Below are 72,089 nucleotides of genomic sequence, written 5' to 3' on the forward strand. Positions count from 1 at the left end.
GTTGCGATTAAAATGCGGGAGCAAGTGAAAGTTGCGATAAAAAAGTTGCTTATTTCCTTCATTGTAATTATAATTGAGTTATTTGTTGAAAAATAAATCATTAATAAACAAACATTCTCTAAAGAACCAAACCGTTGAGAAATGGTCCTCTTAATAACCTTACCAACATGCCAAACAAAAGATTACCAGTACTACAAAAATGTAGCATAATAGGCTGTTCTGCCCTGTTTATTTAGGTCAGAAAATGTACACTACTGTTCAAAAGTTTGGGGTCACTTAGAAATGTCCTTATTTTTCAAAGAAAAGCACTGTTTTTGTCAATGAAGATAACATTTAAATAATCAGAAATACACTCTATACATTTTAAATGTGGTAAATGACTATTGTAGGTGGAAGCGTCTGGCTTTTAATTAAATATCTACATAGGTGTATAGAGGCCCATTTCCAGCAACTATCACTCCAGTGTTCTAATGGTACATTGTGTTTGCTAATCGCCTTAGAAAACTAATGGATGATTAGAAAACCCTTGTGCAATTATGTTAGCACAGCTGAAAACTGTTTTGCTGTTGAGAGAAGCTATAAAACTGGCCTTCCTGTGAGCTAGATGAGTATCTGGAGCATCACATTTGTGGGTTTCGATTATACTCTCAAAATGGCCAGAAAAAGTGAACTTTCATGTGAAACTCGCCAGTCTATTCTTGTTCTTAGAAATGAAGGCCAAACCATGTGAGAAAAGAGAAACTGAACATTTCCTACAACGGTGTGTATTTATCCCTTCAGAGAACAGCACAAACGGGCTCTAACCAGAGTAGAAAGAGAAGTAGGAGGCCCCGGTGCACAACTAAGCAGGAAGACAAGTATATAAGAGTCTCTAGTTTGAGAAATAGACACCTCACAGGTCCTCAACTGGCAGCTTCTTTAAATGGTACCCACAAAACGCCTGTGTCAAAGTATACAGTGAAGAGGCGACTCCGGGATGCTGGCCCCCTAGGTAGAGTGGCAAAGAAAAAGCCATATCTGAGACTGGACAATAAAAAGAATAGATTGATATGGGCAAGAGAACACAGACATTGGACAGAGGAAGATTGGGGGAAAAGTGTCAGACAAATCAAAGTTTGAGGTGTTTGGATCACACAGAAGAACATTTGTGAGCCGCAGATCAGGTGAAAATATGCTGGAATAGTGCCTGATGCCATCTGTCAAGCATGGTGGAGGTAATGTGATGGTCTGGGGCTGCTTTGGTGCTGGAAAAGTGGGAGATTTGTACAAAGTAAAAGGGATTTTAAATAAGGAAGGCTATCACACCATTTTGCAACACCATGCCATACCCTGTGGACAGTGCTTGATTGGAGCCAATTCCCCCCTACAACAGGGCAATGACCCAAAGCACACCTCCATATTATGCAAGAACTTTTAGGGAAGAAGCAGGCTGTCTGTAATGGAATGGCCAGCGCAGTCACCAGATCTCAACCCCATTCAGCTGTTGTGGGAGCAGCTTGACTTTATGGTACGCAAGAAGTGCCCATCAAGCCAAAGCAACTTGTGGGATGTGCTTCAGGAAGCATGGGGTGAAATTTCTACAGATTACCTCAACAAATTAACAGCTAGAATGCTGAAGGGTTGCAATTGCTGCAAATGGAGCATTCTTTGACAAAAGCAAAATTTGAAGAAAAAAAAATAATATTTCAAATAAAAATCATTATTTCTAACCTTGTCAATGTCTATATTTTCTATTCATTTTGCAAGTCATTTGATAAATAAAAGTGTGTGTTTTCATGGAAAACATGAAATTGTCTGGGTGACCCCAAACTTTTGAACAGTAGTGTATATTGTTTGTATTGTTGTTATGGAAACGAACACAGGACTTTTACTTTGACATCATTCAAATGTTCGTCTCGTGGGAATGGCAACAGCTGTTAGACAGCCATCTAGAAACATAGCTAGTTATGCTACGTTATGCTAAACACATAGGTTTTACTTATCCACAACGAAGTGCACCTGTTGGAATTACAAAAGAACCACAAGTAAGACTGAATACAATTTTATGAATATCTCAGCTTACACATAAAACTGTGTTTAATATCCATGCCTGGAGTAGCCATTCTCATTGTTTACAATGGATTAGAACTCTGCTAGTGTCTGCAGGGCAGGAGAAAGTTGTGGGAGACGACAATGATTTGTCAAATTTGTGGGAAAGTTGCGATGATGTGTTAAAATTGTTACTCCGCGCTGAATTCGCGGGTAATCGTTGAATTCGCGTGAATTGGCGCGATCGCGACATCGCAAAATCCTGGAGGGTCTGATTAGGGAATTTGAACAATGCTCTTGTGTGACTAGACCAGGCTTGCCGATGCCGTTAGAATGGGTCCCAAATATGTATAGTGGTGTTTAGTTCAGGGGTGGCTTGATTTTAACCGAATGAACAAAGTGAGGTCTGTACAAAAATCATGTTGTGATTGTGGTGTGGTTTGAGCGACAATCTTGTCGCTAAATAGTAGTGATGTTACAAATGAACCTGAGGCTTTGGAGCTTGTGTCGCGAAAATGAAGCACTTCCTCACCGGAGCGCGTATCGAGGCTTGTATCGTTTTGCCGAGATGACGTCACCGGTGACGTCTGAAGCCTCATTTGAATCAAGTGCTTCACCAAGTGGTTTGTTCGTTCACTTTTCGCGGGACGCTTCGACTATACGACGTCCCAAAACTCATCTTGTATTCGTGGTAGTTATTGTCAGTGGTTGGAGAGTTAGCGATAGTCGGAGATTAAGCGGTAGTTGGAGGCAGAGGCGCTGCATCCCCCCGCGCCACTAGGGGGCCCCCAAAAGCGGTTCTGATCATAAAAAATTTAAACTACAATGCGAATTTCACATTGTCGGTTGCGACACGAACCTCACTCTCATAGAATTACATGTCTGCAAATATGTATCTATGGTGTGGAATGCAACGATGAGAATAAGCTTTTGAAGAGGAAGACTCTCTGTCAAGTAGTGAATGAGAAAGTCTCGCGGTGACGGTGTGTACCGTTGTGATCCCTGTGAAAATATCCATGCAATCGATTACGCACGATATAGGTTAGCATGAATTATACATGCATATATTATGCATGTGTATAGTAAAATAATGTATTTGTTATAACACCTTATTTTACTCTCAATGAACAAATTCATTCTCTTACTCGGATGGGTAGAGGGCAAAGCGCAGGGCAGTGTGGGTAAAGACGAGTGCGTATCAAAATTCCGATTGATTGACATTGGCTTTGCCCAGTCAAAATCCAGCCCAGGATAGAACAGGTGGATACAACGTTAGGGAATGTGAGATGTTCGGAACAGAACAAAGCTGAGGGAAAATGAAGAGGAACAACTACCCAATCTGGTAGTGAGAAGAGGAAGAAGAAAAAAGAAGATGAAGAAAATAAAAAGAAAGACAGCGGTAAGTGGAGTGGAGTGGATGATTTAGGCTTAGCATAACATTAACAGACGACTGCTGTTATTGAAAAATGTGGCTAGGCTACTTTGTCCAACTAATAACTTGAATAGCAGCTAGCGTTAAAGCAAACCTATGCAAAAATAGCTAATCGCTAGGGATGCTAACGAACTAGTTAGTGAACAACTTTCATAACACAGTCAAACATTAAGCAAGTGCAACACAACAACACACTTAACCCATTCTGAAGGGTAAAATAGTTGCATAATGTTGCTTTTATCTTGTTAATGCTGTGATAGCAATGAAAGCCATGCTCAAGGAGAAAAATGAAACATCTCTTCCCTATCTCTATTCCCTCCTCAGGATCATAACTTAAATTTATGACTAAACGGACAGATAAAGTGCCCCTACCAAACCCTGATGATGAAAACCTTAAGTCCAGTGTTCCACTTGAATTGTTAACTGTAGCTGCTACCTGTTTGATTGCTTATTAATTGTAAAGATTCTTTATGAACATACACGGCTCTTCTTAATACTGTAGAATGCTACATTCATTTGAATGGGGCTTCCCAACGTTATGTGGTGAACTATTTTTCGATAATTGACCATTGCTATGTTTACTTTTTAGAGTAGATTTTTAGATGGGTAATATTACTTGAACTTAAGTACAATTTTATCAAAGTAATTGTACTTTTACTTGAGTACAACATTTCAGTACTTTTTACACCTCTGGAGTTCAATATATTTTACCTCAATTGAAAACATGTGACATGCTCTGAAAAGATTCTTAAGATATACCCTGTTGTTTTTTTTTTTTTTTGCATATCAGCTCTTGCATCATCCACTTCAAGTGAAAAATAAGTGTTTTTCATGTTTGGAACATGTTCTAATATTTTGAATAAAAAAAGCTTTTATTTCATACATTTCGCGTCTGCGTCAGATTTTTTTGCCTAACATAAGGGTGATGAACACTGGTCGGTAGGGCCCCCTAAGAATTTCTGCCTAGGGCCCCCACACTCCCTAGAATCACCCCTGGTTTGAGGTTTAGATTGTTTGGTGTTGTTGGTAGTATAGATTATTTGAGATAGAGTAATGGAGCCAGTTAGGAAGAGAAAGACCTTGATCCAGTTGCACAAAGCACTTTCTCCCCCTTTTCAGTGCCCTGCACTGACCAGTTGTCCAAAAGCACTAATTGATTTTACAAAAGTACTGACCAGTATTCCAAAAGCACTTTCACTCTGTTCCAACGGCATAGAGAGTAAAGGTAATTTACAGGCTTTTTTATTAATCTAAAGCATTGTTTAAAATTCGCTTTGGTCAGGATTCGAAACTAAACAGACTAACAGTCAAGCCGACGTCGCTTACCGTTGTACCACCATATAATCCTTATAATGCGTAGATCAAACTATTATTAGAACAAAGAATATAAAAATAAAGCCTTTATTGTCATTGTATTCGCCTACAATGAAATTTGAATGAATGGAGAAACGTTTTCTTCCACCATACGTTTGTGTGCATGTTATTTTAGCAGGCCTTGCGCACCACAACAAATTTAACAAATTCACTGTCCCGAGAAAATATTTCTTACACCGTATTTTTATTGACCTGCAGCAGGTGTCACTAGAGAGCGAACGACGCTTCGAGTAGTGAACCTTTTTTCAACACGTCTGGCTGGAAAGCTTCGAGGGTTCATGAAGCTTCATTTCGACATCACTACTAAATAGGCACCTGTAACGGGGCTCTATTTAAGCAATAAGCCCCAAGAGGCCTTGCTTTGCGCTGATTTTAGAACAGGTAAGGGGAGTTGTTAGGCACGACGCGAAGCGGAGTGCCGTTTAACCCCCTTACCTGTTCTAAAATCAGCGCAAAGCACGGACTCGCGGGGCTTATTGCTTTTCTAAAACTGTTACTACACATATTTGATATGGTTTCATAAATAAAGGCAATTCAATTTAAGAAACAATAGTTTAATGATAAACCGTCATTCTTCCGCCACTAAAAATTATAGTTCCTAAATAAATCGTTGCCACGCAACCCTTGAAGCAACGCAACAGCCAGATGGAACACTGGGTATGAAATGCGCTATATGAATGCCTTGCCATTCGCTGCGCAGTAATATGGAATGTAATCAGGTCAAATTGTGGATTTTACAACGGCTTTTAGCCAATCACAATCAAGGATTTGAACAATCAGGTTTAGAAATAAAGGTTAGAGGTAAAGGTTAAATCCTTTTATTTTGAATTATCGTTCTAAAGTTGGAAGCATATCCTGTCCTGCAGCAGAGGAAAAGTAACTGCTGCAGGTAGGTTGGGCAAATAGTGTTCGCACCAAAATGTATATTTTTGTGTTGTAATTTAGTAATCATATCAATCACCGTTTTATGATAATTAGAATTATATTTGAAGTTTTATTGGATTTTCCATTTTCGTTTGAACATCAACCACGTTTGGCTAATGGAATTTGTACTTGTTTCAATGTATTTTGTCTAGGCGGACCAAACAATGCCCAAAGAGTTTAGGATATGTATTTTTATGACCCATTGTGCAGGTAAAGATTACGTTTTTATTGGAATGTTTATTTGTTTGTTTCGTGGGTAAAATGTTTAATATGCTGCGAAATTATAATGGTGGCTAGGCTAGCATTTTGGCTTGGTAATGACTAGCCGGTAGCCTCGTGTGGCATGCCTTCTGCAGTACCGCTTTTACACCACAAGACTGTGATGTTGACTGATGATAAGCGCTGTTCTGCGCGATGTAATTCTGGATGGAGTGTTCAAAACTGTATGCTGTGTGTTATTGTGTCATATGACTATGAGTTTATTTATGTACATATGAACATCATATTTAAGAACATCTCCATCCATTCTGGTTACCAAGTTATTCCATAGAAGCTTAAAACACAACGCAGGTTACAGTGGTGCCGTGAACCCGTTTTCTACAAATTGGTCGCTGACCAACAACCCATCGGACCCGTGGGCCTTTTTTCATCCTGCGGCTTAAGATCAGCTGAGCAAATACTTCTACATACACGAATGTACACAAATGCATGGGTTATGGTAGCCGCAGCATGTAAATAACTGTTATTAATGTGTCCATTTTAGTGCATATAAGTGTAGTTGTTTATATATAGTCATTTTCTACTTCCATATTTTTTTTCTTCACTTTCTATCACTGATTGTGATGGCTGGCTCACAGTTTACTGCAGCGCAGTGCTTTCAAACCCCAGTTAGTGTTGGTCGGGGTAGAGGTTTATTCCTATTTATTTCCCAGAGCTTAGTTCATCTGTAGGTAGTACTGAAGGGATGGCAGCACATGCTTCACATCCGTTAGTTAGTGACTTACACACTATTCACACACAGCCGGGTAGTCCCTCCACTCAACAGGCCCCCTGTACTTCCACTCCTGTCAATACTCAAGACATTTTAGGTCAGATGGGCGACATTGTACAACTCATAGGTCAGCAGCTAGCAGACAGTATTCTCACACACTTGAGTAGGTCTAGTCAAGTCACACCTTTGCCTGCTCCTAGTGCACACAGTGGTAGCCACACTCCAGTTCATGACTCTGTGGCAAGCTCTTCATCTCAGCATCACGTAGTGAGTCAGAGGAAAGTGAGAGATCCCCCTACTTTCAGAGGTGACAAGTCAGATTCGGTTACACTGGAAGAGTGGATTGAGATTACGCGAGCTTTCATTAAGAGGGGAGGCCTATCGACTGAGGAGCAAGGTGAAGAGATTCTCATCCACTTAAGGGGAGAGGCCAAAGATATAGTGAAGGTGGGCGTGAAATCTAGTGGTGTTGACATCGGACGTAGCCCAGATTCTATATACAGCCTTTTGAGGAAACATTTCAGCTGTAACCATTTTTCACCTCTGCCTCTGCAAGACTTTTACACAACCCTCCCTGAGTCGCAGGAGGATCCCTATGACTACTGGCTTCGCCTAAACCGTGCTGCTGATGTCGCTGCTGAGTGTCTCAAGGAACAGGGTAAGCAGCAAGACATGTCTGTTGAGGTCACACGGATGTTCATAAGGAACTGTCCAAATTCGGAATTAGCTCTCACCTTTCGTTCCAAGACCATTGACAAGTGGTCAGCTGCAGAGGTGCAAGAAATATTAACTGAATACCACTCAGAGAAATTCATCAGAGCAGTGTCGTCAAAGAAAGATAGGGCTGTCATGGAAAAGACCGTGGTTGTGAATAGGATGGAGGTGAACAATAGCCCGGCGCCTCTGTGTAACGAGCAGTCTCCACCACAGCTCATATCTACTGACAACCCTTCTATGGAGAGGTTGATTGGAATGCTCGAAAAAGTTCTCATGAGTAATTCCCAGTCCAGACCGACTAATAGGAGGACAAGTGGCCTAACCCGCATTCAAGGTCTTGGTGACTCACCATGCTTAGTCTGCAAAGACTCTTCTCATTCTGCTTTGTCACACTGTAAAGCTAACAGACTGTGTTTCCAGTGTTTTTCTCCTGACCACGCGAGGGACATGCCCGCACGGAGGAAAGAGTGCAGCACCCACTGGCCTGGTTTTAAACCGACTGATCTGCGTGTACGGGAGGACCATGTAGATTTTGAGAGTATACCTCTCACCTCTAGCTTTCAAGCTTTTTCAGATTATGACTCTAAGTCAATTGTATAGTAGCGATATTTCTTCTGAAAAAACAGTTATTTTTCAGAATTTGCAGGCAGTTCCAAGGTCTGATAGTTTATTTTACACATTAGCTTCGATCAGGGGCGGACTGGGACAAAAAATCGGCCCGGGCATTTTGAACCAGACCGGCCCACTAAATTCGATAACACACCTTTTTAATCTCGAATGTCTACACCAACCAGGCTTATAGCTAGCAGGGCGTCTGCCCTATAGTCTACTAAAAAATAAGAAGAAACGGGACGCCCTACTTTTAGGCAGGACGGCCTAAAGACGCCCAATTTTTCTCCCGTTTTACCTGTTAACTTCGCTGAATGTGATCAAAATTCACCGTTTCAGTCGCTTCAGTGCTTAGCGAAGTCTGAATCATACATATGACCTGTCAATTAGAAAATACAAATAGCATTGCTGTATTCCCGCTACAACAACGTTACATCATGATTCCAACGAAACATTGATTCACGGGCTCGCAGAAGCTCCAGAAGACAGCTGTCTCACCGCACGTCACTGAACCTACTACTGTATGAGTTCAACAAGAGTTTGTGTGTTAAGGTGGTGGTCTTAATTAATCTAAATGCAATACACATCATACACTTTAAAGCTTTGTTCAGAATACGGAGGTATAAGATCGGTCGATATTTTCCATGAAAATAGCGACTGAAGAACCCCCTGTTCTCGTCTCCGAGAGGACAGGCTGTATTGCTCCCTTTTCTAGAAGGGAGTCTATTTCCTCCTGTAGGAAACGCGCTTGATGAGGTGGCATTAACGTTTGAACTACGCCCCTGAACTTCGGGGGGGACGGGAAAACTGGAGCGTATAACGGGCTATCATAATTCGGTATCTGGACAAGTTGGCATATTTTCGGAATACCAGGGTTTGGGAATACTGGGCTTTCGGAACAATTGACATGGCACCGCGCACCACTCAAACACACAACATAGAGTGTAGGCTAACGGCTGGCTGTTTCAGAGTACAGTAGGCTGAGGGCTAGCAACAGCTACAGACTTGTCTTGTATTTAGCTATGCAAACGAACTTGGCCATAGAACATAGGTTCTAAGTCAAACATGTTTTAGAGACGTTTTAATTCATGATCAGTAAGCTTACCGTAGGTCGTTGTATCGTATCTCCCTGGCTGTAGCCACCAGCACTGTCATCCACGGGAGCTGATGGCAAAGTTTAGCTAAAGGTAGAAGGTGTTTGCTGATATGATTGGACGAGACCCTAGTCACTCAAGAAGACGGCCAATGGGCCGCAGACTAGCGTGCGCGTGTCAAGCATGTCAAGGCCATGGGCCACGCTGTTTACCGTCCTAATGCATTATGTAGGCAGGTCCAAATCGAAAGGGGTTTGTGTTGGGTCAGCCCAGGGGATGTGATTGGGCCAGCCCAGTGTCAGTAGGGCCGCTGATGAACTAATTTCGTGGGCCAGCCGGTCAGACCATTATATGGGGGGAAAAATAAAAAATTAAAATTCGGGACCATCGGCCCATATTGCACCCCGGCCCAGCGGGCAAACGCCCGGTATGCCCGATGGCCAGTCCGTCCCTGGCTTCGATTGTGAGTGGACTTTCTTTCAAAGCGCTCATTGATAGTGGATCTATGGCATGTACTCTAAGTGAGTCTGCTGAACAAATGTTATTGAAATACATTCCAGGCATGGCAAAGCAGTCGGCTCAGGATATAGTGATTGTTGGCTGTGGAGGCCATCGTGTTACTCCAACAGCAATCTATGACCTCCCGGTCACTGTGTACGGCTGTTCAATGACTGTCCCCACATTAGTTGTGCCAGGTCAGACTGAGGAGATGATCCTGGGCACCAACATCATCAAAAGGCTGTTGAGGCAGCTGAGAGAGACGAGTGGTTACTGGAAACTCATGTCGATGCCCAGCCACAACCAGAGTGATGAATGCTGTGAGTTCCTGTCCCTTTTCTCCAACACTGAGAGGTGGAGAGGCGAGTCTGTGCCAGATAGAGTAGGTACTGTAAAGCTCCAGAGAAGTGTGACATTAGAGCCGCAAACAGAGCACCTGGTTTGGGGAAAGCTACCCATGTCTTCAGTCCTGTCTGTGGGCAGCACAGTCATCATTGAACCAACAAAGTCTAGATCGAGACCAAAACAGATAATGGTTGGCAGAGTGATCACACCACTTTGGGGAGATGGTTCTATTCCACTGAAGATCATCAATCCAACCAATCACAGAGTCGTGTTGAGAAGAAACACTAAAATAGCTGGTGTGTCACCTTGTATCGCTGTGGATGACCTGCCACAGCCTGAACAGATCAAGTTAAATGTACAGTGCACTGACAGCGGCTCTTCTTCAACACCTAGTGATGAAATGAAACAAGTCCTTTGCCGTCTGAACCTTCCGGACATCAACCTAGAGTCTTGTGAGGTGTCAGCACACTGGAAAGACAAACTTCTACAGACCATTGAGAGATATGAGTCTACCTTCTTAAGGGACAAAATGGACTGTGGAGAAGCCAAAGACTTTGTCCACCGCATTCATCTGACAGATGACAGACCCTTTCGTTTGCCATACAGGCGTATACCACCAAGCCAGTATGATAAACTAAGAACGGCTCTGAACGAGACGGAGGAGAAAGGGATCATCCGCAAGTCGCACAGTGATTATGCGTCTCCCCTCGCGCTCGTCTGGAAGAAGAATGGAGACTTACGTATCTGTACGGACTTCAGGTGGCTGAATGCTAGAACTGTCAGAGATGCCTACCCGTTGCCTCACCAGTCTGATGTGTTGGCCGCTCTTGGTGGAAACGCCTTCTTCTCCACCATGGATCTGACGTCAGGCTATTATAATGTGCCTCTGCAGGAAGAGCATAAGAAATTCACAGCTTTTACGTCTCCTTTTGGCCTGCACGAGTACCATCGACTCCCCCAGGGTCTCTCCAACAGTCCAGGCACGTTCATGAGAATGATGATGTCCATTTTTGGAGATGAGAATTTCAGCAGTGTCCTATGCTACATGGATGACCTGATGGTCTTTGCCCCATCCGAGGCTGTGGCTCTTCAACGCCTTGAAATGATCTTCTCTCGTCTGTCCAGTCACAACTTGAAGCTGGCCCCAAAGAAATGCTTCTTCTTAAGACGTTCCGTCAAGTTCCTTGGCCACATTGTCTGTGAGGAAGGCATTAGGATGGATCCAGGCAAAGTCGAGGCCATCAGCAACGTCCAGAAGGTTGATTTAACCGTGTTCAAAGAAGATCAGGTCGTTCCTTGGTATGGTGCTGTATTATCAACACTTTATTGAGGGTTGCTCTGCAAAGGCCAAGCCACTCTTCAAGTTGACAGCAGGCTCCAGCAAGAAGACTCGTGGCAGGAAGGGGACAAAGCCGAAGAACAGGCTCAGCATCACAAAGCTCTCTCCTACTGACTGGACACCTGCATGTCAGAAGGCTTTTGAAGCCCTGAAGACAGGTCTGCTGCAAAGCGTTACTTTGGCTCACCCATTCTTCGATCAACCTTTCATTCTGGCTGTAGATGCGTCTTTTGATGGAGTTGGGGCAGTTCTTTCTCAAGTCCCACCTGGTGAGGAGATTGCCAGACCAGTAGCCTTTGCCAGCAGGACGCTGTCTCGTTCACAGATGAACTACCCTGCTCACAGACTGGAATTCTTTGCATTGAAGTGGGCTGTCTGTGAAAAGTTCAGCCATTGGCTAAAGTGACGCCACTTCACAGCGTGGACTGACAACAACCCTTTGACATACATTTTGGCAAAGCTCAGACTGGATGCCTGTGAGCAGCGGTGGGTGGCCAAACTTGCATCCTACAGCTTTGACATTAAGTATGTTCCAGGGCCCAGAAACATTGTTGCTGATGCTTTGAGCAGAGAACCATTCGTCCAGTCGTGCATAGGCCACCGCCTGGTCACACTTGTGGAGTCATATCTGTCACTCTTGAGGAATGTCAGTGGTGTTGTGGATGACACAGTGCAACATGCCTTCAAGTACACCAACAATCATCAGATGGTTCTTAGATCAGGCAAAGATCCACACAACACATCCGACAATGAAGCCTCAGGCACTGGGTCAGTCGAAGCTCCAGATATCTCAGCTGTTCTGGATGCTCATTCCACTGGTGGCCTGAGTGAAGTCATGGGTGCGAGTCCATCTATTCCCCAACTGCAGCAGGCTAACTCCCCCTTTCCCCACAGCAGCCTCGTAGACCAGCAAGGGCAGGATGACACCATCGGCAGAGTCCTCTACTACATCGAGAGACGACGAAAGCCATCTAAGACTGAAAGAGCGGATGAGCCCCTTAGTGTGCGTCAGCTGGTAAAATACTGGGACAAGCTGGTTATCCACGATGGTTTACTGTGCAAGACGAGAAGAGACCAAAACATAAGCAGACGACTCTTTCTCTTTGTGGTACCCAGCTCGCTCAAGGCTCAAGTGCTTGAGGGGATTCATGATGCAGCCGGTCATCAAGGGAAGAGCCGAACGCTGTCTCTAGCAAGGCAGAGATTCTTCTGGGTCGGCATGAAGAGAGACATTGACGATCATGTGAAGAACTGTCATCGCTGTGTTGTCGGGAAGACGCCAGCTTGCGCTCCACTTGAAAGCATCCACACATCAGAGCCAATGGAGCTGGTCTGCATCGACTTTTGGTCTGCAGAGGTCAGTGATGGGAAGTCCATGGATGTGCTTGTTGTGACTGACCATTTTTCCAAAATGGCTCATGCATTCCCATGCAAGAATCAATCCGCCAAGCAAGTGGCTTGAAGACTTTGGAATGACTTCTTTCTTGTCTACGGTTTTCCGAAGAGAATTCATTCTGATTAAGGAGCGAATTTTGAGAGCAAGCTGATCAAGGAGCTGTTGACTCTTTCAGGCGTCGAAAAGTCTCACACAACACCGTACCATGGCGTGGTTGAAAGATTCAACAGGACTCTCGGAACCATGATAAGAACGTTGCCTCCTAAGTCCAAAGCCAAATAGCCTCAGATGCTACAGCTTCTCACCTTCTGCTACAATAGCACGAGACAACAGGCTTTGCACCTTTCTATCTCATGTTTGGCAGAGTCCCTCGTCTTCCAGTTGACATCCTGTTCCAACATGTACTTTCTGATGACGTAGTGGTAGACCACAATGAGTTTGTGTCACGCCTGAGGTTCAGATTGCACAGAAACACAGTCAAAAAGAGCAGACTCGACACGCCAGGCTCTACAACAGGAAGATCAAGGGTTCGCCAGTTGCCGTTGGTGACAGAGTGCTCGTTGCAAACAGAGGTGAAAGAGGTAAAAGAAAGGTAGCTGACAAATGGGAGTCTGCTCTGTATGAAGTTGTAGCTGTTAAGCCTGACGTCCATGTCTACAAGATCAAAGACATCAACTCAGACAAACTGAGGGTAATCCATCGAAATCTACTGCTTCCTGTGAACTTCTTACCGATTGAGGATGGACAAGAAACCCATACCAGTGACAGTGATGAGATGGTCCATGAAGTCAACCCTCCAGTCGAGATGGATGGCAGTGACGAGATGGTCCATGAAGTCAACCCTCCAGTCGAGATGGATGGCAGTGACGAGATGGTCCATGAAGTCAACCCTCCAGTCGAGATGGATGGCAGTGACGAGATGGTCCATGAAGTCAACCCTCCAGTCGAGATGGATGGCGGTGAGGAGGTGGTCTCTGAAGTCAACCCTCCAGATGAGGAAGATGGCAGCGGTGACTGAATGGCGCACTGGGTGCTCTCTAGCCATGACCATTTTGAGATGGAGGATCATCAAACTCGCCTCTCTGAAGTGCTTGATGTATCTGAGTGTGTGTCGGAGCCGCTTGACTCAGCTAGTGGCATAATGACTGAAGCGAGGAAGAACAGCAGTAATGTTCCCCCTGCAGACAGTGGGCCAACCGATGTTGAGTCTCAACCAGTAGTGCCCATCTATGAAGGTACAGGCCCAGATGAGCTTGCTGTGTGCATTCAACCCCGCGGCTTTGAGAACACAGTTGCCCAAACAAGACGAGGCAGACTTATCAATCCACCAAAGAGACTCATTTGTGAGATGAATGAGCAGGTGCTTGACCAGTCAGAGTTCACAGTGAACTCTTTTCTTTCCCTTGTAAAGAGCTTGTTTTAGAATACCAGTCCTAGTATCAGGAGTCCTTCTCGTCAGTCTGAGCTGACTAAGAAACAGTTAGAGATAAGTTATATAGAATAGCAGCATCTGAGGTGTAACAGGCATCTCTTGGGTCTACTTTCAGTCTGGGGTAAGGCGCAATTCCATTCTTTAAGTACTCCTTAGTTGGAGGATTGTTTAATCGACAGCTTTCAATACTTTTAGTGACATTCTAGTCTTTTTCTCTCTCTTTCATTTTTTTTCTCTTCTCTTGTGTATTAGTAATTCTCCGATATGTCTCCAATTTAGCAGAATTTAAGGGGGGTGTATGTAACGGGGCTCTATATAAAGGTTAGAGGTAAAGGTTAAATCCTGCGCCATTGGTTTGTGACTTTTATTTTGAATTATCGTTCTAAAGTTGGAAGCATATCCTGTCCTGCAGCAGAGGAAAAGTAACTGCTGCAGGTAGGTTGGGCAAAATGTGTTCGCACCGAAATCATTTAAATAATTCCTTTTATATTTTTCTGACATGTGCCAATTAAATGTATATTTTTGTGTTGTAATTTAGTAATCATACCAATCACCGTTTTATGATCATTAGAATTGTATTTTAAGTTTTATTGGATTTTCCATTTTCGTTTGAACATCAACCACGTTTGGCTAATGGAATTTGTACTTGTTTCAATGTATTTTGTCTAGGCGGACCAAACAATGCCCAAAGAGTTTATGATATGTATTTTTATGACCCATTGTGCAGGTAAAGATTACGTTTTTATTGGAATGTTTATTTGTTTGTTTCGTGGGTAAAATGTTTAATATGCTGCGAAATTATAATGGTGGCTAGGCTAGCATTTTGTCTTGGTAATGACTAGCCGGTAGCCTCGTGTGGCATGCCATCTGCAGTACCGCTTTTACACCACAAGAGTGTGATGTTGACTGATGATAAGCGCTGTTCTGCGCGATATAATTCTGGATGGAGTGTTCAAAACTGTATGCTGTGTGTTATTGTGTCATATGACTATGAGTTTATTTATGTACATACTGTAGTGATTAGATATGAATTAGAATACAATGCAATGAGATAGAATTGAATGCAATTACATATGAAGCAGAGGAAAAGTAACTGCTGCAGGCGGACCAAACAATGCCCAAAGAGTTTATGTTATGAATTTTTATGACCCATTGTGCAGATAACTACGAATAAAGAACATCTTCATCCATTCTGATTACCAAGTTATTCCATAGAAGCTTAAAGAATAGATTGGTATGGGCAAGAGAACACAGACATTGGACAGAGGAAGATTGGGGGGAAAGTGTCAGACAAATCAAAGTTTGAGGTGTTTGGATCACACAGAAGAACATTTGTGAGCCCGCAGAACAGGTAAAAATATGCTGGAATAGTGCCTGATGCCATCTGTCAAGCATGGTGGAGGTAATGTGATGGTCTGGGGCTGCTTTGGTGCTGGAAAAGTGGGAGATTTGTACAAAGTAAAAGGGATTTTAAATAAGGAAGGCTATCACACCATTTTGCAACACCATGCCATACCCTGTGGACAGTGCTTGATTGGAGCCAATTTCCCCCTACAACAGGGCAATGACCCAAAGCACACCTCCATATTATGCAAGAACTTTTTAGGGAAGAAGCAGGCTGTCTGTAATGGAGTGGCCAGCGCAGTCACCAGATCTCAACCCCATTCAGCTGTTGTGGGAGCAGCTTGACTTTATGGTACGCAAAAAGTGCCCATCAAGCCAAAGCAACTTGTGGGATGTGCTTCAGGAAGCATGGGGTGAAATTTCTACAGATTACCTCAACAAATTAACAGCTAGAATGCTGGAGGGTTGCAATTGCTGCAAATGGAGCATTCTTTGACAAAAGCAAAATTTGAAGAAGAAAAAATAATATTTCAAATAAAAATCATTATTTCTAACCTTGTCAATGTTATGACTATATTTTTCTATTCATTTTGCAAGTCATTTGATAAATAAAAGTGTGTGTTTTCATGGAAAACATGAAATTGTCTGGGTGACCCCAAACTTTTGAACAGTAGTGTATATTGTTTGTATTGTTGTTATGGAAACGAACACAGGACTTTTACTTTGACATCATTCAAATGTTCGTCTCGTGGGAATGGCAACAGCTGTTAGACAGCCATCTAGAAACATAGCTAGTTATGCTACGTTATGCTAAACACATAGGTTTTACTTATCCACAACGAAGTGCACCTGTTGGAATTACAAAAGAACCACAAGTAAGACTGAATACAATTTTATGAATATCTCAGCCTACACATAAAACTGTGTTTAATATCCATGCCTGGAGTAGCCATTCTCATTGTTTACAACGGATTAGAACTCTGCTAGTGTCTGCAGGGCGAAAGTTGTGGGAGACGACAATGATTTGTCAAATTTGCGGGAAAGTTGCGTTAAAATTGCTACTCCGCGCTGAATTCGCGGGTAATCGTTGAATTCGCGTGAATTGGCGCGATCGCGACATCGCAAAATCCTGGAGGGTCTGATTAGGGAATTTGAACAATGCTCTTGTGTGACTATAGACCAGGCTTGCCGATGCCGTTAGAATGGTCCCAAATATGTATAGTGGTGTTTAGTTCAGGGGTGGCTTGATTTTAACCGAATGAACAAAGTGAGGTCTGTACAAAAATCTTTGTGTGATTGTGGTGTGGTTTGAGCGACAATCTTGTCGCTAAATAGTAGTGATGTTACAAATGAATCTGAGGCTTTGGAGCTTGTGTCGCGAAAATGAAGCACTTCCTCACCGGAGCGCGTATCGAGGCTTGTATCGTTTTGCCGAGATGACGTCAGCGGTGACGCCTGAAGCCTCATTTGAATCAAGTGCTTCACCAAGTGGTTTGTTCGTTCACTTTTCGCGGGACGCTTCGACTATACGACGTCCCAAAACTCATCTTGTATTCGTGGTAGTTATTGTCAGTGGTTGGAGAGTTAGCGATAGTCGGAGATTAAGCGGTAGTTGGAGGTTTAGATTGTTTGGTGTTGTTGGTAGTATAGATTATTTGAGATAGAGTAATGGAGCCAGTTAGGAAGAGAAAGACCTTGATCCAGTTGTACAAACCACTTTCTCTCCCTTTTCAGTGCCCTGCACTGACCAGTTGTCCAAAAGCACTCATTGATTTTACAAAAGTACTGACCAGTATTGCAAAAGCACTTTCACTCTGTTCCAACGGCATAGAGAGTAAAGGTAATTTACAGGCTTTTTTATTAATCTAAAGCATCGTTTAAAATTCGCTTTGGTCAGGATTCGAAACTAAACAGACTAACAGTCAAGCCAACGTCGCTTACCGTTGTACCACCATATAATCCTTAATGCGTAGGTCAAACTATTATTAGAACAAAGAATATAATAATAAAGCCTTTATTGTCATTGTATTCGCCTACAATGAAATTTGAATTAATGGAGAAACGTTTTCTTCCACCATACGTTTGTGTGCATGTTATTTTAGCAGGCCTTGCGCACCACAACAAATTTAACAAATTCATTGTCCCGAGAAAATATTTCTTACACCGTATTTTTATTGACCTGCAGCAGGTGTCACTAGAGAGCGAACGACGCTTCGAGTAGTGAACCTTTTTTCAATACGTCTGGCTGGAAAGCTTCGAGGGTTCATGAAGCTTCATTTCGCCATCACTACATAGGCACCAATTCCCACAGACACTCCAAAATCTTGTGGATATGGTTTGTGTGGAATGGAAGCTACTTCCGGCTCAGGCAAGTCTTGTGTTGTACACGGTAAAAAAGCAAAGGTGTATCTATGGTTGAAAGGCCATCATCTAAGCTCTTCAATTACCCCTTGCTTATCAGCATAACCCAATCAGCCAGCAAGATACGCGAACCATAACTAATATCATAGAATCAGAATCAGAATTATTTTTAATGGCCAAGTATATTCACACATAGGCCTACAGGAAATTGACTTGGTGTGGTTGGTGCATAAGACATAACATAACAACAAAAAAGCATAAACAAGAACAAAGGACAAATGTTTTTTTAAGATAATAATAAATAATTGGGCATAGAAGGGCAAGTTAGTTTGAGTACGTAAACCCAGAGTCATTGTGATGCAGGGGGCTTGTTTGTGAGCCCAACTGCCGTGGGGAAAAAACTGTTCAAGTGGCGAGAGGTTTTGGTCTTAATAGCCCGGAACCTTCTGCCGGATGGGAGACACAGAAATAGGAAGTGACCGGGATGAGAAGGATCAGCGATGATCTTCCCTGCTCTCTTGCTGGTCCTTAAGTGAAACAGGTCTAGAAGAGACGGCAGGTCGCAGCCGATTACCTTCTCGGCTGACCGAATGATCCGCTGCAGTAGTCAGCTTTTATTCGCACAAGTTGAGTCTACGGACGTGCTATGACTGTAGACATTGTAGACAGTTACGCCTTTTCATTGGTTAAGCGTCTACACTTGGCACTAATCAGAACGCATATCTGTCTACACTTGTGACTGTAGACAGATTATGCATTCTTCTGACTGGTCTAGAGCTGTCCAATTGCAGCCCGTAATTGACATTATGCGGAACATTCTTCCGGGGTCCACTAGACAGACGTATCTACTTCCGGCCGGCCGCTGCTGTGGTAAATACAGACGAGCGTATTATGGCGACAGCCGGTGTTTACAGGAGCTACCACGAATTACTATTTCAGATACTATTGCCAAACGGACGTCCAGAGCCCCGAGTACTCTGTTAGAAAAGGTTTAAGTTTTACGCCTCCTCATTTATTCATAAATATGAGGGTAGGTAGCTTTCGCTAATGGCACCCGTTAGCGTTAGCTAACTATCAGCAGTTGTGTAGACTTGTATGCGATCTGTAGTTTAGCCTTTTATTTTTGATCACAGACGGTTAACACAATCAAATGAAGACTGCATTTTAGCCGTGGCTTTATAGTACTAACAGTATAATGAATACGATGTCCTGTTGATGCTCGTCTTATGTGTCGACTGTGGTCGCTAGCTAGGTCTACTGTCTGCTGTTCTAGAAGGTGTTTCAGATTTCTAAAACATTGCTTTGTATTATGACAAATGTGATGAATAAATGAATGAATGGATGGATGATGGATCTTCTTTTCCACCAGTGTCAAACTAAAACAGGTTGACAGTACTGTGAGTGTCAGAGCAGCAGCTTGTCACAGGTCCATGCAGAAGAATGAAAAACCCCACAGCTTTAGGCTAGCTTTACACGACAACGATCTGAACGTAAACCGCAAAAGTGGCGTTGCGTTCCCACTTTTTATTTCGCGTTTAGACGAGAGTCTTTGGGTGGAAATCTGCATGCAGACGGTGACGCAAAAGTGTGTGAAATTGAACTTAACGGTGCAGACGTGGAGGTACCTACTGCAGGATGTATATGTGTCCATTCTATTCCACTATGGCTATTTTAACGCGATTGGGTGCTTATTTATTTATTTATTCATTCACTTACATTTGCAGTGTTCGTGTACATTTACATTTAGTCATTTAGCAGACGCCTTTGGCCAAAGCGACGTAGGCTACAAGGGATAGAACAGACAAGCTTCGAGACCTAGTGTAATTAATGCGCCTTCTCTGTTCTGTTTTATCTGTGATTACTCGGCTTATTTGCTGAAATGACTCCTGGATAGATATCAAAGCAGCTTGAATCTCCGACTGATGGAAATAATCCGACATGTTTGTTGTTGTTTGGCTGTATGCACATGGATATGATGTCAACGCGTATGCGAGGATAGCCAGCGTGAGCAGCTCAGAGCACACTTTTGCGTTTTCAACCCTTTAGACGGGAACGTGACGGTGGAGCGTTTTTAAGATTTCCACCCTGGAGGGTGGGTTCATTTTTTTGCGTTTTTAAGCCCCAAAAACGCTGTCGCCGTCTAAACAAAAGGCACATCTGATAAAATATTTTGTCGGTTTCACCCGGGAGCGTTGTCGTGTAAAGCCACCCTTAGATTAGGCTAATGTTCAGGGATGGGTTTGGGTAGTGTTATACTGTGTAATATATTTGTATAGTAGTAGACTTGTAGGAAGTCTTTATTCAGTGGTATCTGTTCTGCCAACTGTCCAATTGTCTCTTTGTGTATTCTACACAGATAGTGCTTTGTGATTTAGAACCTGTAGTCATGAACTCCAGTCAGTGTTCATGCAAAGCTGGCAAAGTGTAATCACACTGCTGCACTGCTCTTTCAGACAGCACTTACTTCTTTTTCCACACATTGCAGTTGCAATTGAAGCTATCAGACTGTGCATACAACATACACCTCATCTCACTTTAGGGAGGTGTGCTTTGTGAGGGGAGGCGGTTCAGCAGTCTCTGGCTGAACGCATCCTGAAAGGAACGAGGCAGACAGTTGACATGAAAAGAGGTGCACACACACATAACTGTCCATTTCTAAATGAAATGAAATTAACTATTACCTTGCAATGACATTCATTTCCTAATTACAATAATCTATCATTATGATCACCATATTGCGGTCATTCAACTCAAATTTAGAAACATCGTTTACTCAAACAGGGGCAGATATGGAGTTTACAGCAGCCCAAGAGTACTAGCCTGGGTGCCATCCGTTTGTACGCGTTCCACTGATTGCTGCCTTCTCGCTGAACAAACGGTCTGGGATCGCTCCACCCGCTTTGGTTTGGTTATGACGTCACGTAATGAGATGAGCTTTGACGCTTCCTTGACCTGTTCTTCCATCAAAGCTACGAGTGGAGAGGCGATGATAACCGTCCTCTCCACTCCGTGGAACAGAGAACTGCCGGCAAGTTTCTTGTATACCAGAGGCACAAGTTGATATATTAAACTCTTTCAATACCCAGGGGCGAGATCCCATTTCATTGTAGGGGGGAACAATACATGGTAACATTTCAGAGAGTAATTCCGGGGGGACATGAAAAAATATAGCTTTCACGAGAGCTAGCATGAACTGCTAAATACCAAATTATCTTATAACATTTACAAACAGAAATTGAAAGTGATTTTTGAATGATCTAAACGGCATTAAATTAATTAACACGAAATATCTACTCACATAGAAATAATGTTCAAAGTTCAAGAGAACTTGATGCTCAAAATAAGTTCTAAAACAGCTTCAAGACGCTTCATCTGGGAATTGAACTAGCATCCTTCTCATTTAATCACGACCTCTCTACCCCCTGTACCACATTCACCACATGTAGTAGGTATGTCGACATAGAATTTTCGCCGCGAGCGGTTGTTGTCTCAATAACATGATCCACTCTGCGTTAATACTGTCAATATGTGTCATACAAAATTCACTCCTCGCCGCCTGGTGAGAGTATGTTTGTCCTGAATACGTCAGTATTTACATCGAGTACAACCACTGTAATCGGTCTGATGCCCATTTCAACTAAATGTTCATGGTTTCACTTGAAAGAACTAACAAAAGTCTACCTTCTGTTCAAATTTCATGCAAATATCTGATAAAATGAGGAAGTTACAAGCAAAAACATGTGAATAATAAGCGTTTTCGGTCACATGACTTCCATTGTAAGTAATGTATAATATTTTGATATAATCGGTGATATTACAAATACCATAACTCTCTCAATCCTCAACTGATTTTCACAATCCAGGTGTCATTGTAAAGGGAATGTCTGGCTCTGTCTAGTCATGTGATCCATTTTGAGTTTAGGGGTGTTTGAAAATGTTGTCATCATACCTACATGTAGTCATTAGCGGTATTATCTACCCCACGACATTAATGACAACAAAAGCAAATGACATTAATTTACCTTCAGTTAATTTAACTAATCTGGAGAGGCACTGAGATGTAGCCCTTCGTTTATTAACAAGCATTAACTGTCTAGCTAGCTATCGTAAGGGTGTTAATTACAGGCATGCGTGTGTTATGGCAAACGTTCACGCTGTCATGTCAATCCATTAATAAACTTATGAATACATGTGCTTATCGATTGGAACTTCGTAAATGGAGTTTGGAAAAACGTCTTCTTACATGTTGTTACTACGTTCGAGAATGAGCTAAATATCTTAACATTATCGTGTATCATAGCGGGAGGGGGAGAGAGGGAGAAACAATCTCACAACCTGACCGTGTAGGCCTACTGGGCAGATTGTCTGAAACACGGTACTAGCCCCGACCGTTGGAAATAGCATGTGAACCAACCACTTCGAGGAATAGGGGATCATGACTTTTCATCACTTAAAAAGAACATTGTTTTACGTTTATAATAAGCACTGCTTGTGTCGACGTTCGTTCATTTCATAATCATCAGCTTTAAGTGCTTCGTTGTGTTCGTGTTTTAGCTCTGAAATACCTTCTAAATTATCGAGAACAGACGAAATCGGTCATGTTTATTATTATGAGAAGCCTTCCTGCTCATATACATAGGCTACATATGAGGCTTCAATCTTCTGAGTATTGTGAGTGAGTTTGTTAAGTTCGTTTGTCTTTCTTTTTAAATTACCTTTCACGCGAATTGACAGTTAGAGTTCAGATTCATAAAATGAAATGAGAACACATCAAGAAGTGCAGGAACCATAACGGTAACACTGTAGACCCATTAAATACCAACTTATTGCCATGTATCTTTCCACGAAACTCCCATTCTGACACAGTGTGACAAAAAATTATCACCTCCCCAAGATTGCGGCCAGTTGACACGCGAGCCAAGGAAGGGACTAGCCTGGGTCAGCGCTCTCGGACATATTCTGCCCGAATATCGTCATAACCGAACCAAAGCGGGTGGAGCGATCACAGACCGCTTGTTCAGCTTGATCAGTGGAACGCGTACAAATGGATGGCACCCAGGCTACAAGAGTACAGCCAAATCAAAATAAACTACATGCCCTGTGGCCTAATTGTTCATCCTGACGACCCTTGGCTTGGCACCTCACCAGATGACCTTGTATTCGACCCCCTGGCACAGCCACCTTTTGGCCTAGTAGAGGTCAAGTGCCCCAATGTCACCAGCTATGTTGACTGCAAGTACCTTAATATGAAAGCAGGCACACTGCTCTTCAGGAAAGTCACATCTATAACTGGCAGGTGCAGGGGTTACTTATGCTAACAGGAATTACTTTGTAATTTGTGCCCAAGAAGACATGCTTGTTCAACAAATCATAGTTGACCCAGAGGTTTATTTGACAAAATACATTTATTTGACAAAACTAAAATCATTTTCTGCAAACATGTTTCAATTATACTTCATGTACTCATGTATTTACAATAGGTACAATGGTTTTGTTTACAATAGGCACAATAGATAATTCACTTGGCCCAAGCCTTGACCAGTGGCTTGTTCTGGTAATTTGACAGAAGGTAGGCTACTGCATAAAGCTGGTTGATACTACCAGCAATAGTCAGAGGGATGATGGAATCAAACAATGTATTCTTTTTAATGCGCCTAATCACTCTCCACGTGTATTCTCAGCTGGGCAGTTTCTTGAGTAGCTAAAACATCTTCACGAGACAGCTGAAAGTTCTTTCCCAGAAAATGTCGTCTGTGTACGTTGCCCAGTACTAAATCATCTTTTGTAAAGCCTTTATCAGCCATTAAAGCCATGTCTTCATCTAGTAAAGGGATGATTTCAGATTGCTTAAACAGTTCTTATCACTAATAGAACCTGAGTAGGAGTGAGTAGGGGTTTGACATTTTAGTTCAGTGTAGTCTACTATCACCTGTGTGTCAGATTACCTTTAAAACTCGCTAGGCATCATGGCACGGACTGCATCTGGGGCCATCCAAATGCCCACAGCACCCAAAACTGTGTAAAGAAAATAAGCCCAGGTTCTAATTGTTCTACTAACAGTTAAATGATGTACGTTGAAGCGGTACGCCAGATCCATCTCCTTCAGCTCATCAATCAGCGGTAGACAACGGTTCTGTTGGTAGAAATGTAGAACATAGTTCAAGACAAAAGTGTATGTAACAGCATAGCACTACATTGAAAATATTCAAATTGAAATGTTCATGACTCTTTCTTTAGCAACTTTTCAATGTGTCTCCCATGAAGTAGTGCATGATGTCACATGGATTACATTTCTGCTTCTGTTTTAGAATCTTCTTTGATAAGTGCACTCTTAGAAAAAAAGGTGCTATATAGAACCAAAAAGGGTTCTATTGCATGCTTCATATATGGCACCCCTAAATGGTTCCATATAGAACCCTTTTGAAGGGTTCATCAAAAGAACCCTTAAGGGTTCTTTAAAGCCTAAATAAAATGGTTCTATATGGAACCGAAAGGGTTCTTTAAAGCCTAAATAAAATGGTTCTATATGGAACCGAAATGTTTATTTGAATAAATTAATTAACCGTTTCAGTAAATTAAAATACTAAATAAATGATTAGGTTAATCAATGACTAAATTCATATTTTAGAAATTATATTTTAAAGTCTAGCTTTATGGTGTGCTCTATTAACAACTCTGACTATAATGCTGATTAGCACCATGAAAGTGATGAAACAAGAGAAGCTTTTTAAAAGGTAACAATGAATTTATTGTATAGAGGCAAAAAAAAGAAAGATAAAAAACAGAGGTATTTAATCAAATGACATAAATTGATTGTACATTTTAAGGACAGAGATGGGGATTTTTTTATTTTTTGGACATAAACGGAATAGGAAAATTTGGATGAAGGATAAAGTATTTACAAGAGGGGCGGGGTATGATACGTTAAACAAAAAATATGAGTTGAAGAGGAACTCAAGGGCCTCGGCTATGGCCATTTCCCCAGTGGTTAATGTGGTCATTGTAAGTCCATCCAGCCTGATGGTGATTGTGTCTGCCTTAAGAACGTTGAGGGAGCCATGGAAAACTGCAGTTGGACAGGGGTGGTTTTCCTGTAGAGGAAAGAAATAGGGGAAACATCAGGTTAGGTAATCTTAAAATTTAGTGTGGATTCAAATTATGGAAAAGGAACAGACCACACTTACGTTTTCAACGCAGTACAAAAACTCAGTTTTTTCTTTAAAAAGTTCCGGCAGCAACAGCAGTGCAGCATCTGTAAAGAGACATTTACCCAAATGATGAATCTTCATGCTTAGGATTATCAAGGATATCATTGCAAAAACTAAATGTAGCATAAACATTCGTGAAGATTTCAACAAGAAAAATACAACATGTAATATTTTTCCATCCTTTTTGTCATTCTCTTTGTCAGTGATTCTTGAAACTCAAATATGTTTATGTTTGAATATTATGCAGCCGAACCACAACCACTTACCGTTTAATCTCTCACTCGTCGGCTCAATGAGGGAGGGTGAAAATCTTTTGTGACTAGTCTCCTTTACCACCCTGAGTATTCTGGGGGCCAACTCGTGAATAGCAGTCTGTAGGTTTACGTCCGTTTGAATGCCAAACCTCATTTGCATGTCTTTTGGAGATGACTCTTGAAAAGCATTAATGTACATACATGTCCAGATGCACTGCCATCTCTTAGGAAAGGGAATTTTGCGATCAAACTCCCCAGGACATCCGCATAAATTTTGTGACTGGGATACCTAAAACAGCATTGTAGACATTTTGGAAAGACTTGAAAAAAATTGCCATCTCATAAGACTACTTAAGGACTTTTTTAGTCTCATCCTAGTAACAGTCTAGTCATCATTTTCACCGGAGTTCCACTTTAACTTACCAAGTGTGTTTAGTGATATTGTCAAACAGCACTTGAATTAATAAAGCCCGTAGATGGGATTTGTCCTTCTTTTTAAAGGCCGGATCTTTCCTTGTGAGTGCAGCTTGCAGTTCAGGGGGGAAGGTGGGTAGGCTGAAAACTGCCGGCCATGGTTGGATATGAGACCCAGAAGGTACTTGTCTAAAAAGAGAGAGGACATTATTCAAAACAATGTTATTATTTGTGCAGACAACATATCAATATACTGTTTCCAGAAGAGATGACTTCTGAACACTTGGCCAAGACAAACAGACATGATAGTTTGTCGCCTATTGTAATTAAGGCGGAGACACCATCTTATTGGTCACACCCTGATCGACACCTCTTCTATCCAATAATAGTAATTCTCATGTTTACAATGGTATGCCCATTGCCTGTCTTTGAATAATTTTAGGGTATGATTGGTTCACGCGTAACCGAGGTTCACATTTGCGCTTTCCATGCGCCAGAGGAGTCATTTCAGGCACAGGCTTTGCGCATTCAACACAACTCATGGAATTCGCCTATCCACACATTTTTTGACCACGAAGGTCAAAAAGATCGAACGCGTTTTGCTTCGTGACTCCATCGGGATCCTAGCCATGACATGTAAGTTTATATATCTGCATTTATGTTTACAGACACACATAATACTTTAAGAATGCACGTTGGTATGTTTCCATAATATTGGCTTGCCTATGTATTTGTCTTACAAATTAGCCAGCCTTCATTGGTCAAATGAAATGTAATTTGTTTCATGCAATATTTTGATGTTTGAATGTAATATGTATCTTATTTTGTTACTGTTGTATGCACTGAGTAACGTGCGGTAAAAGGTTGCAAAACCCCGCGAAAGGGAGAAGAGAGTTGGAGAGAAGAAGCCACATGTGAGGAGACTGCGCATGAGAGACTTCCCTGTCGTTGCTGGACGACAACTCGACGGAAGCTCGACAGCACTTGGATTAAGGTAGCGTCAGTTAATTTTTCTTGCTCCAAAAAGGAGTGAAGGAGTTTGTTTTTTGCCACACCGAGCACAAGCTACAATTCAGTACTGCAACGGTTAGCTGCTAGGTAGCTTCCTAGCTCATTTGCCGGCTAGGACTGGTGTGGGTGATTCACTGGTGAGAGAGTGCGTGTATGTGTGTGTGTGTGCATGGGCCCACCGATTGTGTTTTGTGCTAATGCTATGTGTCGTGTATTGCTAAATGTTAGCTGAATGCTAGTTATAGTAGCCTACTAGCTACTATCATATGGATATCTTTAAGTGACTGTATACGTAACTGTAATTATTTGATTTCTGTATATTTGAAGGTTTATTCAAACTTGAGGTTTGTTTTAATTTCATTTTATTCAAAAGCTTTTCATACATGGTGTATCCCATTTTGTTTTCATTAAGAATGTATTACATTGATGATTTTAATATTTATTTTCTTATTCAAATCAGTAAACTATATTTTTATTTGATAATTGAACATCACCAAGAACATCATCTGAGTTCTGAGTATTTCCCTAGTGTTAAGACATGATTGGGTAATAGTGTAGGTTTAAAAGGGTATTTCTTTTGAATAATAGTTAAGTTAATAGTTTAAATCAGAGCACATGTAAAATATAGCATCAGACATTTAGACAGAAGGTAAGCAAGAATTAAATGTATTATATACAGTACTTTACTGGGATTAGTTTAGGAACCCAGGAACGCCCTTTAGTGTCGGAAATAGGCCTAGGGGGGCGCTACACAGTAATCTATTTATTTATTTATTTATTTATTTTTTTGCTGGGTTGTTTTTGAAACATTTGCCAATTGATATATTTTTTCCAGAGATGTCCCTGCAGGAGATACATCTGTCTGCTCCCCACTCATCTCATCACACCACCAACACCCGACTTGTGTCAACAACCTCAAACGACTCAATGACGATGTCCTATAATCTGCCTGGCGTGTCTCCACCTTGAAAGCTATACTCACTGTGAGCAAGGCATATGGTCCTCCATGGGCAATCCAGCGTCATATCTAGGTGATGAGAGGGAAAGTAGTAAGATCAATTTCAGGTGTAAATTGAAATGCTTACTTATTTACAAATCCCTACTCACTATAGACTGGCTAACACATCTTACTTACTGTTCTGGGATGGAATGTGAGTTCTGGGAGTTTCTCAATGTAGTCAGCTCCTTCATAAACATCACCTGCAACTTCATAAGAGGGAAAAGTTTCTCCACCATCCTCTCAGTCAGGCCCAGGAGAGTCTCCCCATCAATTTCCTGTTCTATAAAAAAAAAAAAACGTCAAGTTAGTTCAAGTGCGTATGGTGTCACTGTGCACTGATGTATTTATAACACTGGCATACTAAAAGTAATCCATCTGTTCACCTTTAACTTTGCACACTGTGATGCAGCGTGATAAATAAGTTGTCATCATGAACGTAAGAGTCAAGAGCGTGATAATCCTTCTCCTCTCCTGGATGAACAACAATCCAAGTCTTTTGATCCTCCAGTTTGAAGGCATGGTAATGTTTGTCAAATGTTTTGGGAATCAACAACCGTCCAAATATCATCCAAACACCCCTTAACTGGACAATCTTGGCAATCTTTACAAAGACGGGAATATCCTCTTCCACAGTATCTATAATGAAGTTGTCATCCACTGTATACTTGATGTTGTTGGTTGAGAGGGAGCTGACTACACTTAGTTTCTCATCACTAGGGATGTCCACAATCCCGATTTTTGTTCTCACTCCTTCCTGAATGTCCAATGACAAAGCCCGGAATGGAACAAGTCGCTCACCCTCAGTGTAACTGCTCTGATGGAGTACGTCTAGTGATTGAAGTTCCCAGCACTGTCTTAACTGGTGTCTTTTAGAGAGGGTGAAGCACAGATTTTTATAATTACAGGTGTTTCGGGATAATCTTTTAAAATACTGATGCTTCCCCTCAAATCTCATGCACCACAGCTGTTTTAAGGGGCCAAACTCCAAAATCAGGCGGGGATAGTGAATCAAAAAGTGAAGCTTGGGGGTGAAAGTCTCAGGGAATGCAGATTGGAAATGAGAGAGGAATTCACCTATTTGAAGACAGAGAAAAGGTATCATCCCTTTCCGTATAGTGGGGGAAAATATTATTTCGCCTATCTCTCGACACCTCAGGTAAATATCCCAGTGGACCTCACCTTGTGGGATATAATGTCCGATGAGAAAAGGCAAAATCCTGAAGAGGCACCAATTTTGTGCTGCAGACCCCTGTAGTCTAGTCTGTTTTAATACGCTTTGAGGCAATTGCTGTGGGATGTTGCTTCTGTCATTCCTCCCTATTGCAAACGCATCCAACTCGGCATTGATGTCAGTAAGGGAGACGATGCGCATGGAATGTAATGCCTGGAGGACCCGACAGATGACCATAGGTACAATGCCCTCCAAGAAATCATGCATTAAGTCCGGTGGAAACGCTCTTGTTACATCGAAGTAGTTAAGCTGACTAAATGGACATTCATTGACCACACCATATGTCCGTTTGGAAACCTCGCTGCTCTCCTTGAGTGCTTCAAGGTGGTACTTGTGCACCTCAGAGGATCTTATCAGAAGTTCGTCTTCATTTACATGGGACTTCAAGCAATTGTAGTTTATCATGCAAAATCTGCAAACCCGTCCACTGCTAAAACAGCAGGTGAATCCTGCCAAGCTATGTGCTGATAAATTATCTGCCGACACAGTGGCTAGAGCACACTTTAAATTTCTAAGTTGGTGATTCACAGTGATCCAGAGACCATCAATGTACAGCGTTTTAAGGTCATCTATAAGGGGTTTCAAAACATCCTGATATGAATACCTTTGTAGCAATTTGTGCTTCACTAGTATGCACAGGTGTATGAATCTCAATTGAGATTTAAAATTTGTTTCTAGATTGCCAATTGTAAAATAAAATGCTGTCAGCTTGTGAATTGATTTTTTGGAGCCTAAAGGGTTAACAACTTCAAATTCATCAGTGTAAAGATGCAATCTAACAATACTAGTGTCACCATAAAAAGGACTTCCTTGAAAAATCTCCCCATCTGTGAAGTCATTTAAAAGAAAAGTACTTGGGGCTCTCTCACAGGTCCTTTGGAATGACTCATAAATATCCTCTTTCTCCAAATGGGTCTTTAGAACATCCCCTATTGGGATATACTGAAAAGTATCTTCACCACCCTTGTCGTTCTTACCTAGAACCTTTTGAACAGGCTCTACTAGACGAAGATGCTGTTTGCTATATTGAAGAAGTTTGTATTCTGACTGCACATATTCAAATACGGAATCAAATACCCTGTCATTCGAAAGCAAAACATCCAAGTCGTCATGGTCCTCTAATATGAAGCCTGAGTTGTCTAAATTAAATTTGATGATTTCAGCGTAATTCTGCTGGAAAAACTTCAATACGAATTGTAAATTTGTGACTATTGTGTCTTGTGTCACTTTTGGTAAAAGATGCTTCTCTTGGAGATTTAAAATAAAAAGAGCCACATGCTGTTTAAGTCCAGACAAAAGTGTGTCCAAATTATTTGTTTGCAAAGATCTTCCATTTACTTCCTCACAGTCATCTACTTCAAAGACATCCTCCTCTTCTACCTGCTCAAACACTGCTGTTTCTGAACTGGAACTTCCTGGCTGTATAGCTTCTCTGTGTTTCCTATACAGGTGGTTTCTTAAACATGCAACACTTCTGTAACTTCTACTGCATCTGTCTACATTGCAGACAACGTTGAAATTCGGCTGCTCGTTGTGCAATAGCTGCAAGTGTGTTAAGTATTTTTTTAGCTGGAACTTCACCACATCACAAAACGGGCATTTGAAGAAATCCATAAGGAAAAGGCATACCCATGAACGTTTCTTTGAAATCCACTAACTGTAAGCTTTGAAGCCACTTGCCAACCTCATGTTTGGTCCATTTATCCACCATTATAATCTGGAATAAGAGAAATTAAGAAGAAAAACATTTATTTTAGTAGGCCTTTTGACAGACTTTTACTTTGACATCATACTCATCGTGGGATAGGGAACACCTGGCAGTAACTTAGCAACGCACATATCTAGTAAGCCTATTCAATTATGCTTTCCCTCGCACCCTCCAAAGCAGTGACTACGTCTAATTTTGCGTGTTGGTCTACACAGCGGGATAAAACCGAAAACACGTTTCAGTTGAAATCTAGTTACTTGTCTTAATCTAGACACCCACCGCTACTGAAATATGTACAAAGATTGATTAAAGATTTTTCTATCTATTAAGGTTTATAACTGTTTCATCTTTTTAATAGTTGGGGTGTTAATAGGTGTGTTTAGTATACGTTCTAATATGTGACACCGTTAGCACACAATTCATTCATAACTCCGTTGGTGGCTAACGTTAGCACTTAGTCAGCTGTGCTGTAATCTATTGTTGCTCTGATTCTTGGTGTAATAGTAACTTGTTGTGTTAAGTAAGATACTATTTTCTTTTTCTTGTGTACTATTGTTTCACTCATAAGTATTCACCTGACATCAATAATAAAGCAGCAAGGCGCTTGCTACCTGGCTCTATTTTGGCTGACGAACATACTGTCAACTCACTGAACACGTAGCGAGAACAGTACACAGACCTAACTAAACTTAGCTAAAGTTTTTTTTGTGTTGTCCCGCTGCAATTAAAACATATAATCGATCGTTGATTTTATTTTCAGCCGGACGTAGGGTAAACGTATCTCAATGATGGATACACTAGGGTGACAGGCTAGGCTAGCTAGCGGATGCTAACATCATTCAGAGACGGCTTATATTATCGGTTAACGCCCACTGACGTTTACGAGGAACGCCCATTGTTTTTTTTACTAAACGGAGGAGGCCTATTATGTTTTGATTTGCAGACAACAGGGGTAATAATTATGAATGAAATTAAGGAGAAGAAAGTTGTGTGTCACTTACCGTTAAATCCAGTGAAGAATAAACGTCTTCTTGAGAAAGGTTCTATAAAGGTTCTATAAACGTTCGTTGAAGTTCAAATAATCCTCACGTGAATTAAATAGCACCCTTTTTAGGCAAAAGGTTCTATTTTCTTGGCTAAGAACCCCCATGGTTCTATATAGCACCTTCATGAACCCTTTTTTCTAAGAGTGTGGTATACAGTCCTACTTGAGAGTTTGTGAAGCCCTTGGTATTATTTGATTTTCTGCACAAATTGGTCACTAAATGGAATCTGGTCTTCATCTGACCCACCAGTATGACCGAACACAATGTGCTGAAGCTAATTAAGCAAAAAAAGTCTGGGCTAGGACTGTCTTGTCACTCAGTGTACTACAATTATCGGTAGCTTCACTACTTCCTGAATTAAATAACTTTTCAGTAGCTTCACTGCTTCATTGATCAAGTAACTAATGGCAGAGTAACTGACAGCTAAGCTCACTTACATTTGTAAGTAGCTTGCCCAACACACGTTCATAAAGACGACGTAATGTTACAACCTAGTCTAGAATTAATTTCTGGCTTTGTTTGAAATAGCCAGCCTAATGATAAGCAACAGTAACATAACTGGCAGGCACTGAAAGAGGAGCAGCATTTACTGAAGTGAATTCATAACTTGTTTCCTACCTTGTCGAGCGACCGCCAGGCTGAAGTTGTTCCAGAGCAGGCCAACAACACCGAAATCGCCCTTGGTTTCAAACGGCGTCGGTCCCCTTCAATCATGTCTTCTGGCATAAAATGCCGACTGCAGACAGTGGTGTGTCTCCTTAAAACGAATTGATCACGCCTAATGTTTTGGACCCATATCGCCCTGACTGTCATCCTTCGGAACACTGGGGGAAACTTACGATAGAGTTAAATCTCCCCGACACATCACAACAGCTCGACACACAACGAAATCTGCTGTTCAGATTTTCCCGTTTTTGATATTTTACCATTAGTGACATTTTAATTAAAACAAATGATCTAAAGTTCGACCAGAAATTAAAAAAATATTATAATAAGCGAGACTTAGAAGTTACCTCAGAGGAGATAACCTACCGCTCGCTGTCAACCTGTGTACGGAAGTGAGGAGCGGAAATGAATACATCTGTCTAAGTCTGTTTCCCGGTTGGAAACGTTGATCGTTCCGCATAATGTCAATTGTCTACAGTTTCTAGTTTATGAACTGACTGGTCTAGAGCTGTCCAATCTCCCGTTTTTTGAATATGCTAATCAGATGTAGCGTTTAGCGTCTGAAAGTTCGCGTCTGAAAGTCAAGCTAAGTTTATACACTATGAAATCAAAGTATCAAAACATCTTCAAGTCATCAAGAGAGCCATACAGTTTCATAGAAAAGGCTCTGCCTTTCTAGACAGTTTTTCTTAAATCTGGGCTCTTTTTAAAGGTAATTTGATGGTGCATTTAGCCAGCTAGGTGTCAGTTTTTAATTTTACCCTGAAAACCGGCAAAAACGCTATAGTTTACATATGCACGGCGAATTTAAATAAAAATGGCCGCCGTAAATTTGAATCCAGCGCTATACATTTAATGCTCTGGTTTCTCTCATGTAAGTTCAAATTTCTTAAATCTGGGCTCTTTTTAAAGGTAATTCGATTGTGCATGGAGCCAGCTAGGTGTCAGTTTTGCTGTGTTGAATGATTATCTGAAAACTGTCTCAAACGCCATTGTTTACATATGAACATGCGAAACCAGCGATATACATTTAATGCTCTGGTTTCTCTCATGTAAGTTCACATTTCTTAAATCTGGGCTCTTTTTAAAGGTAATTCGATTGTGAATGGAGCCAGCTAGGTGTCAGTTTTGCTGTGTTGAATGATTATCTGAAAACTGTCTCAAACGCCATTGTTTACATATGAACATGCGAAACCAGCGATATACATTTAATGCTCTGGGGCCGTATTCACAAAGAATCTTAGGGCTAAAAGTAGCTCATAAGTGGCGAATTTAGGAGAAACTCCTAAAAAATAATGGGCGTGTCAGTCTTAAATGTAGGACTCCTAATTTTTTTTACTAAGAGCAATTCACAAAATATTTTATCCCTAAAAGTAGCACCTAAGTCTAGGACAGCTTAAAACTCCTCATGAGGACTCCTAAATCACTAAGACCTATTCACAAAATATCGTAAGATGGCTGCAGCCGACTTGGAATTGATAAAAGACATTGCTTAAACCGTGAAGGTATTAATATTGTCGTAGAATTAGCGCGGGATGCAATGACGCCTTTAAACAACGATGTGTCCCGAAGTAAAATGTTTGGAAACATAAAGATAACCTATTTGGCTTCGGGAAAACGCAAATGACAACACTGGGAATCATCAGTCAGCCGTTTAATTCATCAAACTATCAACGCACTGTAGACCCCACATCATCCAACAGTTTATCCAGTTGCCTTTGGACAATCGCTAATTACACAAGATCAAAGTAAATTCCATGGCGATCGCAGGAATGTCCAGTGACGGGACACACATTACAATAATTCGTCCACCGTGGCCTGGATGTACCGATGACTCGTGCATTTCAACGGAGAGCGGTCGCAGGTTTTTGAGAACTTACCAGCTGGATGCCGCTGGGGTGACAGTGGCTATTGGTCCTGGGACCAGTAGGCTTTCGCCTAGGCTACGGTTCACGTTCGTTTCGCTTTGATCAATTAAGATTGGAGGGCTTGAAGGGCCGTATGTGCTGATATTTGAAGTGGTCAAGGGCTGGAAATATAATATCCTAACAGTTTGCTGGGTGCTTTAATTATTACTGCCTTGATTACATGCAATTGCCATATTTTATATTGATCGCTTTATATTTCTCTTAACGTGCTAAGTGTCATTCCCGTTGGATGCACAAACTTGTCATCATGCGTGTGCATTCTGCTAACTGCACTGTCCATAACTATTTAATATGACTTAATTTGAAGCCTAGGTTATTCTCTTATTTTCAGTCGATATAGTGGGATTGTTAGAGAGACGTCACGAATGAGTTTTTAATGACAGAGCCTGTCAACAACCAATCACCGTCCTCACCCCTTCTAAACTCGTGCATGAGAAGCGACGTCATCCATAGCAACGGAGTTTTTATCTTAAGCTTAGGAGTTGGTATTATCCTTAGTATGAGTAGGTCTCAGAGCCGTTGTGAATCACTTTTAAGAAATTACTCCTACGTAAAAGGTTTTAACGCGAGTTAGGAGCACTCCTAGTGGTAAGATAAAAGGCTTTGTGAATACGGCCCCTGGTTTCTCTCATGTAAGTTCACATTTCTTAAATCTGGGCTCTTTTTAAAGGTAATTCGATTGTGCATGGAGCCAGCTAGGTGTCAGTTTTGCTGTGTTGAATGATTATCTGAAAACTGTCTCAAACGCCATTGTTTACATATGAACATGCGAATCCAGCGATATACATTTAATGCTCTGGTTTCTCTCATGTAAGTTCAAATTTCTTAAATCTGGGCTCTTTTTAAAGGTAATTTGATTGTGCATGGAGCCAGCTAGGTGTCAGTTTTGCTGTGTTGAATGATTATCTGAAAACTGTCTCAAATGCCATTGTTTACATATGAACATGCGAATCCAGCAATATACATTTAATGCTCTGGTTTCTCTCATGTAAGTTCAAATTTCTTAAATCTGTGCTCTTTTTAAAGGCAATTCGATTGTGCATAGAGCCAGCTAGGTGTCAGTTTTGCTGTGTTGAACGATTATCTGAAAACCGGCTCAAACGCCTTTGTTTACACATGCGGATTTGACATGTTCCTGTGAATGGATCCTCTTGCCATTAAATATGATTTTGGATAGGGAGAAGTTAAACTGAAAACTATCTATCTCTGTTTCCATGCTGTATAGGGTTTCTTGAAACATGGAGACCCCACATGGCTGAATCCTGAAACGGCAGAGGCAGAGAAATCTGGAGGGGAGATATGGACAGCCCAGTTTGTCTCTACATTTGGTAGGTAAACACACACTGTCACACACTGTCACACACACACACACACGCTCACAGACACAGACACTCTCGCTCTCAGACAGACACAGACACTCTCGCTCTCAGACAAACACACACACACACACACACAGAAACTCACACTCGCTCTCAGACACAGACACTCTCGCTCTCAGACAGACAGACACACACACACACACACACACTCACTCTCAGACACGGACACAGACACTCTTGCTCTCAGACACAGACACAGGCACAGACACACACACACACACACACACATACACACACACACACACACACACACACACACACACTCTCAGATAGACACACACACAAACCACACAGCACGTCTTCACATCAGATTCTCTCTCTCACACAGACACATGCACACACCACACACACACACACACACATGATTCTGCTGGTCCAGGCAGTCAAGAATGGCAACCCTGACCTTTACAACAACCATGCTGAAGAGGAAATTATCAATTTCCTCAAGCCTAACCAGGTAAAGGCCTACGTCTGGCGTATCACCTAAGGAAATCTATACAAAATCTATGCATGAATAACATAAGTATGTGACATTTTGACAATTAAGACTCGGTTTAACATACATCAAATTATTGGCCATTGTCTATCCATTAATTAACTCTGGACCTTAAATCCTTATTCCTTCAACTATCACTTACTAAATTAAAAAGAACCTGGAGAAAGATAGCCAGGGGTTCCAAGTTCTGACCAAGGGGGGCTGCCTGCAGGTAGCTGGCATTTCCACGTGTCTCAGGACCCGAACACTCTACATCTTGTTCATCTTGTTCTTGTTTAGATCATGATCTCAGGATGAGCAATAGGGACTTGGGGGGAGATGGGCCATTCCCAGGCGGTCGAACTAGCAAGTCCCTACAAGCGACCAATGGTTGAGCAGAGCTGAGCAAAGATGAGGAAAGCTGAGCAGGACAAAGCACTCACAAACAAATATGCTTTCAATTTTGCAATTTTCATTTATTGTAATCAGTACAGTACTGGCAAGATTCACTTCATGTTTGACATATTTTGGATAGATTGACTTAAAATTTTACACTTTATGCATTGAATGTAAAGGCAGGACCATGATAGAGAAGACTTTGACCCCCTCGACCGAATTGTAGATATTTGACCAATCGAAATGATCCAGTTCGGCCCATCGCCCTTTGCAGTAGAGGCAGCGAACCAGATAGTTATTGTCTGACACAGTCTGACACAACGCACGCACCCAAAACTATTTTTACAGTTGTTATCATATGTCCATGGTTGCTATGCTAAACTCTGCTAAGTCTGTACGTGGAAAACATAAACTAATACTTTCCTTGACTGGTCCACACGTGTGTCAATCATGACTGTAGACCAATGAGATGCAAAGATATCCGAGTGCACAACAGAGAAGGTGGGATGTAATCAGTAGGCTAATTAACGTGCATTTGTTTTGCCGTTTAGCCACGCAAGTTTTAGACAGTTCCATAACGAAATGCAGGTGTACAACGAAACACATTTATTCTACATCATCGTGGCTTCTAAAAATAAAACAGAGAATCAGCCCCCAAAAAAAAATGTTTTTATGGGGTAACAGCACCATTGAAAGAGCTTCAACCGTTGGATGACGAGAAGATTGAAATAGAGTCTGGTAGAATCAGAAAGCAGCAAAAGTCTAGAGTATGGAGAGGTCACCGATTATTTATCTTCTAACTTTTAATTGGGATGAGATATCAGTTCCAAATTTGTTCAGGTGATGGCATACCCTTGGGGGCACACAATTATATGAGAAAACTGGCCATTTCAATTCATTTTCCCACTTACATCCAAAGTAATCTAGATGTAAAAGGAATAAGAATTAGGGAGCGCCTACATTTTGGGAAGGTTATCAACATCTTTCTAAAATTTGAGATAACATATATGGTACTCTAACGACATATTATCATAGCTTGAGGGGTACTCTGTAACATCAAATTGAAATTTGCCACCATACTATGCGTAAGACTCAAAAGTAGGCCTTTACATTTGGGCATGGAATTTTAGGTAGAATTTGCCAAAAAAACATCACGGTTCTATCAGGTTAATGAAAATGGGTTTGCAAAAATGTTTATGCTGCTGTAAATTTACATAGAAACATGATAAATTGTTAGTATGTACATAAACCTTAATATAATGAGCTACATATTTAATTACAGATTATCAGTGTAATTTATTTACATTTGCATGTATTTTAGAAAAATGGAAAAAATGATAGTTATTTTCTGTAAAAAAAAAATTGAAATCCATGTAATTTGTCATTATTGGCATTATCCTTAAAATAGCAGGACATGTTTTTAATTTATAGTTAACCTCCATTATTATACGTAGTTTTGTAGGCCTATACAATTTCACAAAACAGAAAACCACTTTAAAAATGTAGAGTAATTAACTGTAAAATTAGGTGTGTTTTTTTTTTTACAGTGTGCCCTAGGGCGATATCCATGTCCCGTGTCAGTATTTTACACAGCTTTACATTTTTACCACATTAACTTGCATACAATCTCCATTGGAAGTTAAACTGGTGTTAGGAGCGCTCATTTTTTGTTTCCAGTAACGTACAAAGAATATAACTGCAACAGTCCCAACTAGAACGAAAATTGTTACACCAATAAACGTGCCCGGGGCCCCTGCAGTTACGGGGCCGGTTGTGTAATTCAGAGAAGGCATGAAAAAGATGCTATTAGTTGCCCCGTCAAAACTCTCATCAGTTTCTACACATTTATCCTTTCCCACAAGTCTGAAACCGTTTCTGCACGAACACTCGTAACTGCCGAGTGAGTTAAAACAATAATGATCACAGTAGCCATGTTCGCATTCGTTTATATCCTCACAATGAAGTTCTGCATTTTCTTGGTCCAATATGTAACCCTCGACGCACATACAACTGTTGCGATCACACTTGGCAGTGCAGCGTTCTGAAGTACAACTGTTATCTTCACATTCAAATTGGTCTTTCTTGTTGATTACAAAGTTCGGAAAACAAGAACACCTAAAAGACTCATAATTTTCCAAATGGCAAAGGTGTTCACATATGCCTGATAAACAGCCCATTGGGTCATGGTAGACGATGCTGTGCTTCGGGTTCTCGAATATAAAGCTAGAGCAATCGTCTTCCGGAACATTTTCACACAAAAACCCTTCGCTTTGGTGCTGACATAATTTCTCAGTCCATTTTAGGTCAGTAGAGACCGACACACATCTTGAGGAGCATACAGTCTCATCGCTTCTCCAGTTACTAAACTCCGTGGTTTGCAAGTCAGAAGTCCACATATACCCTTTTAAGGGTGACGTAACATTTGTACACTGGCCGTCGGGAAGACGCAGACCAACCCAGAAATCCCCTTGCAAATCCCCGAGCAAGTTTCGTAGAAGATTACTCTCAGCTTTCGATGGTACTCTCATTAATTGGCCTCTCATGTCTTGGCAGAGTTGCTTAGCGGTCTGGAAATGTGAAGAGAACTTAAAAGCAGCTTTACAAACCTTATTATTACAAGTACAGTTCCGTAGTACAGCATCTCCTGGAAAAAACAACGCAATAAAAAGACCCACCCTAACAGAAAAACCAAATAATTCCATTGTTTTTGTACCTCAACACATATTCGGCCCTAGTGTAACTCCAGCTCACTTCGATTTACAAGAATAACTCGAAACAAGGCAACTTAGGCAAGGATCCTCTTAGAGCCATACCCTGCCACATCCTGAGATAAGACTTGCTGAGGAAGGAAACTGGTCAATAGTTGTCAGAACAGAACAGGAAAATCTGAAGAAGGTTGACCTGCTTTGATGAACAGATTAGCAGATAACTCAGTCATATTTCGTTTAAGGCTAAACTCTTAGACTTAAGGCAGTGTTTTCGTCAAAGATAAATAACTTAGTCGTAATGACAACAATAAGGCCATACAAATAAAACAGAGAAGCTCAATAGTTTTAAAGCAAAGCAACTTTCAAGTGTTGACACAGTTGCGCGGCTGCGTGCGCATATATTTTACAGCCACATGGAAGGGAAAAGCAATACACATCACATTCTTTACACACCTTAATGCTTATATCTACCCCATAATGTCCCATAATGAACGAGTTGCTATTGAATCAGACTTCATATTGTGTCCTGTATTTTATCTGGCGTGGATCCAAGACCAGAAGAAACCCAACAATAACTGTCCGCTGTAGGGCTTTGCTTCTTGTTATGATTCCTAGAGCGATTACAGCGGTAAATGACAATAAGAACAGTTAGGGAAATTAAAATAACTAGCGGTATGACAGATGCTAAAACACAGATCAACACCAATGAATTACTGACAGGTGCTTTAGACACTGAGTCACCGATGTTGCCAATATCTCCAACTGGTGTGTGCGTAATGGAGTGATTAGATGGATTTTTGGGAGTGGAGGTAGGCGAATAAGTAATCAAAGGATGAGCTGTGACCTGTGGCTCTTGAAATGGACCTGGTGGATCTGGTGGTGTACTGGAACCTCCAGACTTAACTGTGATGCAAGATATTCCATTATCTGCTAATTTAAAATGTGGTCTACAAGAACACATATAACTCCCCACAGTATTAATACATTTATGTTCACAGCGATTTGTGACACATTCGTCTATGTCAACACATGTTAAACCGTTCGATGGCTTGAATCCTGCAAAGCAGTAACAGGAGAAAGACCCTAAAGAATTAAGACAGCCTTGAGAACATCTTGATTGAGTGCACTCGTCGACATCTTGACAGTGCCCATTCACCGAGGTAAAGCCCTCTCCGCATTGACATTTGAAACTTCCATTGGTATTATGGCATACGTTCTCACCGCATGGGTGTGACACAGAACATTCATCGACGTCAACGCAGCTGATCTGGTCGGCTGCCAGTAGGAATCCATCTGGACATGTACACATGAATCCAACGGATTTGGTCACGCACTCATAATCGCATGGTGCAGAGAGACAATCATTTTTAAGGGTGCAGGAGGTTCCTTCATCCCCTAGTTGATACCCGTCCTTGCACCCGCAGTGAACCCCTGTTTCATCTGCAAAACAAAGTTGAGAACATCCCCCATTCCTGTAGTCACAGCTTGCGGTTTGATCATTGCAATACGGACCCGGATCTGTCCATGCAAAAATACCGTTTGTTTCTTGACAAATGGTATAATGACTTTTAGACCCACATGATACCTCAGCAAAGGTCCCGTGTGGCCAGCGAGCAAAAGCATTATCTTGGTTAAAACGGGAATCCGAAAAGGGGACCGAGTAGTCTACACTCCAGGGTCCCATCACTGATAGAGTTGGGCACATTCCTTTGAAATAAAATTGACACACGTAAAAATGTCGTCCTCTGCAAGACGCGTCAATCCACTTCAGGTCAAGGCTGGATGATCTCTGAACTAGAACGCATCGCTCCTCTGTGCAAGTGGTCTCTGGTTCTTTTTTCCAGTTGGAATACTGGGAATCCTCTGCTCCAGAAATCCATTTGAAACCTTTTAAATTTAGGCCGGGCAGAGTACAGTTACCCTTTTGTAGCCAAAGTCCGATCCAAAACTGACTGTCATTTTCGTTGAGTTGTGAGACAGCAAATTCCATATCAGTAAATTCATTTTTATCTCGGATTGTGGCTACCTCGCCTCCGTGCTCCTTACACCTCTTCACAGTCTCCTGAAACGTATGTTTCTCACGATACCAAGTGAAGCAAGCCTTTGGGGAGCAAACTGTTGCCGTTGGAGAAGAGTCTAATTCACACGCAACAAAAATAGGGCACAGTAAAAGCAACGAGAACATTTTACTCTTGCTAAATCAGTAGATTAATGATAAAATAGCATGGAGTTAGGCTATGTTTGCAGCGCATTACTGCTGGGAACCCAGAAGTTACACGTCCCAAGACGCAGTGATTGAATGCTATATTCAAAGTGCAACATCCTGTTTTGTGGACTAGTTAAAACGGAAATAATATCTAGCAGCAGGTTTCTTTTGTCTCCTCTCCATGCCAGTTCCTTTCTGAGAACAAAGAAGCTGCATGCTCCCTGTGAGTTATTTTTCCAGATGTCTTGTCGAAATCATATCAGTCTGAAAATAAATACTCACCTCAGACTGGTTTAACAGATCTATGGTTTTAAACATGTAACATCTTTGATTTATTTACTTTTCCTCAAATGCATGTAGATATGAAGTCAAGTTGTCAGTAGTGAGTTGGTGGAATTCAAACTCACAACTTGCTTGAATCGACAAAATTATTCAACATATAGTTCTCTAACAATTTAGCATTACTTTTTAGTTAATCAGAAACACAACCTCAGAACATTGTCTACTAGATTTAGGTATAAAGGGAGGCCAGGCACCTGCCTCACAAAACTAAGTCAAGTTAGGCACCATTCTAAAGACAACAAAACATCTTTAGTCCAAGGAAAAATACAGAAATGATCAAAGTCAAGTTCAACCATGACCACAGACCATCAGTTAACAGAGGAAATTGTGGAAGGATGTGAGGCACACCCATGTACAATATAATTCTGCACGCAACATTTGTACAGAATGTACAGATGTACAGAAGGATAAGATGATGAATGCCCAATTAATATTCATAAGAATTACAATTTTATGTTATGTTCAAAAGTTCTTCTCTGGGTGCCATCTGCAGTGGCGCCAGCTTATTGTTTCAAAGCGTCTGCAGTGTCTAGATAAATCTAGCGGTGCATCCTGTGTTTGTTTAAAAAGGCGGGGACACCATTTCAATTGGAGGAAATACCCAGAGAGCCCAGCAGTCTATCCCTTTTTACATGAATTGGTCTCTCTCTCTCTCTCTCTCACACACACACAGACACACTAACACACACACACACACACACACACACACACACGCACACACATATACAGCTTCTGAGGATAAAACAAATGAGACCCAGTTATCTGAAAGTATTTTAATGCAATATGTATATCTGACTCCAGCTATGGAGACTTGGGAAATCTGATCCACAATTATATGCTTAACAAAAGTTGAGCTGCTGAACAAACATAAAAATCATACAGTCTAAAGTACAATATAATATATCTGTAGCCTATATACAGATGTCCACCCCATACATTTATGTAGATGTTAAGGAACAAAACTGAGATGTTTATTTAAAGAAAATCAAATAACAAAATGCTACCTGTAAAAAATGTGCTTAAAATTAACAGTGAAATGGCGTAAAATTGTGACATCAAAAAAACGTAAATAGAAATACAATAGAGTATTGCTTATTTCACAACATTTTTTGGTACAATACTAAACGGAATATAACTGTTAATTTTAAAGTAAGAATATGCATATTTATTTATATGTTTGTAATTTACACGAAGAAAAACTGTAATACAAGAAGTAATTCAATGCAGTTTAAATAACAACCTGGTGGTGTTAAAATACTTAACGAAATATAAATGTTAATTTTAAAGTAAGATTATGCATATTTCTTTTTAGAAACGACATATGGCTGTAATTTTCAGGATGAAAAACTGAATTACAAGAGGCAATGCAATGCAGTTTGAATTACAACATGGTGGTGTTAAAATACTAAACGAAATTCAACTGTTAATTTTAAAGTATTTCTTTGTTGTTGTTTTTACAGGAAAAATCTGGCAGCTGAGTTGCCAGAATAATTCTGTAAAAAATACGGCCAAACCGTAACCATCTTCACAGAACATAACATTGTAAACCAGTAAATTTAACATTGGATTTATGCTGATTGTGCATAACCGTTATGCTAAAAAAACAATTATTTCAGTAAAATGTACATCCAGTTGTTGTATATATATATATATAGTACATGAAATCCCATTCAATTTCACTGAGAAATGCTTAGGTCTAATTATAACACTGTTATTCAACTGATTTTCAATGTAGATTCCCCTATAAAGTTCTTTATAATATAGTGTATTCAAATGCATTAATAACAGTTTGGACCAGGGCCTTAATTGAAGGGGGTGAAGCAGTGGCACTTGTGGGCCCGTAACCTTCCCTACCTTCCTTAAACTGTGTCTGTCAGAAGTCTCTGGCTCCAATTTCCACCACTCAGACACAGTTGTGTCCAGAGAAGAACTAATATTACCTTTAGCAACGTGGCAAATGTTATATAATCCCTTGAAAAGGTAAAGTTTTCTCGATCATGGTGGGTATTATTTGTGGGTAGTAACAATCAATAAAATAAATGATATGCGTAACTTACATACACTATAGCAACTTAAAACATTCAATGATGTATGGTGATTTTAATTAGAGGTGATTTTAATTTTCATGTAAACAAGCCAGAGAACACGTCGGTTAAAGAGTTTTTACGCATTTTAGATGATTTTAGTTTAGTCCAGAACATCTCTGCCCCAACCCACGAAAAAGGAAACACACTGGATCTGCTCATTTCTCACGCATCTGATGTCACCAACATCTTGTAATGGAAATAATGTATTAAAGGAAATAATCATTAAATAACCTTGCTTGAGATTTGAGACTTGTATTAAAAGTTAGGCACTCATGTGAAGAAACACTGAGTGGAAAAATACTGTGAAAGTCTGTGCATGTGATTGTGTTACTGTGTCCAAAGTGGCTTCCTGCAAAAAGGAGAAGCGTGCAATGAGCCGATTAAAATGCAGAAGTAGGGGGCCACGAAGACGTCTGAATTTGTGCTTGTCTGTATGTGCTGATAACAATAACAAGCCATGTATCTGTTTGGGCGGGGTAACTGCCACGCTTGGATAACACGTTGTGCAACTAAGAGTTAATAAAAAGGCTGAGCCAGCCAAGGGAGATCAGAGCTCTTCTAGGGACTTCCCCAAACAAGACCTCTCCTTTGACTGTCAAGGTTGATTTAAACATATGTTCTGCCTCACAGTGTGGTTTGTAATCTAAACTTAAATGTCTAGATAAGTATGGAGACAGATTTGTCTCAAAATGATTCGTGCGCGCACACACTTTATTCGTACACGCACACACCGTAATCCACACGTATGCTATGTTTTGCAAGTTCAAAGTCAAAATTTGTGACTTGTAAATCGGGATTTGCAAGGGCAAAGACTACATTTGTGACTTGTACATTGGGATTTTCACACAGGTGCAATGTTTTTGCTTGTGTGAAGTGTTGAATCTGCATGTGTGGATCATCCAACACGCGCATGAACCCCTGGTTCCGCTTGGGTAATTTTGAGACATTCTTCTCGCGTTTCCCCCAAGTTTCACAAGTTCACAGGACAAAATCCACACAAGCAAAGGACTCAATCTACGCGCAATATGTGTGACTTGTAAATTGGGGTTTACACAAAGGTGTAATGTTTTATTCAAATGTTTGTAAACTTGCAAATTAAATCATGCAATTTGTAAAAATATATCACGTTTCGAATGTGCCTCTGTCTTGAAATTTCACTTGCGAATCTTCCGTTGCTCGTGTGAAGTGTCGAATCTGCATTTGTGGATCATCCAACACGCGCATGAATCCCTGCTTCCGCTTGCGTCATTTTGAGACATTCTTCTCGCTTTTTCCTCAAGTTTCACAGGTTCACAGGACGAAATCCACACGAAAAAATGAATATCTACGCGCAATAGTCCTAAACCTCCCCAGTAGGTGGCGGTGTTCATAGACATAGAATTACTAGATACATTATCCGCGTTGCTGGCCAACGGAGTCGAACGTCCGCAGAGGTCGGCCATCTTACCCCGGGCAGATCGCTCACCGTAACATTGTGTTGGTAGTGAAAAATGTACTTTTTAAATAACCATAGCTTGCTCAATTTTCAACCGATTTTTAAAACGGGTTGGTTTGTTTTAAACGTCAGAGATGTAGCTATGACACTGTATACATATAAATACTTACGGTGCATGAAATGCCCCGTATTGTTATTCCTTCGTTTCTTTATTCTTTGTACCGACTTCCGACTAATTCAGCTCGAACCCCTTAACGTAGAAACTTCATTCAAAATGTGTTGTGTAGGTCTTGTAAAGGAAACTAGGATTATGTATTTCTCATATTTTTAAACGTTATACTTTTTAAAATATTAAAGAAAAATTAATACAATTCCTCCCATTAACTTAAATTGGGCTATCATGACGTCGTAATATGTCTTTAAACTGGCTTGCAACTGTGCTTCACTGACAACAATGATCTAAAGTAGGTACAATATTTCCCTATACAAATATACATCAAGAAATGATGCATGTTGAAATCCCCACCCTGTACAGAGATGTATTTATGACACTGCATACTTATAACCATGGGTTTTCATGTGAAAATAACATTGAACAGAACAGATAGGTGTAATAAATACACACATGCACAAGGTGTTTTTATTACCTGAATACAGTAAAAGACAGTTAAAGACACAAAACTCAGGAAATCCATGACAATGTACAAGCACCGCCTCGCCATCGAAAGAGGCAGACACAGGCAGACCTAGCTGACCAGAGAGAAGAAGTTGTGGGGGCCGTGGAGACAAAGGTACACTTCCTGACGGGATACCATAAATATGAAACCATTAGCGATATCGATTTTAATTTCAATTAACATTTATTGGAAGCTGTTTGTTTCATGTCGCTTTGACGGTATTGAACTGTATCACAGACACCGATGCCCTGATGGTACCGTGAGATTGAGTTTAGCAAAGTAATAAATAACCCTGGATTTATGCTTCTACTTTAACTAACTATGACTAACTAACTATCCTCAGACATGCGAGAATAATGCTAGACATAGACATGTGTTAAAAACAGAACATATACAATATGAACAAAAATAAAAATGCACACGACAAATTCACATTTACAAAGACCACTCGAAGTCCACGCCTCTCCTTCGAGCCTTGTTCTGAGTAAATGTCCAAGATGCACCTGTAAACAATAAGCAAAGACAACTTTCAGTTTTACAGATTTTATATTGCATTGTTTATCAAAGGCACATGCAGTGGTGCCCCTTTCCCTTTAACCAAATCGTACACCAAATAAATTAGTATTGAAAGCCAAGCCAGATTGATATAAGCAAGCAAATCAGGAGTGTAAAAATTGCCTTCCATCGTAGGGCAAAGACCTTAAAATACAGTTCATAAATATATTTTAAGAAAATATCATCCTTAAATATAAATATCAGTGATTCATGAATATAAGCTTAATTTGATCAAAATGTAATTTGCTAGTTTGATGAAACATTCAATGACGGATCAGAGTATAATAGTAAAAAGAGAAACACTTATTTCCCCCCCCAGATGAAATCGTTTTTTGACCCTTTGGCAAGGTGTTCTTTTTACCTCAACAGCCTGCTCCACTCTTGTTAACTGCCTCTGAAAAAGAATGGGAAGCAATTACTGACAGATACTGAGAGATAGTAGTCTAGCAAATACTCATGCATATCCTTCCTATTGACATGTAAAGACCACCAAATGAAAACACATAGTTTGCACTTTCCTAAGATATAAAATACTTTATTGTCTGTGATGCAAGCTTTTTGGAGACACACAGCTTTGAAATTACTTAGTTGCTGCAGCTGGAGGCTAACATTAGCTCACCTTGACATTTGCGCATATTTGCACAAATAACTGCGTATTCTCGACCAAATAACTTGTACGTTATGCTTCTTAAAGACATCAGGGGACCATTACGAAAACACGTAATTTGAGCTTTCCAAAGATATGAGGCAAAGCTTCGCGGAGGAAAACGCCTTTAAAATGACTTAGCTGGTTACTGCAGCTGGTGGCTAACGTTAGCTAACTTTAACTTTCACACTAATTCGCGTATTCTTCATCGAATAACTCGCACACTTGATCCAAACCATCGTTCATTTACTTACCCAGACAACAAACATTATTATAAAGTTGTGACAAGCTGTCTGTCAAACTTACCTTCGAGCTCTTCCAACATGTGCTGTATCCTCCGTGCATCCAACTGTCTCTTCTTGAGCCCACAATGCAGCGCAGTTGTTCAACGTACAGTAATTTATTGGGTTATCTCAAAGGAGGATTTTACTGTGGAATAACAAAATGCTGTGAAATCACTGTATAATTTTTTTCACAGTAACTTACTGTGTCTATATTGATTTCACAGTAAATTCTGCATTACAACATGATATTGTGATTATTACTATTAGTAGTTCTATATGTCTATGAACACCGCCACCTACTGGGGAGGTTTAGGACTATTGCGCGTAGATATTCATTTTCTCGTGTGGATTTCGTCCTGTGAACCTGTGAAACTTGAGGAAAAAGCGAGAAGAATGTCTCAAAATGACGCAAGCGGAAGCAGGGATTCATGCGCGTGTTGGATGATCCACAAATGCAGATTCGACACTTCACACGAGCAACGGAAGATTCGCAAGTGAAATTTCAAGACAGAGGCACATTCGAAACGTGATATATTTTTACAAATTGCATGATTTAATTTGCAAGTTTACAAACATTTGAATAAAACATTACACCTTTGTGTAAACCCCAATTTACAAGTCATACATATTGCGCGTAGATTGAGTCCTTTGCTTGTGTGGATTTTGTCCTGTGAACTTGTGAAACTTGGGGGAAACGCGAGAAGAATGTCTCAAAATTACCCAAGCGGAACCAGGGGTTCATGCGCGTGTTGGATGATCCACACATGCAGATTCAACACTTCACACAAGCAAAAACATTGCACCTGTGTGAAAATCCCAATGTACAAGTCACAAATGTAGTCTTTGCCCTTGCAAATCCCGATTTACAAGTCACAAATTTTGACTTTGAACTTGCAAAACATAGCATACGTGTGGATTACGGTGTGTGCGTGTACGAATAAAGTGTGTGCGCGCACGAATAATTTTGAGACAAATCTGTCTCCATAGATAAGGGATTTTTCCCTGACACATCTCAGTCAAAGACATCGGAATGTCAGACCATCACTGTGTGCAGTTCAATTTCACACTGTCAACAGTTACCCCTCAAAAAAGCATCATTCACAAACGGCGCCTAAACGCGTCTGCGGAGCAGAAAATCAGCGAGCTGATTAAGTCAGCTGATATTTTAAACGGCCACCATACACCAAATGAAATGGTCGACAGTCTAAATAGTAATTTAAGGAACTTTATTGACAAAGTTGCACCAACAAAAACTAGGACGAGGACCAGAGCCAAGCGCTAACCCTGGATGAATGACTCAATTAGAGCCCTAAAGAGAAAATGCAGGGTCACCGAGCGACTCTGGAGGAAAACCGGTCTACTAGCCCACAGAGTATCCCTTAAGGAAATGATCTCCACCTACAACAATGCTGTACACCTGGAAAGAAAAAACTACTTCTCACGAATCATAACAGACAACAAAAATAAGGCCAGAGTTCTTTTTTCCACCATTGATCATCTACTAAAACCTGCACCAGCAAATGATCTCCCAGCATCAACAGAAAAATGTGAAGAGTTTGCAATGTTTTTCATAAAGAAGATAACCGACATCCGGGAAGGAATAAGGGACTCTGACCGCCCAGCTTCCAATCTTTTACCCCAATCACAGAGGATGATCTATTTACATTAGTAAAGAGAAGCAAACAGTCCACCTGCAGCCTTGACCCTATCCCCACGTTTTTACTGAAAAACATTCTTAGCTGTTTGTCACCTTCTATACTCGAAATTATTAACAACTCCCTTCTCACTGGCATTTTCCCTTGTTCTTTTAAAACGGCATTAGTCAAACCACTCCTAAAGAAACCCAATCTGGACCAAAACATCCTAAATATTTACCGACCCATCTCCAACCTCCCCTTTCTGAGTAAAATACTTGAAAAATACGTTTTTAAGCAACTGAACACCTTCCTTTCCAAGAATGACATTTTAGAAAAATTTCAATCTGGTTTCAGAGCAAACCATAGCACTGAAACTGCTCTGACAAAAAATAACCAGCGACCTCAGGCTCAGCACTGCAACAAATAAAGTCTCGGCTCTTGTTCTTCTGGACTTAAGTGCCGCTTTTGACACAATTGATCATGGAATACTTATACACAGACTTGCATCCTGGGTGGGACTATCAGGCCTTGCCCTAGAGTGGTTTAAGTCGTACATCACCGACAGGAATTTTTTTGTCAGCATCGGTGAGCACACCTCCAGCATACAAAATGTGCCCTTCGGGGCTCAGGGTAGCTGCCTGGGCCCTCTCCTCTTCTCCCTTTATATGCTGCCCCTTGGCAGCATCATTTGAGCTCATAACATTGACTTTCACAGCTACGCCGATGACACCCAATTATATATTTCCATCGATCCTAACAATTCCACCACCATCTCTGTCTTAACCACCTGCCTCTCCGCCATCACCAACTGGATGAGTAAAAACTTCCTAAAACTCAATGAGGAGAAAACTGAGGTCCTGCTCATCGGCCCTCCTGACAAAAGAAAAGCCCTGTATCACAGCCTAGGTGATTTAAATAAGCACACTAAACACTCTGTCACTAGCCTTGGTGTAACCTTTGACCCCGACCTGAACCTTTCCCCCCACATAAACAAAATAATCAAAACTGCCTATTTCCACCTGAGAAACATCACCAAGGTGCGTGTACTTGTCTCGCAACCAGACGCGGAAAAACTTGTGCACGCTTTCGTCACCAGTCGAGTAGACTATTGTAATGCCCTTTTTACTGGTCTCCCAAAAAAGCTGATTGACAAACTTCAACTCATCCAAAACACTGCTGCAAGAATCCTTACAAAGACCCGAAAGAGAGAACACATCACCCCTGTCCTGATAGCCCTACACTGGCTGCCCATACCCTTCAGAATTGATTTTAAAGTACTTCTAACAGTGTTCAAGGCCCTAAATGGTTTCGCTCCACTATACATCTCAGACATGCTGTCTTTTTATGCCCCTGCCAGATCCCTTAGATCGGCTGACGCCAAACTTTTGAAAATCCACCCCCCCACCAAAGAAGATTGGAGAGGCCGCTTTTGAGTTTTATGCACCCCAAAAATGGAATTCCCTCCCCCTTCATATTAGGACAGCACCCTCTGTGGACATTTTTAAGAAACTTCTTAAGACTCATCTTTTTAGGCTTGCATTCTTTTAGCTACAACCCTCTGTTGCTTTTAGATTCCATTCTGCCTTGCTCACTACTTGCTTTTATTGTTTTATTGTTTGCTTCCCATTGAATTACGTGCAATATGTGTGTCTTTTCAGTTATTTATTCACTTTCGATCTCAATTGGTCTTAGCCTACTTTTGCCTACCTTTATTTTATTTTTTGTCAATATGCTCCTTTTCTTGTTGTTTTTATTTTTTAACTTCTATTTTGTTCGAGCACTTTGAGCTGCATTCTGTGTATGAAATGTGCTTTATAAATACAATTATTATTATTATTATTATTATTATTAATGAAAAAGTTATTATTTTCTTTGGTATTTTTGTCATTTTCAGATTTGCAATGATTGCTGGGTAATATCTATGTTTGTTCATGTGACGAGACGGTATGATATAGCGAGTCTCTCAATTTGCCAAGATGCTGACAGTGGCAACAGCAGAGCGACCCTTTTCTAAATTGAAACTCATTAAGACCTACCTGAGGAGCAGGAGAGGCTGAATGGTCTGGCTATCCTGTCCATTGAAAAAGCAATCATGCAACACCACTTTTATGTTTGAAAGGCATCGTTTCGGCTTGCAGGCCTGCTATGTACAGTCAACATGTCGGTCTTGACGTTAAGATTTTGCGCCTAAACTAGCTATATTGTATTGTCTCGTCACTGGACAACAACATACATATTACCCAGAAATCATTGCATATCTTTAAATGACAAAAATACCAAAGAATATAAGAACTTGTTCAATTCATTGAATATTTTTTTAATAGTTTCTTTAGAGTAGGCCTATGTAAGATAAGCAAATCATTTTGCTATAGATTGTTACTATTTTTACCACAAATAATACCTACCATGATGGAGATACGTTTACCTTTTTAAGTCTTGAGCTAGCATTACACACTCTCTTGAATGCATTACCAGTTCTTCTCTGTCTTCATGCTGCAGAAACTGGAGTCATAGACTTCTGGCAGACGCAGTATAAGAGGGTGATGGCATCAATTTAGACATAACATGTCTATGGGCCCCCAAGAATCGCGGGCCCAGGTTTAACCACACCTGCTGCACCCTTCAGTTAAGGCCCTGTTCTCAACTGTTATTAATACATTAAAATATCTTATTTTATAAAGAACTTTTTAGGGGATCTGCATGAAAAAACTTGAATAATAGTGTTATAATGAGACTTACATAATGAGAGCAGTTAAATAATGTTGTTTGCTTGGTATTTCTCAGTGAAATTGAAGGGGATTCGATGTACAATAGACATCAACTGGATGTAAATTTTACTGAAATAATTAAGCAATAAGCCCCAAGAGGCCGTGGTTTGCGTTGATTTTAGAACAGGTAAAGGGGAGTTGTTAGGCACGAAGCGGAGTGCCATTAAAACCCCCTTACCTGTTCTAAAATCAGCGCAAACCACGGACTCGCGGGGCTTATTGCTTTTCTAAAACTGTTACTACAAATATTTGATATGGTTTCAAAAAATAAAGACAATTCAATTTAAGAAACAATAGTTTAATGATAAACCGGCATTCTTCCGCCACTAAAAAATATAGTTCCTAAATAAATCGTTGCCACGCAACCCTTGAAGCAACGCAACAGCCAGATGGAACACTAGGTATGAAATGCGCTACATGAATTGATAGTTTTCAGTGACGTCACTACAATTGTTGGCTGGCGGGCAAAAGGAACAGCGAGAAACAGTGGAAAACTTCGAGCAGTTCCTACTCAACTACGATTGCCATCAACCACAGACCATACCACTATAGCCAGACAGAAATATTTAGAAGGGAAAACAAATTAGGAACTTGTCATACATTTACTGCAGCTGTCCTGACATTTTTATTTTGTTAACCTCCCCGAAGTCCCTGTCTGAGCTCCACTGTGGAGATATTTACATCTATCTAATAGAAAATCCATCCACAAACACATCTCAAAAACTGAAAGCCTACAAAAGCACAGATAGTTATTTAATTTTCAGAAGTGGTTGGGTTCACAACGATGTCGTCTGGAAGGTGAAAACTAAAAACCATCTTCATAATCAGCGCAAAGATGAGTGCCATTTAATAGCTAGGTACCTGCTGTAAGCTAGCAGCCGTTAGCCTACCCAACGATGTTCGTTATTATTTGAAACAATTCCCTGGTTTAAACCAGTACGAAAACCTTGTCTGGCGAATGACAACTTAAATGATCTTCCCATATATTTTCTACTGACATTGTAGTATTACTAGTTGAATGACAAATTACACTAGCCTAACCTACTTGCTTGCTTAGGTACTTAGGTAGATCAGCAGCTGGGTAATCCATTTGAATCATTTTGATGCTTTGTTTCTTGTCTTTATTACTTGATTTATTCCCATTTTAGGTAGTTATTCTGATAAATTAGGCGACCAGAACAGGGTGACTGCTTTTATTTCCAGCTCCAAAAGTAAGTCTACAGTTTACTGTGTGTCCGAGAAAAGTTGAACCAGAAGGCGCATACAATCAGCTGGCAGCCACGGCGAAATAAACACTTTTTGTATCAGCTGGCAGGAGCGGTAGCGATTAAATGCGATTAAAAACTAAATCCGGGGTTGTCTCCTCGCCGATTTAAACAGCCAACCGAGCAACAACTGTCTGGCATTTTACTAACTTATATTAAAAGAGCTTGAAAGGTGGGTGGTTCCTGTATTAACTCCCGTGTTAAATAGCTTTGGAAGGTCTTTTTTGCCCTCCAGCTGGTCATTCTGACGTCAGCTGAAAACTATCAATAAACAGCCTTGCCTTGCCATTCACTGCGCAGTGATATGGAATGTTATCATATAATGTTATGAGGTCAAATTGTAAGGTAATGCTGGATTTTACAACGGCTTTTAGCCAATTACAATCAATGATTTGAACAATCAGTTTTAGAACTGGTTTTATAGCATAATGGTCATGCAAAATCAGCATAAATCCAATGTTAAATGTACTGGTTTACAATGTAATATTATACATTATAAACTGTTAAAGATACATATTGCTCTGTGAAGATGGTTACGGTTTGGCAGTATTATTTACTGAATTATTCTGGCAACCACAGCTGCCAGTTTTTTCCAGTAAAAACAACCGGATTTGTTTTACAGTGTAGCATAGCAGTGATGTAAATATAGCTAAAGTTCAATGTTGAATATACAGGCTTTAAATGTTACATTTACTGAACAAACTTGTCCAATATAACATAACAGTGACGTAAATACTGCTCAAATCCAATGTTGAATATACAGGTTTAAAATGTACATGCTGCTCTGTAAAGAGATTTACAGGTGGATGTATTCTTTACAGGATTGCTCAGGCAACTCAAGCTGCCAGAATTTTCCTGTAAAAACGATGGCAGTTTTTTTACAGTGTAGGTTACAAAACGAAATCAGCAATATTGTAAAATATCACATGAGATGTGAGACATTCATGCACATGCAATGGAAGTGTCTAACACATGATGTTCGATAACTGATCTGATAAGTGACACTGTAAGTAGGGCATAAACCAGTGGCGGTTTTAGACACGGGCGACCCGGGCAGCCACCTGGGGCGGCACTTTTTCATGACACGTGGGGGGCGGCACGAGCACTTAAAAAAAAAAAAATAACAATCATCTGGGCCGCAAAGCGCTTTTCTATTATCATGTCATATCACTGTGTGAGGATTTGGCAAATTGGCGCCCCCTGCAGCTGCAGGCGCCCCTGCTCGCTAAGAAGGTGCTGCGCAGATCCTGGGTGAAAGGGGGAAAGAAAGAGGGAGCGAAGGACAGTTCAGCTCTGGGTTTCCCAATTGGAACGGACGGGGGGGGGGGGGGTCCACTGTATAGAGCAAAACTCGAATGCAATTGACCTATCGCTAAGCCCCGCCCCCCATTGTTACTGTTGCTAACTCGGACACGTTATCAGAGCTGATTAGAGTTTACAATAACAGCTATCAGTGACAAAACTATATCCCAAGAGGCTCTAGACAACTTTTGGAGACAAAAAGACCTGATTTCGTCTAGAAGCCTTCAAAAGGGACTTAATTATGCAATGGAGGGATATGTATAAAATGTAAAACTCGATATGGTGGATAACAAGCTTAAATTTGAGGCAAGAATTGACAGAGCTCAATGCAAGAGGGAGAAGCCTCAAATCACGGTCATCGCGATTGCAGATAAATACATTCAATACCAGCATTGTTCATGCACCGCATGGGAAAGATACAATGAATTCACATTCAGTTAATTTAACTAATCTGGAAGGCACTGAGATGTAGCCCTTCGTTTATTAACTAGCATTACCTGCCCCTGACAGGACAGTGTCCTAACAATATGGTCCTAACTGTCACGCTTGTTATTGTAACCTTGTTTATTACCGGCATTCGTGTGTTTCGTTCACGTTGTCATGTTAATCCATTATTATTTATAAAAATATTATTATTTTTTTTTTTTTTTTGCAAACATACATTTACAGACACCACATAACACGACAAAACCCAGATACGTGCGACAGACATGTAACATATTCCAAAACATAAAGAATTATACGGGGACAAGGACAGATTACGAGAGGGTTTGGGGAGGTGTTTGTGAGAGGGAGAGAGTGAGTGGGTGTGTGTGTGTGTGTGTGTGCGCGTGTGCGTGTGCGTGTGTGGCCAGATGCTTTCCTCCGGCATCTCCGACCCCCAACGCGATAGAGGAAAGGGCCGACCCGGGGCGGGGGGAACAGAAAGAGGGAGGCCCCGGACACGTGGGGCCCAGAAAAAGAGAAGGAGAAGGAAATGGTGGTGGAGGCGGACCCTGAGGTTTTGGAGGGAGGTGAAAATCTCCAGTCGGCCTCGGGGTCTGGCCAAGAGGTGGGGGGCGGAGCTAGCATCAGGGCAGAGTCACAGCAGGTCCTGGAGGCCACCCCCCAAGCAGTAGTACAGGAGGAGGCGGACCTGGAGAAAGTGGTGGAGGAGTCGGAGGAGTCGGAGTACGAGGAGTCTGTCTCCTCCATGGAAACTCTGCCTGAGGTGAGTGTGGCCTCCAGCGAGAGTTTAGAGTTCCTCTCACTCCCGAATGCGCAAGCATCAAAAAGGCCCTTGGAGTCTCCCCCAGCCAAGGCGGGGAAGAAGCATCGAACCAAGCAGTGGCCGAGTAGTTCCTCAACAGAAGACTCGAGCCGTCTGTTGGTCGATGAAGCTCCACTGATTGAGGAGTCCTTTATGTTATGTGAAGCGCTAAGAGTATCAACGCCAAAGGCCCCGCAAGAGATTCTCTCTGTGAGGGCTGAGGCAGGAGACACCTGCAAACCTCCTGACCCTAGACTAATGGAAGTCAAGGAGGAGCAGGTGTCACAAGAGATCTAGGGATCTCTTCAGTTTTAAATGTATCTCTGTAAATTGTATTGTGTTCTTTTAAAAATGTGTGTGTTTTAAAACCATAACTGCTCATGGCTCTCACAATCTCATCTATTAATGTTAGAAGTGTGAGAACTCCCATTAGAACACAGAGGGCCTGATTTACTAACATGCGACCGCTGCTTAATCTGCGCTCGCACATTAACGCACGGTGTTTTTGCGCATTTTACTTGGTATTTATCAAACCAGATCGCGCTGGGCAATCTGTGTTTACTCCGCCCTATATAGGGCCTGATTTACTAACACTTCGACCGCTGCTTAAACTGCTGTCGCACATTAACGCACGGTGTTTTTGCGCATTTTCCGTGGTATTTATTTAGGAAGAGAAAATGAAGGTTCAGCGAGGTGGAGATATATACAGCCGCGTAAAAAATTAAGAGACCACTTCAAAATTATCAGTTTTTCTGGTTTTACTATTTATTGGTATGTTTTAAAGTAAAATGTACATTTTTGTTTTATTCTATAACCTACTGGCAACATTCCTACCAAATTTCAAATACAAATATTGTCATTTAGATCATTTATTTGCAGAAAAATGACAATGGGTCAAAATAGCAAAAAAGATGCAGTGTCTTCAGATCTCGAATAATGCAAAGAAAACAAGCTCATATTCATTTTTAAACTACACAATACTAATGCTTACACTTAGGAAGAGTTCAGAAATCAATATTTGGTGGAATAACCTTGATTTAAAATCACAACTTTCACTTGTCTTGGCATGCTCTCCACCAGTCTTTCACATTGCCGTTGGGTGACTTTATGCTACTCCTGGCGCAAGAATTCAAGCAGCTCGGCTTCTTTTCATGGCTTGTGACCATCCATCTTCCTCTTGATCACATTTCAGAGGTTTTTTATGGGATTCAGGTCTCGAAATTGGGCTGGCCATGACATGGTCCTGATCTGGTGGTACTCCATCCACACCTTTACTGGCCTGGCAGTGTGGCATGGAGCATTGCCCTGCTGGAAAAAACACTTCTCAGAGTTGGGGAACATTGTCAGAGCAAAAGGAAGCAAGTTTTTCTTCCGGGACAACGTTGTACTTTGCCTGGCTGAGGTTTGTAAAAGACCATAAGGATTGAAAAAGCGGACTGGAGGTTCTTCTAAGTTCGTCTTCTCTGATGAGTCTGATTTCACAGTAGGTGCAAGACTCTCTGGCTTGTAGGCCTCTCCAGGTCTCCGTCTAACCATCAGACGACCATGTGTTGGGCAAAGCTGAAAATTGGACTCATCAGAGAAGACGAACTAGAAGACCCTCCAGTCCGCTTTTTTCAATCCTTATGGTCTTTTACAAACCTCAGCCAGGCAAAGTACAGATTGCGCAATACCTCACAAACTGGACTGAGTGTAGAACCTATTTAGTCCTGCTGATCTGACAAAAAACCTCAGTGAAAACCTCTACACTAATATTTGACCATGACTGCGAAAATGGAAGATTCTATAGCTAAGCTAAAACATTTCACTTAGCTATGTCTAACTGGCTTGCACATAATTTGTCTATAATTTTCAATGAATTAGCCTAATCTGCAGCGATATGCGTGAGGATAAGAACTCATACATCTTCAATTGCTGAAAGAATTTACGTTTTATAAGGCCTATTTAGATTGAACCGGGAAGCCTGGCTTGTTACCTGCATCATCGTATTTGAAAGCGCGTTATTAAAAGCGTTTATCCCTGTCTTAATGATGTGGTGCGAACCAAAGCAAAGTTTAGAAATGTGAATTAATCTTCTTCAGTCTTACTTTGCACTTGATGGCTTTTGCGATTAGAAGGTCACGGTCCACGGACCAGTCTTTTGGCCCCACTCTCGTGCTTTCTTTGACCGGACATTTTCGCGCATTATAATTTGTTTCACTCTGAATGTTTCTAATGTTATGCGCGGTGCGGTGCCGTTGACTCACTCGACATCGGGCGATCTGAGGGGCCCCCCTGGTGGCGAGGCCCGGGGCTGCAGCCCGGTCAGCCCATTCGTTAGACACGGCCCTGGTAGCTAGCGATAGTCATGGCTCTGTGTGTGTGTGCGCGAGTTCAATGCCTCTCTCTCTCTCGCGCTCCTGCGGGCAACAAGAGTGAAGTGTCTTTCTCCCGTGTCTGCGGGGCAACGTGAGTTATAAGTCAATGTTAATGTTGACGGTGGAAAGGGGAATTCACTTTTCCACAAACTGGTTGAAATTATCCGGAGGCCAATATTTTCAAATTAGTTTTAACAACTGATGGAATGGAATGTGATCGCTGGGTGGAGGGTTGGATGTCTCTCTGATCTGGTCCAGTAATTGAAGTATTGCGTGGCTGGTTAACCTGTACCGTCTAATGATTTGTGGTTCGCTTAACTGAAAATGTGTTAGGCCTATACGAGTTGAAAAAAATATTTCTGTGCGCTGTCTCTGTCTTCTTTCTCCTTGCTGTTATCACTGCTGCCATATCAACGTTTTCAGACTCAATGGAAATGCGCTTCCTTGTTAAGACGTGCTTTTATGAGGCGGAGAAATAGCGCGCAAATCGGAGACGTGCGCTCGCCAGGCAGTTTATTAAAAACCACGCAATACATCATTAGGCGCACTCCTCCCATTAAAGTGCACTTCACGCCTACGTTACCACCCACGTCTCCGTGCCATCCCACCTGTTGGCAGGACACACCCTCAAAGTGTTAATATGCGACTCTACTCAAATGCGCCCCTTAGTAAATACCGTTTTATGTTTACGACCGCTATTTTACGCCAGAAATGGGCTCAATCCTGTTAGTAAATCAGGCCCAGAGTGTCTTATCCCTTTTAAACAATGTCAAGTCTGATGTGTTTTTATTACAAGAGTGTGCCTTGCCGTTCTAAAAGACATACAGAGATTGGGAGCAGCGTTGGGCTGCCAGTCCCTCTCTCTGGAGCGGCTCGCACTACAGCCGAGCCGACGGTGTTGCCATTTTAATTAAAAACCCTCACATCTTGGTAAAGGGCAGCACAGTGGTGAGGGAAGGACGAGCACTTTTAGCACATTTGACTTTTTTAGGAAGGGAATTTAACATTTTAAATGTTTATGGTTTTAATGATAAAAATAAAAGACACACACTTTTAGAGGACCTGCAGCCCCACATGCTAGGGAGGGCTCCCCTAGTACTTGGAGGGGATTTGAATTGCGTTTTAGGTAAAAAAAGATAGAAAGAATGTAGGGGAGGATTTTAAATTAGACAAGACATCAGTTGTGCTGCAGGGTTTAGTCAGGGATTTTAAATTAGAAGACTGCTACAGAAAAGTGCATCCCAGGGAGGAGGGCTTCACCTGGTTCAGTGGTGATGGTACCAGAGCCTCCCGAATTGACTACATTTTTACAAGAGACTGCACACCGACAGATGCTACATTAACCCCCCTGTATTTTTCTGACCACACCCTTCTCTCCTGCACCCTGTCTTTCCCCACTGATGTGACTATAGGGGGAGGGCTCTGGAGGCTAAACTGCTCCCTATTACAAGATAGGGAGGTAGCGAAGAGCTACAGGGAGCAGTACGGCCTCTGGCAGACCCTCCAAGACAGCTACGATACACGAGCACAGTGGTGGGAGATGGTGAAGGGACGGACTAAGACGTTTTTTAGAAATATAGGAAAAAAGAAAAAGAAAGGAGGTGCATGATGGGGCTGCAGAAACGACTACAGAGATATTTTAACCTTTTAAAAAATGGTTTTGATTTTGCAAATGAAATAAAGGAGGTAAAAAAAGAAATTGCTAGTTTTAAAGAAGAGCAAAGTAAAGCTTTTTTAAAACAAAGCAGAGAGAGAGAGATTGAACAAGGAGAGAAATGCACACAGTACTTTTAAAAAAAGATATTAGCCAGGGCAGGAGGGATGGTTAAACTACAAGAAGATGGGAGGGTTGAAACTAAGAATGAAGGGATTTTAAACATTGTAGAAGGCTTTTATCAGGAATTATTTAAAGAAAAGAATGTGCATTTTAAAGAAAAAGAAGAGGTTTTGAGTTTTTAGATAAAGAAATAAACAGTCATGACATTTTAACAAAGGACTTTACCTTTTTAGAATTGTTTAATGTTTTAAAAGGTTTTAAACAAGGGAAAGCCCCGGGAGAGGATGGACTCCCCGTGGAGTTTTATAAAACCTTTTACGACATTTTAAACACAGACCTTTTGACTGTTTTTAATGAATTTGAAAGACTCGACCGACTCCCTGACAGCTTTAGATTAGGGACAGTTTGCTTGTTGTATAAGAAAGGTGACCGGACGGACTTAACAAACTGGAGACCGATCACGCTTTTAAACACAGACTGTAAACTTTTTAGTAAACTTTTAGCTTCACGCATGTCGACTGTTTTAGAGGACGTGATCCACCCGGATCAAACATGCGCCGTCCCGGGAAGGAAGATCACGGACACCCTAGTGCTGGTCCGAGACACCATCTGTTTTGCGAGAGACAGAAATATTCGGCTTTTAGTTCTAAATTTAGATTTTGAGAAAGCTTTTGATCGGGTCTCGCACCAGTACCTGTTTCAGGTACTGCAAAAGATGGGTTTCCCAGGGAGGTTTGTTAAGTGGGTGGGACTGCTCTATCAGGATATTAGCAGCAGAATAATTGTTAATGGTCACCTAACCAAAGCGATAAGTGTTCGCTCTGGCATCCGCCAGGGGTGTCCGTTATCTCCACTCCTGCTCATTGCTTGCATTGAACCGTTGGCGCAGATTTTGAGAAGGGATAAATGGATCAAAGGACTGGACTTGCCAGGTGGACTGACAGCGACTTGTACACTTTACATGGACGACGTGACCCTTTTATGTTGTGACTTTTTATCGGTCCAAAGAGCACTCGACTTGACTGACTGGTACGGAAGGGCCTCGGGCGCTAAGCTCAACAGAAGCAAGTCCGAAGCCCAGCTCTTTGGGCCGTGGGGTGACGCGCGACCAAATTTGGAAGTAGCTTTTAAAAACACCGACATAAAGATTTTAGGATTGAAATTTGACAATGAGGGTGGTGGACGGGGTTACTGGACTGACATGTTAGGGAAAGTCAGACAGAGACTGGGATTTTGGGGACTGAGACAGATGACAATCGAGGGAAAAGTTTTAATTATTAAAGCTGTTGTTTTACCCTTGCTTTTACTCGTGTTCTGTTCTGTTTTACTCTTGTGTTCGTTTTTTCCTTTTAGGTCTGGAGAGGGCGGTATTTTATTTCGTGTGGGGGTCCAAGTGGGAGAGACTCCGCCGTGAAACAGTGAAAAAAAGACCCGTCCCAGACCCCCACCTGTTTTTAGGAAGCAAATTTACCGCCCTCCACATCAGGTATGCTACGACCCCATCCACAACCAGCAAAACAGCAGCAATGGCAAGATTTTGGATGGGGTCGTATCTTCGAAAACTGAAGATTTTAAAACCAGACCTGAGGACACCAGTCTCTTTTACCCTGCCCTTGAGTTATGTTTTTATTAAATCGTTTTTAGAAACAAATTGTTTGGAGAATGAAAGTGTAAAGGTTTTAACTAATGGATGGCTGCTTGTCTCCCTTGTGCAGGACCGGGAGAAGGTGATCCCCGTTCCTGGCCTCACGACATGTGAGGCCAAACGGGTTTGGAGGAACGTGGCCCACCCCGCCCTCCAGAACAAACAGAAGGATCTGTCGTGGATGGCGGCCCATGAGATCCTACCGGTCAGGGCCGTGATGCATTCCCGGGGCATGGCAAAGAACGCCATCTGCCCACGGTCCGGGTGCGGCAAACCGGAGACCGTGAGGCACGTGTTCTGGGAGTGCAGTGTGGCAGTGGACCTGTGGGCTGTGACCGGCCCCCTGACAAGCCCGAGCCTGCCGGCGGGGGAGGTCCGCCCCCTGGAGTACCGGGTAGCGGTACATGGGGTGGGTCAGAGGCTGGAGAGTCTCCCAGCCGCGGACTTTACTGCGCTCTGGCTCACCCTAAACAGGGTGAAGGCCGCATTGTGGACCTCCAGAAACCTGCTGGTGGGGAAGCGTGTGACGGTGCCCCTCCACGCGCTCGAGCGGCTGGTGACATCTGCGCTGCAGGAGGCGCCGCGCACTGCCAATCGGAGGGGGTCGGGGTCCCACGCAGGGGGGTCCAGGCCACCACGGCCCCTGATTCCCGCCGACGCCCCCCCGCCAAGTAAAAGAGCACCAAAGAGGGATGGAGCAGCGGGCGTAGGGTGAGGGTCTCCGCTGGGCCGTCTGAAGCGGCAACCTTGCTGCGTAATGGAGGGTGGGGTGGAGCCAGCCAGGAGGTGGCTCACCCTGGTCCTGCATGAGGAGACTTTTAAATTGTTTTATTTCATTAATGTATTTATTGGTTTTGTTTTTAATACATTCACTGATTACACAAAATGGACTTACACACACACCAACACGCACCACCCATGATGTATTTATTTATTTATTTATTTATATTGAAAAAGGACTTGGAGGAGAAATAATGTGTGAAGGATGAAAAATGTGTGAAGAAAGAAAAATGTAATGGAAAAACAACTAACTGTGGAAAAAAAGAAAAGGAATGTACACAATGTAAATAAAATGAAAGAAAAAAAACAATTGTAAAGCTGAAATGACAAAATGAAACAATGTGACAATACATTTTTTTCAAACGAAAAAATTACCCAGAGTGTGAGTATCTATTCTAATATGTGGTGCGTTAAAAGAAGTGGGGCGCAGCTGCTCAGGGCCTTCTCACAAGCCCCTCCACAGAGCGCCCCACTTTGCCCTTTTCCTAATTGTTTGGTTTGTGTTCTTGAGTGGAATTACACATGATGAGACCTCTAGCGTGAGTGGCATTAAAAAGTGAGGTGAGCAGAATGGTATTAGCCCCGGCCAGTCTCTGAGGGGGATGAGAGTCACGGAAAGGCGGTAGTGGGGTGGTCACGCCCAAAGCACCTTATCCCCCCTGATGAACCCCCCCTCCCCAGGGCAGCCGGCCCCCGGCCGCGGGAAGCCAGAGTAGCACAGAGGAGAGTTTCAGTCTGGTGAAATTAGTTAATATGTGTAGGTTATAGTTACAGAGAAAGGAAGAGAGAGTAATAAACAAACATGCAAAAATGAAAGAGGGGGGTGGATGGGCCTCATCACAACCCTATTGATTGGTGTGGTATTAACAGTGGTAATGGAGGTGAGGCCTATTTGGTGGGAGTACGGGTAAGAGGGCCGTGTCTCAGGCAGAGGGGGCCAGCGGAGCTATGACTGTAGGAAGTTGGAAAGTGAGGGCCAGGCTGGGTTATTACCAGTTGAGTTGTTTGAGAGTTCTAGCGAGATGTGATCTAATAGTAGGTTTTTCCAGATTGAAATATGAATATTATTTTTTGATTTCCAGTTTATGAGGATAGTCTTCTTGGCGACAGCTAGCGCAACCAACAAGGTTGTATTGCTAAAGTGATTTAGGTTGATTGTAGTGGTATCTCCAAGCAGACAGAGTGACGGGGAGGTTGGGATGCAGCAGCCAAAGAACGTGGTGAGTAGCCCTGTAATCTTCTCCCAGAAATGTGTAATAGGGGTGCAGTGCCAAAGTTCATGAATATAGGTGTCCGGGCAGTTTTGGGTGCAGTGGGGGCAGATGTCTGAGGTGAAACCCATGCAAAATAGTTTATGTCCGTTGAGGTGAGTCCTGTGGATAATTTTATATTGTATTAACTGTAGGTTTTTATTTTTGGTCATGAGAAAGATATTTTTGCAGACTTGAGTCCAGAAATTGGCATCGGTAGAGATAGAGAGATCTGATTCCCATTTGGCAGATGGTAGACTTGTTGTGGTGTCTGTCTGTATCATTATTTTGTAGTTTTTGGATAGTAATTTTTTGGGCGATGGTATGTTAATAAGCTGTGAGACAGGTGTAGGTAGATCTACATTGGCTTTTGCGGTATTCACGGTTGCTTTAATCTGTAGATATTGTAAAATGTGTTTGTGGGTGATGCCGAATTTCTGGACCATGTCCGCGAATGTAATAATAATAATAATAATACATTTTATTTGTATTGCACTTTACATCATACAGATCTCAAAGTGCTACATATTCACAACACAAAAACAACAACAACAATGAACATAATTAGCAGAAAGCTTTTGAAAAAAGATAGGTTTTTAGGCCTTTTTTAAAAACGTCAGTAGACTGTGGGGCCCTGAGATGGTCAGGGAGGGCATTCCACAGCCTTGGGGCAGCAGAGGAGAAAGCCCGGTCACCCATGGTGCAGAGCTTAGTTCTGGTGGCTTGAAGGGTGTTTGCAGATGCAGAACGGAGGGAGCGTGAGGACGTCTGGGGGGAGAGGAGTTCCCTGAGGTAGGGGGGAGCATGTCCGTATAGGCATTTGTGGGTGAGGAGGGAGACCTTGAACTCAATTCTGAGTGGGACTGGGAGCCAGTGAAGTGCTTTCAGGGTGGGGGTGATGTGATCGTGTTTACGCACCCTCATCAGGATCCTGGCAGCGCTGTTCTGGATGTATTGCAGTCTCTGTATGCTCTTGCCAGGGATCCCAATGAGGAGTGCATTACAGTAATCAAGTCTGGAGGAGACAAAGGCGTGGACCAGCTTCTCTGCATCTGCCAGGGTGAGTGATGGACGGAGTTTGGCAATGTTCCTGAGGTGATGAAATGAAACCTTGCAGAGGTGTTTGATGTGGGTGTCATAAGTCAATTCAGCATCCATTTTTACACCCAGGTTGGTAATTGATTTGGAGAGAGAGATGTTTTGGCCAGAGAAGGTAATGTTAGTGATGGAGGAAGAGCGGAGCTGATGTGGTGTGCCGACCAGTATGGCTTCCGTTTTCGAACTGTTCAGCTGTAGAAAGTTTACCTTCATCCACGCCTCAATCTCCTCCAAGCAGGTGGTCAGAGTAGATGTTGGCAGAGGTGCAGCAGAAGTGGGTGTTGTCCTAATGTAGAGCTGTGTGTCATCAGCATAGCAATGGTAGGAAATCCCATGCTTGCTGATGACATTACCCAGGGGGAGCAGGTAGAGGGAGAAGAGGGTGGGGCCTAGCACAGAGCCTTGAGGGACGCCGCAGGTGACGTTGTGGGTGTAAGATTTGTTTTTGCCCAAGGCGACGTGCTCAGTTCTGTTGGTTAGGTAGGAGGTGAACCAGTTTAGCACATTGCCTGAGAGCCCAATGGTGTATTGTAGGCGGTGGAGGAGGATGTTGTGATCCACTGTGTCGAAAGCAGCTGTTAGGTCCAGGAGGATGAGGAGAGATGGGGAGCCAGTGTCTGCTGCCATCAGGAGGTCATTGGTGACTCTGACCAAGGCTGTCTCTGTACTATGGCCAGTACGGAAACCTGACTGCAACTTCTCAAAAAGATTATTAAGTTTGAGGTGATCTTGGAGTTGTGCTGCAACAGTTTTTTCCAGAACCTTTGATAGGAAAGGAAGATTGGAGATGGGCCTGTAGTTGGAGAGGACTTCAGGATCCAGAGAGGGTTTTTTTAACAGTGGTCTGATGACAGCAGTTTTTAACAAGTTAGGGATATGGCCGGCCAGGAGGGAGAGGTTAATGATCCTGGTGATGAGTGGAGAGATGGCAGAGATGTTGGTTTTCAGCAGGGTTGAAGGGAGAGGGTCCAAGGCACAGGTGGACAGCTTCATTTTTCTGATGATAGCCTCCACCTCTTCCTGCGTGACATCAGAGAAGAAGCAGAGGGGCGGGACAGACTTTAACAGTGGGTTGGCAGTTGTGAGAGGCATGGCAGAAGTGGTGGAGAGGTGTGAGCGGATGTTCTCAACTTTTTGTCTGAAGAAAGTCATGTGCAAGTTGCACCTCTCTTCAGTGACCTCAGAAAAGGATGGTGAAGGGGGTTTGAGAAGGTGATTTATTGTGGAGAAAAGTTGTTTGGAGCTACCAGGGCTGTTGTTGATGATGGTAGAGTAGTACTTGGACCGTGCATCCCTCAGAGCATCTGCATATGCCCTCCTGTGTTCCCTGTAAGCTTGATTATGAACAGTCAGTCCAGAGGCCTTGAGCCGCCTTTCAAGGACACGCCCAGCCGTCTTCATCTTCCGCAGCTCGCAGGTGTACCAGGGTGCCGAGCGCAAAAATGAAACTGACCTAGATTTTAAAGGGGCATGATGATCCAGAAGACTGCTCATAGACTGGTTGTAGTGATCAACTGAGTCAGCAACACAGAGGAAGTCAGTAGAGCCCGAGGAGAGAAGTTGAAGGTCCAGGGCCAGGGCATCCACGTTGATGTTTTTTAGGTTTCTGAAGTGGATCTGCCGCTTGGGTTTTGAGAGGGGGGAAGGAAAAGACAGCTCCATTGACACAACCTTGTGATCGGAGACACCAAGATCATAAACCTGTAAGTTTCTGAGGGGGGCGGAGTTAGAGATGACCAGGTCAAGTGTGTGTCCCCTGGAATGTGTGGGAACATCAACATGTTGTTGTAGGTCAAGAGAGTCCAACAGTTGAAGAAAGTCAGCAGCTGAGTGGCATGAAGGGGTGTCAACATGAATATTTAGATCTCCCAGGATTATGATGTTGGCAGAGGTAGTACAGAGTGTTGTGAGGAGATCGGACATTTCTGGGATGAAAGCAGAGTTGGGTTTTGGAGGCCGGTAGATGAGGATAACAGTCATGGGAAAAGGGGGCTTACATTTAAAAGCAAGACACTCACAGGAGGATGTTGTAGGCAGTGGGATGGGGAACAACTCCAGGTCCTGTCGATGGATGACAGCGAGGCCACCACCACGGCCAGTGCTGCGAGCTGCCTCCAAGTAACTGTAACCTGGGGGACAGGCTTCATTTAGGGCAGAGTAAACCCCTGGCTGGTGCCAGGTTTCTGTCAAACACATAAAGTCATGTCCTTTTTCCCTGATATGTTCTTCAATGAGGGTGGATTTATTGTTGATGGATTGGATGTTCAACAGTTCGAATTTGATCAATGACTGTGGGATGAATCTCTGTACAGGACGTAAAACATTTAAATCCACTCCACGCAGACTAGAATCCACTCCACGAAATCCATTCAGCAGAGGGTGCGGGGATCTCGCGGTGTTTCCCACGTTGGAGTGCAGGGATCTCACGATGTTACCTGTGTTGTTGTTGGCCGAGGCTCTGGCGCTGTGATGGCGCGTCAGACGTGCGACAGGTGACCAGAGAGAAGGGATGTTCGTCTCCGAGCAGCCCGGCTGATTGTGGAAGATGAGTTTTCTACCGGAGCCTCTGTGGATGTAGCGAGGGCGGCGAAGGAGTCCAAGTTCTTTGAGGATGGGGTTGTTTAGTCCAGGAGTGGTTGCGGGGTGAAGTCGGCAGAGTTGCGAGCTGGTATAGGTGAACACCATGGTGACCGATTTAGGGATTCTGCCTAGCCTCGCTAGCTACACCGTGGTGAGATGGAGGAAAGATGGAAAGTTGTCCGTCCAGGCGAGTATGAAGGTTGGATCTCTGAGCCCTTTCCCTTAGAGCCCTTTTCCAGGTGGGACGGACAATGTTTTGTCTTTAAAAGATGTCAGCGTCCTCGCCTCAATAAAAAAAATTAAATAAAAACAAGTCTCCGGAATGATGTTTTGGTAGCTGAGCTAGAAGACCCTTAACACTTTTTTAAAACAATCGAAAAGTACAAAAATCAATGGCTATGTACAGCGATTTAACTTAACTACACTATTATGTACAACAGAAGAACTGACATTTAGAATAAATTAAGATTACCGTAAAAATTTGACAAAAACTGGGCTAGACAGAGCCCAGTATAGAATTTTCCGTCGGTGAGCAAGTGTTGTATATGTGTAATGCCTTTATCTTTCCAGGAGTGGAGGTTTAGGGTTATTTTATTACAAGTGAAATCAGGGTTATTCCAAATTGGGGAGAGTTTTGAGGGTGAGTGTTTTGAGTTAGTAATGTTGTGGAATTTCCACCAGGCTGACAGACCCGAGCTGATTGTGGGGGCTTTGAAACTGGGATGTTTTTTGATTGTTGGAGTGAGAAAGGGCATGTCAGAAATCTGGATGTCATTCACGGGCGGATTTAGAGGCGGGGCCAGGCGGGCAGAGGCCCCTCCTCTAATTTGATTGGACCCTGATTGGCCCCTGTTCTGCCAATCACCTGGCGAGAAAACCAAGTGGAGAATTAAATGATCACTGCTGCAGTTCCACCCCAAAACTGTTGGTGGCAGTGCGCCGGTTGCGTCAATACAAGTGAATAGAAGAAGAAGTGTTCTGTTCTGAATCTCAAATGGTGCACTTCATCAGACATATTGTAGTAGACAGGTGAATGGCGAGGTAAGAGAAACAAAATTAAGGTGCATGGTATTTTGAAAGAGGTCGATCATCACCAATAGGCTAATATCATTAGATATGGGCTTGAATTTTCATTAAGCAGGAAAAATTAACCTTAGACATGCAGGGATAGCCTGCTACTGGTGTGTCAACTCGCAAGCGCTAGTTAAAAAGAACTGCTAAGATGCTGCTAATTCTTAATGATTTAGCAAGTAGTCTATGCGATCTCCGAATCACATTTCTCATTCCTAGCTGGATGAATTTCAAACTTATGTGTATCTATGAATTGCAGTGCATTGCCTAGGCTATTTAGGTGAGCGAAGACTACAGAAAGATGACAAGGAAACATTTAGGAAGCATGTTTATTACCCAGTGCTTGATGCTTTGATTGGCGAGTTGCAGAGACGGTTTTCTGAAACCAACTGCCATGTTATGAAGGGAATCCAAGCACTCAGTCCTCTAAGTGCTTCCTTTTTAGATAAAGACACACTTTTTGTTTTTGCCAAGATGTTTGATTCCAATGTAGAGGACTTGTCCAATGAAGTGTATCAGATAAAGAGAGTGCTGGATAGAAAATCAAAGAATGGAATGGAAAAGCTGACCACCCTCACAGATTTTGTTGCTTTTCTGGAACCCTTCAAAGAGGTGTTCCATGAGCTTTTCAGACTGGGGAAAATTGCTGTAGTAACACCTGTAAGTAGTGCTTCTTGTGAAAGAAGTTTTTCAGTGCTAGAGAGAGAGAGAGAGAGAATACGTTGTTGTATATAGGCCTACAGTTAAAAGCTGTTGCTATCTTTTATGTTTTGTGTGTTTTATGTGCCCTTTATGCACACTGAATTAAAACATATATATATATATTACAATTACTGATTCATGATTTTTTATTTCAGTTTCAAAAGGGATACTGAGTTATTCATTGTTGCTTTTGGATAGTTGACTAGAAGTAGATGTTCTTTACTGTCAGTATGTGTGTATTGCCTTGTCGCAAATTGATGTTTATTTAAGCAGCGTCATCACTGGATATCAGATGGTGATGACACTGTTGGCCCCTGAAGGTTTGTGAGAAGCTGAACATTTCCCCTTCTCACTGTTTCAAACATTGCGCACGGTTTTACCGCGAAATGCGGGAGTAAGGGACGTGACTCCATTCACACACACGCACGCACGCAGCCACCATAACACAGCATCAGTCCGAAGGTCACATAATATGTGAACAATGAACATTGTTGAGAGGGTTGTGGGGTGTTTTGTGGGTTTGTTGTGCTGGTGTGTTCCTCTGTTTGAGTTGGTAATGATGTTGGGTGTTTACCGCAAATTTGGTGAATTGTTTGGTCTGTCGCGATATACAACATTCATACATGATATTTGCATACACCTGCTGTTGCTCAATTATACTGATATACATACTGTTAACCCACCATCTCATTCATTTATCATGTGCATTGCAATAGGATTCATAAACTGGTTAACATGTACTCACACTTCCTTGTTCTCACGCTCATGCACATACTGGTCCCATCGCGAAAGCGCGCTCGCGTTGGAATGTCACTTTTACATTGTGTCACCAGTGGAGGGAGCAGGGCATTATGTCACAGGGGTGTTGGTCATGTTCACATTTCACGTTTTAATTACTAGGCATTGTAGGGTGATTGGGTATTGGGTTAAATGGTGTTGGAGGGATTTACATATGGACAGTTGTTATGTAAATGTATAATTCATGATTGAATGGTTTAGTGAATATAGTCTCAAGATTTATGTTTCCCCATATTCATGGGTCAGCCCTATTAGGCCAATCAGTGGCAATAGGTAGGCCTTCTTAAGAGGCTAGCTCAGTGTGATTCGGGAGGTTAAGGTAGAAGGACAGCTTTCCTGCTGAGAGGAGCTGTGTACTAAGGTAATCGTGTTGAGCTATTGGATTACGGAATCTTTGTTTTTTCTAAAGTATTTCGTTTTTGTGCTTTGATTGCTTTTGCTAAAATTCCTAACTGGGAAAGAAAATAAATCTTTTTTGCATTGAAAACGTGAACCACTGCTCTGGTAATTGTTTTTTCCACCAATCTCCAAGTCCACATCCCTAATCGTGGGCTGGCAGCTGCGGTCACTCACAAGGTTACATTTGGCCCCATTGTGGCCCCTGCTTCCGAAAAATCCTAGAACCGCCACAAATTGTCTGTTCTGAGTCTAACCAGGTGATATCTGATTGGTTGTGGTGGATCCATTTGTGCACATATTGAAGATGATTGGCCAGGCAGTACAAGGTGAAATTTGGTGCTTCTAATCCTCCTAGGTTTTTGGTTTTTGAAGAGTGGATAGTTTGATTCTGGGTGTCTTGTTTTTCCAGTAAAATTTTGTAATTGTTGAGTCTAGGGATTTAAACCAGGAAGTGGTTGGTTGTACTGGAGTCATAGAGAGGAGGTAATTTACTTTGGGTAGAATTGTCATTTTGATTGTGGATATTCTGCCCATGATGGATAGTGGGTGATTTGTCCAGCGTTGCAAGTCTTCTTGAATTGATTTTAGAAGGGGGGTGAAGTTCAATGCGAATAAGTCTGTCAGCCTAGGAGAAATTCTTATGCCCAAGTAGGTGATGTGATCAGTACATAGTGAGATAGGTAGAGTGTTTGCTACTGCATTCCAACTTTGCAGTTGTTACGGGAGAACAGATTATTTATTCCAGTTAATTGAGTATTCTGAGATGCTGGCAAATGAGTTTATGACTTGGATTGTCTCTTGTAATGAAATAAGGGGGTTTTGTAAGAAGAGTAATATGTCGTCTGCATAGAGGCTGATTTTATGGTGCATATTTTTGGTCCGGATACCTGTGATGAGCGAGTTTTGGCGTATGGCTGCGGCTAGAGGTTCGATGAAGATAGAGAACAATAGAGGAGAGAGTGGGCAACCCTGTCTAGTTCCCCTGTGTATAGTGAAGCTTTGTGAGGTTAGTCCATTAGTGGTGATGGTAGCTTATGGTGAGTTGTATAATAGTTTGACCCAGTTCATGAATGATTCCCCAAAGCCAAACCGCTTTAGTGTGGAAAACAGGAATTTCCAGCTGACTCTGTCAAATGCCTTTTCTGCATCAAATGTAACAATGACTGTGTTGATTTTCGAGTTATTAGAGTGGTCCATGATATTAAATAGTCTGCGTGTGTTATTTGAGCCTAGCCTGCCTTTTACAAAACCTGTTTGATCTGGATGGATTATGGGTGAAATTACCTTTTCTAATCTGATTGCTAGGGCTTTAGCGATAATTTAGATATCTACGTTGATTAATGAAATTGGCCTGTAGCTTGATGGAAGGGTTGGGTCCTTATTGGGTTTGAGTAGAAGTGAGATTGATGCGGTATTTGAAGTAGCTGGAAACCTAGAGTTGTGAATTGATTCGTGGACCATTCGGGAGAATAGTGGAGCTAGAATTGACCAGAAATGGCAAAAGAATTCAGCCGAGAAACCATCTGGGCCAGGGGATCTATTGCTTGGCATTGATTTTAATGCAGCATGGTATTCATCTTGGGAAAATGGGGTTTCTAATTTCTTTTTTTTTATCATGGTCAATTATTGGTAAGTTGTGTTAAAGTGTTAAAGCGCCATCTGGGTTTTGGTTTGCATGAACGATACATAGTCTGTACACTGTAATATTCGATATCAGGGAGTTGCTTGTAACACTGCACGAAAAGCAAGATTATCGGGCCCGTATACGCTGTGATACAGCCGCGAATGATCACCATTCCTGGCTGATCGCGGACATTCCCCCGAAATATCCGTCTGCCGCATACTGACGGAATTTCCCGAGAAGGGACCTG

General features: G+C 41.9%; 1 protein-coding gene and 1 long non-coding RNA gene across 2 annotated transcripts; both read right to left on the bottom strand.

The window, feature by feature from the left end:
- Positions 1–24,838: 24,838 nt before the first annotated feature.
- LOC308374235 lies at positions 24,839–25,447 on the bottom strand. The gene is made up of 3 exons (XR_013968866.1): positions 25,359–25,447; positions 25,069–25,136; positions 24,839–24,975 (listed from the first exon to the last, which is right to left on the bottom strand). It is a non-coding gene; the product is annotated as an uncharacterized lncRNA (long non-coding RNA).
- Positions 25,448–38,468: 13,021 nt separating this feature from the next.
- cd93 (CD93 molecule) lies at positions 38,469–41,574 on the bottom strand. The gene has a single exon (XM_080850591.1). The coding sequence runs from the start codon at positions 41,491–41,493 to the stop codon at positions 39,823–39,825; it is 1,671 nt and encodes a 556-aa protein (XP_080706717.1). The 5' UTR covers positions 41,494–41,574; the 3' UTR covers positions 38,469–39,822.
- Positions 41,575–72,089: the final 30,515 nt, after the last annotated feature.

Source organism: Sprattus sprattus (assembly GCF_963457725.1).
Source record: "Sprattus sprattus genome assembly, chromosome: 13".
Taxonomy (NCBI): Eukaryota; Metazoa; Chordata; class Actinopteri; order Clupeiformes; family Clupeidae; genus Sprattus; species Sprattus sprattus.

Coding starts and splice junctions, on each gene's coding strand:
- cd93 (XM_080850591.1), bottom strand. CDS start 41,493: ATGTTCTCGTTGCTTTTACTGTGCCCTATTTTTGTTGCGTGTGAATTA.